Below are 72,089 nucleotides of genomic sequence, written 5' to 3'. Positions count from 1 at the left end.
CTCAACTCAACAGCTTCCGACATTGCCAGTCCTACGGATAACCTATTATTATTATAGACTACTGGACTATATTGTATTATTTTACTGAATTCACGTACCTACAATATTTAAATGGCAATGGAATACTCATCTCTGACAAAACTAAACAAAAAAAGGGAGATACAAATGAAGGACCATTTTGTGTCTATATATACAAAATAAGACAGACATACAGCTACTTTCTCTTAATTCAATGAGAAGGAAAATTTGTACTAATTGTGTTTGGACAGGATATCATCTCTGTATCTTGTACTATGAATAACCACTACTAAAACAACAATATGCAATGTATTAATTGTTGTAACTGTCCTACTAACCTGTTTTGAAACTGTCTCATTGCTATTTGTTACTCAATAAAATTAATATATATATATATATTTTTTTTAAAAAAGCACCTGCAAGCAGGCACAGGGGTTGGGAGTTTGACCCTGGCGCCTGTTGTGCCAGCCCCACCCCCAGGGCATACTGAGACAGCAAATGAGACTGGGCACAGTGGCACATGCCTGGAATCCCAGCTCTTGGGAGGCTCTAGACAAGAGAATCACTATGAGTCCGATCTAGTAGTGAGACCCTGAACACCCTAACCCTTCCCTAAAAATATAAAAAATTAAAAATTAAATCTAAAAAAATAATCAATCACAAACTCCAGAAGCCACCCTATGACTGCCTGGGGCTTTGGGGAAAGAACTTGACACAAACCATTACAGGCAAGAAGAACTCAGAGCAATGCTTGCAGGTGGGAACACAGAAGGCTTAGTGGAAAATGCTCCTAAATTTAGTCACAGGACCCTGAAGAGAAAAAATTGAAATTGAACAGGGTAAGAGATTTGCCTGTGAAGAAGTCTTGACAGAGCCTCAGTGGGGCCCCTCTGACCCACTATGCTAGAGCAGCTTAAAAGATGAGCCTTCATCGGGTACAATCAATTGGAACAGGACCACCAGGAGAATGGAGTGGGACCCTAGGACAGAAGCCATGAAATCAGTTCTCAGGTCTCCTCCCACGGGTCCAGGAACCAGGTCCCATTTAAATGGTTGCTCCTAGTCCATGGCAGAGCCAGTAGATAGTGTCAAGCAGGTGCCTAGAGGGTTGGGGGTGCTGACCCTATAGGTGATTTTATCTGGAGAAAACTTTTACTGGGCCTCACTAGACCTTCCTTAAATAGTGATCTGTGAGTCTTCTTTGAGCCTTATTTCATTTTAAATCAAACTTCACTGGCTTCCTTAAAATTGAGGGGGAAATCATTATGTACTACCCTAGCAGTACAAAAGCTAAAAGTAAGGAAACCAACTAAACCACAAAGCATACTCAGATAATTTAGGAGCCCTTCCAGAAAGGCAAGAAAACAGGGAGGTATTGATCTAAGAAGACTAAGGAAGCATGGCTTCTTAGTCCTTTACCAAGAGAGTAATCTAACAAATAGGGTAAATGTTAGCAACTGTTGATCTAGGTTATGATTTAAATTGTTCTACAGATTTTGAAAGTTTTGAAAAATATAGATTTGGAAAAAGTAAATATTTACTTGTTGCAATGTTGGGCACTTAGATTCTTACTCATCTATGAACATATTAAGACATGAAGACAGCCAACATGGCCAGAAGGGGAGGTAACAAGCCTAACAGTGAATTAGCATCCTAATTTGTTTATTATTATTATTATTATTATTATAGAATAAAAAATACAATAAAAACAATACAGAATTTCAAAACAAGGTGATAGGAAATTAACAATGGCCCTTATATGGTATATTGTCATCTTCAATGTAGTTGCTCAGATTGCAAGTAAAGCAGGAGGCAGTAGAGGGAGATCTCTGGATTTTAATATAAAGCATAGTTTAATTCTCAATGAAATTCTAGATAAAAGCATTAAGTACATAATTTGTGAGCATTAGAAAGGAAAGGAATGATCACTAAGAGACAGCATATGTTCATTAAGAATAGGTCATGTAAAATATGCCTCTTTTTCTCCCGGCGGTAAACATCAAAGACAAAATATAATTTAATTACATGGAACATTTAAAGATGTTGATTATATTGGCTTTGTGACTAAAACGGAGATAGATGGCTGAATTATTAACTGAGCATTTCCCCACCCCTCATTCCTTCTTCAGTCCACTCAGTCAGTGTTAATCCTCCACCCTACACTGTGCTAAAAGAACAGAGCACTCAGTAAAACTAACTAGGATGTTAATGACACCTTGGGTCTGCAGGAAATTCCAAAGATGTTTCTGAAATGTGGCCTAAGATCAAAACCCTCAGAGTCACATATGGCACTTGTTAAAAATGCACATTCCCAGAGTCGTATCCCAGACGGGCTACATCAAAATTTCCGGAAATGTTACTAGGGGACCAGCACACTTCATACGTTTCTGAGGTAGTACTTCGACACACTGAAGTTTGAGAACCACTACTAAAGCTAAATCTCTGCTGGCCTAAAATTATAAGCACTTTAATCATTAAACTGGGTGAATTCCAATATGATCTTGGCCTATCAGATTTACAGAGGACTGGAAGTTGGAAGTAAAGCTAAAAAACCACATTAAAGAATCAAACTTGAATCAAAAGACCTTGGAAAAGGAGAATGATGGAATGAAATTAACAATATACAACTTAATAGGGTTAAGTGTTAAGTTTTGCATCTAGGTTCAAAGAATCAACTACTTAAATACAAGGTAGTGAAGCTGTAGAGTGACAGCAGTTCATTTGAAAAATATTTAAAGTTCAGTAAAAGTCAGAAATGGGTCTTTTCCCTTAAAACAGGAGAAAACTAACACCATTTTTAGGATACATTAACCTGCAGAAAACTAAATTAAGAAAAGGTGGGGCAAGGTTGTTCTCAGCACTTTCTGCTTGGCAAAGAATGCCTATTATTAAACATTTAAATATCTATGTAGTAGTTTGTATGCTCAATATTTCTCAAGACCCATGTGTCCCCCAGGGTGGTCTTACTGGGAGGCTGTGGAATCCGTGGGAGACAAACTTTTGTGGAAGGGCTTGGGTCTTTGAGGGCGTGCCCTCAAGGGGACTGAGGAAATGATCTTCGCTTTGTCCGATACTTCTTGAGACAAAAGGTGAGTTTTACCCCTCCACATGTTCCCGCAACAAGGTGCTGCCCTTACCATAGGCCCAAAGCACTGTAGCCAATCAATCTGGGAATGGAACTTCCAAAATAAACCTTTTATCTTTGTAGAGTAATTGCCTGGAGTATTTTGTCATGGTGACAGAGAGCTGACTGGCTATTTTTTAAAAAAAGACATTGTCACATTAGAATGTGTCTAAGGAAAGGGTGCCAGGTATGAAATGTTTTAAGCACACATCATATGAAGAATTCATGAGGAATAGACTATGTTTCATACAGAAAAGTGAAGACATCGGTGTAATGATCTCTTACTTTATGGTTTGAAAGACTGGTGTTGAGAAAGAAATAGACTTTTTCTATATGGTTCCACAGGAAAAACCTGAGAACACTGGCGCAAAGTTTAAGGAAAGTTAAAGTTATTTTTGGTTTTACATAAGAAATAATTATCTAAGAACTAAAAAATTCTCTGCGTGGAATAGGCTGCTACCCTTCTGAGATAGTGAGTTCTAGCAATAGGTTAAATACTGTTACAGAAATTGTGAAGAGGATTCCACTCAGTCAACAGAGGTGCTATGGTTGGAATGGTTTTGTCCTTTCCAAAATTCATGTTGAAACTTAAACTAGGGCCAGTGAGATAGCTCAGGGATCGTGGTTTGATCCCCAGCACCACAGGCTACATTGGCCTTGCCCCCAAGCATTCTGAGCCAGCCACCAAGTCCGGGTGTGCTGGCACACACGCCTGTAATCCCAGCACTGGGGAAGCTGAAAACAGTAGGATCCCACTGTGAGTCTGAGCTGCATAGTGAAATGCAGTACCTAATACATAAATTAAAAAAAACAAAACAAAACTTAAGCCCTGTACATCCAAAGAAACACTGACTTTTCCGTCTACTTTCACAAGGCAATAAACACAAGTCTTCACTGACTTCAAAAGGTGTAAGAGTTTCTCACCACCAGCCAGTAAGCAATCAGTTCTGTATCAGTGGACACCAGCTGGTCCTCTCTAATCTAGCTGGTCACCCTTAATCCAATTTAACTTTTATTCCATCTACCTGGAAAGGATGTCAGATCCCACAGACTGCGAGCTCTGTTCCCAAGGTTTCTCCCCCACTTTGGATATCAGTCACAAGCCCTAGGTTGCTGACTTGCTGAAAATCAGGGCTCCTATAACCACCTCCTCAGGTTTGATTAATTTGTTCAGTGACTCACAGAACTCAAGGAAGCACTTACCTACTTATCAGGTTTATTTTGAAGTATAGTACAAAGGATGCAGATGAAAAGATGCACAGGTGAGGCGTGGGAAAGAGGCACTGAGGCTGCATGGCCTCCTCCATGCCTGGAGGTGCACCACAGCTAGGAACCTCCTGTGCTCGGGGACCCTCAGACTCTACCTGTTGCTGGTTTTGTGGCTATTTCATTCTACAGATTTTGTTGCTAACAGACTTGCTGATAAAACCTAGCAAACACTGTCTATTCAGATTCTTCTTGGCCTATCTGTGCAGCATTCCTTCCTCCAGGTTATGGGGCCGAAATAGAAAAAATAAGGACAGTCTTGTGACCTACTATCAACTAAATTAGGTCAGAGGATTTCTTTGCAGGCAACTCCAAGTATAGGAAGATGAGAACTTCTATAATCCACCTGGGCAAGGGAATTACAAGTCGGGAAACATGGTTAGAAAACAAACAAACAAAAAAAAGCATAGATCATAAAATCACAATCCCTAGAGCAATGCATTAGGAAACATGTAAAGTAAGGACTGCATCCTCATCAGCAGGATTAGCATCATCCTTGGATGGCTCAAGGGCCCAAACCTGAAGGGATTGCATTCCCTCGTCCATGACCATGACCACGTGGGAGGACAGCATTCCTCCACTGGGGAGGAGGCAGCCCCAAGGCAGCATTTTCAAAACAGAGACTGGTCTCTCAGCAGACACCAAACCACGTGGTTCCTTTATCTTGAACTCCTAGCCTCCAGAACTATGAGAAATGGACGGCTGTTGCTTATAAATCAACTGGCCTCAGATATTTTGCTACAGCAGCACTAATGGAGTGAGGTAGAAGGCTTTGTGGGAATCAATAGTGATACCAGGCTAGGAAATAAACATTTTAACTCAGTTTTCCATTTTAAAAAACAAACTTTTCTAAAGGAAAAGGAAAACATAAGAAAGGATTTCTGTGTTCTATAGGATAGTCTGTCAATTAGAGTGTTTGTTCTTTATGTCTCTCTATAACTTACCCAGAAGTTTGTTTGCAATTCAAAGCTTTCAAATCTCTGACTGGTTGTATCAGTTACTCATCCTCCAGGGAAATCAGCTTCATACCTGGGGCTGGGGTGGGGGCTGTCTTAGAGATGGTGTGAGTCAGAAGTCCCACGGCACTTCTAGTCAGTCCTGTGCGGAAGGACCTGGCTATGGTGAATGCGTAAGCTGATGTGACCTTAGTCCTTAAACCGCATTCGCCCACCTACGCTTTGGCTCCTCATGCCAGAAATAGACAGTGAACTCAAGGGCAGGCAGATGCAAGCTGGCCGGTGCTCGCTGGGGCAGCTTGGCACAAAATCTATATCAGAAGAGGGATAATAGTAATTAACTGAAGTAATCACTTTCCTTCTTTGGGGGAGTTTTATATTTAATACACAAATTGGTATGAGCATTTGTAAGATGGAGCAGACGCAAAAGATATCCAGAAAAAAAGAGTTCACAGTGGAAGTTACATAATGACAGTGTCGCATTAGTAGGTGAAACCTACAAGAAAGCAGAAACCAACAGAAAGAGGCTGGGAAGGCTAGCAGCCTGGTGGGCATAAAAACTGTTGGAGCAGGCATATGGACCCTTCTGGAGCTCTGGGGGCAGTGGAGAAAGACCTCTGCTGCTGAGGGAAAGTAAGGCAGGTGGTGCCTGGAGCGACCTTGGACTTCTGAGCTAACTCTGTTCTTTAAACAGCCTTTCAGTCTTGCATATTACCCCTAGTGTCATTTCTCTGTAGATACTATATAACACCGGTCTGGGTTTTCAATTTAACTGAAGAGACAGAAAGAAAAGGATGTGTATTACTTGCAGTCTGGGACATAGACAGAGAAGCTTACTGTAAGCTCAGCATTTCTTCGCAATCTCACAGTGTTTTGATCTTTAAAATTTCATGACGGATTTCCATTTTCCTGCTTAAAAGAGCTATGTTTGTTTTTCATATAAAAATGACATGAGTCCATTGATTAAAGTAAACAGCTTCAAGACAGAAGCTACACGGTGTGTTGCAGTAGCTTACTTTAATCTTGGCCCACTGCCAAGAAATCTGGTACACCCACTTGAGAAACATGGTCTTAGGATATGCTTGTGCTGTATTACCTGGGTTGGGGTTTCCTCAGGGGCCCAAACCTCTGTTTGGAGTTTTAGAGAAATAGAAATGTGCATGTGTTTGCTTAGTGGAAGTGTGGGTAAGTGAGCCCTGTTTTAATATATCACCTGAATTACAAAACTCAGCAGACAGCATTCTAGATGTTTCTAGTGTGTGTTACTTAAAGTTAAAATTAAATACTTGCTACAAAAAAACAAAAATTAATGTTCAAACCCAACTGCACTTATTTATAGCCATTTTATGTCTTCCAGTATATTATAAGTAACTATTTTCTCACCCTGACAACACACACACACACATACACGCACACACACACACACAGAGAGTTTATTATAAGTCAGAATAAAGTCCAACTTCTTCCACATAGACCTCACTAAAGAGACAATAATAGAGTGACAGTACAGGGTATGGACAATACAAGAAGAATCAAGGGTAAGAACTACGCTAAAACTTGATAAGGTATGGAATAGTCATTTTCATTCTATTTTATTTGAAAATTAATTATGTTAAGAACTAAGTATTGTATATACCAAAATGTCTTTGGTAGTTATTCAATGTTATTATTTATTAAAATTCTAATAGAAATTGGATTTTAAATTAAGTATTGACTCCTTATAAATTAAATTTAAATAATTAAGTATTGTATTAATGGTGAGGGATTTCAGGAAGAGAATCCATTGTGAAGCCCACATTTTGCAAGAAGTTGTGTGTGTGTGTGTGTATAATGTTAAAAGTTTATAATTTTGTAAGCTACTTTTTAGGTCCATTGCTGCATCTGCACTTTAGACACTGGTTTATGCTTCCCAGGTGATATGCCAGCCAGTAGCATTTGCAAAAGACCCCGTAATGACCATGCACACCAATTCAGCTCAACAGACTTTGCTGGACATGCACATGTGCCAGGCCCAGCGATGGAATAAGACTAAGACCTGCTCCTGCTCTTCAGGAGCCTGAGCCCTGGAGAAAGGCAGGATTCATAAGCATACATCATCCTGCAGCCCAATGCACATGAGAGCGGAAATATGTGTAGGACGTCCTCCAGATGCTTTCTAATTCTCTGACGCTCAGATGATTCTAATGCTAATGCACTTTCTGTAATAAAATAAATACACAACTAATGTCTTGATCTTCTCACCCTGATCCCTAGGTGAACAACTGCGTCCTTGGGATTGCACATGGTCCTCCTTTCTCTGGGAAATCCACAGGAGCTTGACAAATGGACATACATGTATCAGTGATTTTATTTAATTAATTTATTTATTTATTTTTGCAACAGTGAAACACACTCAATAAAAATCTTCATGTTGGTCCGAACAAATGTCTTTTTTGTTTTTATATAACAGGCCCCATGAATGTCTATGTCAGATAGTTTTGATGGCGTCTTTCTATACCCAGACCACCAGGCAGGAGCTCATAAGCCAACCTTGATCCCATTCACCAACACCCCACACTCAGGCATCATGTCTTAGGAAATCTAACTTTAATAAGTAAGCTCTTCCTCTTCCTTCCATTTGACTATGGCTTTTACTCAGCTCAGATGTTCATAAATTCCTTTTCTACATACATTTTAAAAATATATTTAGTACAGGGTCTACAGGGCCTCACTGCACAGATTGGACTCATAGTGATCCTCCTGTTTTCAGTCTCCCAAGGGCTGGGATTACAGGCACATGCTACCACGCCCAGTCTCATTCACTGACTCAGCACACCCTGGGGGCAGGGCCTATATACTTTTTTTTTTTTTTTTGGCCTATATACATTTTTAAAAAGAAACCTCCCTTTTACTATTTTGAAATAAATGATATGATTAACATATATTACTTACACTTTTGGTTTTAAAAATCCTAGCAAATCCTACTATATAAAGGATATGCATTTGTGTTTGTAAATGCTTTGTGTACAACTATACACAAAGACAGAGCAAAGTAATGATATATTTGCCCATCTTCACTTTGCAGGGATAGGTGCAGATGAAGACCAGTTCCAGCGTATTATTTTGGTGGCACAAATGCCAGAAGCAAAGAGACAGTCAGTGACATAACTTTTCAAGATGGTGAATGGCTCCTGGTAAAATTCCAAAAGAGAGCCAGGCAAAGTATTTTTTTGCTTCATAAGGGAGTCATATTCCTAGAAAATGCAGTTTTTATTAAGACTATGTAAGCATGCCTCACATTCTTATGTGACATGAATTTAGGTATTACCCTCAGATCACGATAACCAGATTTTTACTTACAAGAATATCTGGTGGGACACCCAAATATCATACCACTTGTAATACTGTTGGTTTTTAAAAATAGAATGAAACCAAGCATAGCAGGACACATAGTACCTCTGGCCTTCATCCATCACAGGTCCGAGCTGTCCTCCTGCCTGTGAACACCAATAATGACAACTGTGCCCCAAGTATTCCATATCCCCTGGAGGGAGCTGGTGGTCTGGCTGGGAGCTAGCAGCAATGTTGGGCTTCATTTCCAGTCGCCTTCCCATACCCGGGGTTTCCCTGGCTCTTTCCCTCCATAATACTCTCTCAGTGCCCCTGAGATCATAAAGATTGAAGATACAGTCATCCATTAAAATGTGATCTTTTCCAATATATCTACTTTATCCTGAAGATAATATGATAAAACAGGCATTTTATAATTTTCCCCTCTTTATAACTTCATCTATTTCTGCATAGTCTTTAGTCTTTTGTTCAGCGTATTCAGTACCAATTGTGTGCGAGGCACTAAGCCATACTTTCTTTTGACATATTCACAATGTATCACGAGAAACAGCGAAGTACAGAACTTGGGATATTTAAATGTGACATTATGCCTCCCTGGTCGTACCAAGGGAAGGAGTGATTAATGCTGACTAGGACATTTGGGGAAAATTTTTCAGAGTATAGGATCCATACCTTCCATATATAATGATGCAAATCTTCCTATTTTAAGTCTTTCATAAAAGGGAAATATGAAGAAATATAAAATTTATTCACTGCACTTATCAATGTCTCGCAAAAAAAAAAAAAAAGGTAAGCATTCCATAAAGGTATACTGTTACAGATAAGACCAGCAAGCCTTTGCTGAGGGACTCTGGGCCCTTCTGCAGACCTGAGATCAACTGTTAAATTGACCTTACCTAATGAGATAGTGTCATCTTAGGTTGCTTGTCAAATGGCCAATTTGAAATTATATCACTGGGGCTTTTTTTTTTTTTTCCAACTTAGTGCATTGAGCTTGATACTTGTATACCCAAGAAATTTACCATTAGAATATATGTTTCTCAACTCAAATAGTAAAATAAGTTTGGATACATTTATTATAGTTTGAGGATGCTTTGTGGGGATGGTGGTAAAAAAAATCAAAACTGAACTACTTTTTCTATTCTAATATTTAAGAATGATAACACAGGGGCTGGCGAGATGGCTCAGTGGTCTAAAGCACCTACATGGAACAAGCTTGGCAAAGCACAGGAACCATGGTTCGATCCCCCAGCACCACATGCCAGCCCGCCCCGTCCCCTGGAGGGCTGAGCTGGCCACACACACACACACACACACACACACACACACACACACACACAATAAATAAATAAATGTTTTTTTTAAAAAAAAAAAAAAGAATGATAACACAGGTGCCTGCTTATTCTCTTCTTTCCAAGTCCTGTGGCCCCTGGCAGGTCTGAAGCGTGTAACAGATACTTGTAGAATAAATTGATGCATCCATAAAGGAAATGATTTACATTTCCATTTGTTTGGAGCACCAGAATTTTTATTAAAACTACTGGGCTCTAAAGAAGTAAAAAATATTGAGAAAAATACAAAAGGTTTGTTCTTCCCATCCTCAAGTAAATGCTGTCTTTCAGGCCCTGAAGATGCAAGGTCAGGGAACACTGTGACCCCAGAACCTACACAAAGGTGGCCTGTTTGCTTCCTCTTCTTCTTTTCCTTCTTTCTCTTCACTGATTTTATGAGCTGGTGCCAGCCGAGTCTAGATGGCGTGCGCTTCACACTTGAGCGGAGCCTTCCCTGCCCTCGGTTCTGGGAGCTCCACTCTGCTGCCTCCATCTGCTGCTTCTGATAAATGCTCATATTTTAAATACATTACAATCAGCACATTCCCAAAGTGGTTTGCTGGCCCTACCCAGTAAACAGCCTCCCTGGCACAGAGCCACTTCTTGAGGGAAGAGCCTTTGGGTGGAGAGAAGACTTCGTTTCCAGTGAAGAAAGATAAAAGAGGAGGGAGAGAGCCGGGAATAGCTCCTATCAAAGACCATAGCTGTATCCTGCCGATAGAGGCCACTGGGATCCTCACATGGCTTGAGAAAGGTGAGAATGTCTGAAGTGTGTCAGTGCCGAGCATAGAGCGGGAGTGAAGCTTAAGTTGCTCTGCCTTTCTCTGAAACTGAATTGAAATTTCTCAGCCTGGTTGGCTAATGCCACTTCATTATGAAGAACCTGCGGGAAACTAAGATACACAGGAGTTGGCCTCCAGTTCTCAAGCCTCCTGCAGCACATGCACTGCCACTCTTCCAAGTGCTCCTGCTAATTCCAGCTGGAAGTCACCTCCCTTTCTGTGTCTCTTCCTTCCAACAACTGACCTCTAGCCAACCTATTCACCGACTGCATCTAGGGAAAATGGAGAAATGCAGCATGTAAGGTCTCCCTGAAGCACACGATCAGAATAGAAGCTGCTGGGGTAGTTACTCTCTCACAGTTTGGATTCACAGAATACTAGAGCTGGGAGGAAAGCTATGGAGCATCTAATCCAATTCCTTTATCCTAAAATAATCTTAAATTCTCATGGCCCAAACTGATTCCTGATGCTCCTCATCTTACCTGTCCACTTCTTGTTGTCTTCCTTATTAGTGATGACTTCATTCCTCTAGTCACTCAGGGTCAAAAATTGTGATATTATCCTTGACTTCTTGGTTTCTTTCATGCTCCACATCTGCTCAGACAGCAAATCCTACCAGCTCTGCCTTTTGAGTACAGTCTGGACCTAATCCTTCTCCCACCTCCTCTGCTACAACTCTGTCCAAGACACCACTGTGGCTCCTCTGAATTGCTACAATGTCCCAAGGAGCAGAACGGGCCAAAGCAGACGAGCCACCTCACTGGACAACTGCTGTTTCACTGGGACACAGCCACACTCAGTAGGTGACCTGGTCTATGGCTGTTTTCATGCTATGACACAAGAGTCAGCTTACTGTAAAGGAATGCTCCATAGCCTGAAAAAGTATTTAGTATCTTTAACTATTTACACAAAAAGGTTGTCAGTCTGTGCACTCACCCATTAAATTATAGATTGAATAACATCATTGTCTCAAAACCCTCTCACTTGGGGTAAAAGTTAAACTCAATCACGAGCTGGATCCACATGGCCTCTCTGACCTCACCACCTAATATTCTTCTTCCTGTATGCTGTTATGTGACCATGTTGAGTATTTCCTGTCCCTGCTGCTCCTCAGATAATCCAGGCCTGCTGTTGATGTAATACCTTGCATTCTTCTGTCCCTTCTACCTGAAAGGACTTCTGAAGTGACAACAGCCTAGGTTGCTAACTCCATAGTTTATTCAAATGTCACCTTTTAAAGACACTGTTCTGAAGACTGTCTCTAGAATGGCAGCCTCTGTTGCTTAATTTTATCCATATCTACCATCATTTATTGTAGCTTGCTCCTTTATTTGTGTCTGTGGCCTCTCTTCATCTCCCCACTGAAATGCAAACTCCAGGAGGGCAGGAGTTTTGCCTGCTTTGTTTTCTTGATTCATCCAAAACACTTGGCTTAGTCAGCTTTCCATGTCTGTGACAAACTACCTGAGAAATCCTTTTATTTTTTTTACTATGATTTTTTCATATTTTTTAGTTTTTTGTATTTTTTTAGGGAAGGGTCTACAGAGTGTTCAGGGTCTCATTACTAGATTGGACTTGTAGTGATTCTCCTGTTTATGGCCTCCCAAGAGCTGGGATTACAGGTGTGCACCACCATGCCCAGTCTCAATTGTTGTCTCAGTGTGACCTGGGGGCGGGGCCAGCACGGCAGGCCAGGGGATCAGAACCTCTTGCAGGTGCTTTAATCTGCTGAGTTATTTGGCCAGCCTGAGAAATTCTTTTAAAGGAGGAAAAATTTAATTCGTTTCATGGCTTCAAAGGTTTTATTGCATAGTCACTTAGAGCCCATGGGGGCAGGGCTATGGTAGGAAAACGCTGCTGACTTTATGGTGGCCAAGAAATGGAGAGAAGGAGAAGGAGAGAGGGATGGCTGGGAGGGGAGACCTTTTAGGGGCATTCTCCTAGCAATGACCTCCTTAGACGAGGCCCCACTTCCTGAACCTTATGCCACCCCCCAAGGCTCTACATCGGAACACTGATACATTGGTAACTACAGATGAGCTTTGGGGGAAACATTTCAAGTTTGAGTCATAACACTGGACATGCCCTAGGTGTTTTGTAAATGAAATGGCTTTGGGAAGCAGTGTTGCAACAGCACAGGGGTTAAATGTGATCTAGCTGGACCTTTTATGACTAGTCCTGCCCTGAGAGTCACTAGGAATTCCAGGCAGAAGTAGCGTTGTGAAAGCATTTCATGGTCCCCCTTTCCTGCTTCCTTTTGTTCTTGTTACTTCTTGTTTTTTAAAGTGTCTTGTGCCAACCCCCGAGTCTGTGGCATTAGTGTGCAGAGTATTTCAGAACTTACTCTTTGCTTTCCACCTGTCATTATTAAAACATATCTGCTTGGCTTCTATTACTGAAAGATTCTGGCATATTCTCTTCTAAGCCGATAAACTCATTAAAACCCAGATATTAATGAATAATAATGTCTCTACCTCCTGGAAAATAATTTGCATTTAAACAACTTTTAGTGTCTGAATGCAAAGAGGTAAGAGATGTGGGAATCCTCACTGAGCATTAGGTCTGAGCCAGCTTGGGTCCACAGAAAGGCCTGGAAGGAAAATCACATCACAGTCAATGGGCACCTGTCCACTCAGCCTCTGCAGGGTGAATGTAGCCATACCCCTCAGAGCGCACAGCTCCACAGGGCACCAAGTAGAGGCCTGAGAGCATCTTAGCTTGCACAGAAATAAGCCTGTCACCTGTGATATGTGTACACACTTACGTATGTTACCGTCGATGCCTTCTCCTAGTGCTTCGGTAACTTTCTGTCCGACACAAACACTGCACAGAAAAGAGAAAGCTGGAAAGGCATGAAGCTCAGCCCTCAAAAGGACAGACTCTGTGTACTGGGGCTTGGATTATTGGGACACAAATCTCAAGCGTATTCTTCACTGGGGCTGTACTGAACCTCAGAATATGATGAGGGTTTTGCAGATGGAGAGGAGGAAATGGCTGAGAAGTGAAACTTTTTCACTCAAAATGGACAAAAACATAATTCCTGTTAAACAGACTTTGTACCATGCCATGTCTCTTGTTAGAGACAAGACTAACACAACCATTTGCAAGACTAACATGGAGGAACTGCTCTGTTAGTACACCTGTTGGATCTGTCCAGGGCAAACCTGTTCTGTCCCCAGAAGGCAAGGCACTGACATGGGCCCTGTGCAGAATGCTGCTGGCCTTTCCAGTATGGAGTGGTCAGGCTGAGCCCTTGGTCTCCTCTATCAGAACCAACTCCAGGGGTCCAAGCCCTTGTGCTGTCGAAAGTCAATGAATTTTCTTCTGAACTGTGACTGAGTCTGACTTCGTTCTCCACCACTCTACACACCTCCATGTAGGCTCCTCAGCATTTGCTACCAAGTGGAAAGGGTATTGCTCTGCAGCTCCTCCAGGGTATGCCTGCTTTTGTTTACTCCATTCTCTGGACACAAAGACATTATAGTGTAACTGTGTAGAGGCTTTCCACGTTTTATCAAAATGACATCTTCTACAGAGAAATGCAAAGCAATTGGCACATATTTCAGATGCTCAGTAACTCCCTACCCTGTGAAAGACTGAATACTGAGCTATGTTGTCAACCTTTCATTAAATTTATTTTGAAACAAGGTCTTATTAAGCACTAAGTAGTCCAGGCTAGACTTCAACTTGTGATCCTTCCACATCAGCGTGCTAGGATCACAGATATGTTGATGGACATACCAAAAGGCATTTTCGTCAAGTGCAGTGAATTTAGTTTCTCAAGCTGTTTCTAACTCGCTAAATATAGAGCTAGAGTCCTCAAGCTACTTGGAAGCCCGCGTTCATTTCTGCCAGAACAGCGGTGGGATGTGTGTCCTTTATCTTGAGGTGCTGGAGACCTTGCTGTCCACCGGACAGGCTTCTGTCTCCTGTGTGCTGCTGCCACCTGACTGGCACTTGTGCTCTGCAGCTGACAGCAAACGCCAACAGGACAGCGGCATCTGGGGACCTGCAGATGGTGCACTGAACCACAGGGGATTCTCACTCACTGAGATAAAGGAGACAGGGGAGCAGACAACATTACCAGGACAGACCCTCTTGGAGGCAGGCCACCTGCCTTCTGAGCTCAGGCCCCAAGCCATGGGCTCTCAAAGATCAACTTGCTCCAAGAAGCCTCCCTGACACAGAGGCCAGGGGGCCCCCCCTGAGGGTCAGGTTCCAGGTGGGTGAGGGCAGGACCCAAGAACATCTCTAGTAGGTGCTTAGGCCCTGCGGCTGCTGTGGATCCAAGGGCCACTCTTCAGCAGCCACCGCTCTGGGGTCAGGTTCTGCCTAACTTGTTCCTTGGCTCCTACTGCTGAGCTTCACACACCTAAGCCTGGGGAAGAGAGGGTGGAAGTCACACACTCTACAGCAGGATGTAGGGGCCAAATCCAGGCTGCTACCGAGGACAGACAAGTCAGCTTAAAGGGATGTGGGCCCAGGCAACCTTTCTCACCAATCCCAATGTGCAGCCTTTCTCATCAGGTGCTGCAGTGCTCCTTCATCCCCTTGGGTCATAAAGCCCACCTGGAGAGAGATGGAGTACAGCTACCCAGCCCATAGCCACCTGACCAGAGGTAGAGAAAGGTGATTGCCAGAGGCACTTGGCATCCTGGAGCATCAATAAACAGTGTTCACAAGGCACAGTTTCTCCAGAGCTTTTGCGTAAGTGACCACCGCAGGACAGGGCAGGGCACACCTAAAGAGCCATCGTGTGGACAGACAACAAAGCTTTCTCAGCAGACATTTCTGACTATCGCTAGTAGGGAACTCGCTTGAAACTGCAGAAGAGTCTCAGTCCAAAAATGCTGACAGCTACTCTGCAGCTAATTTCAAAGAGCACTGTGCATTTTTCCCCCTAGAAAACATGCCCCTCTAAAGCTAGAAAAGGCAGTCTTTAAAGATGTGAGTCTCTCTATACCTCCCCCCAAAGAGGAACTCCAGTGCAGTGAAATGGTGCCAGTAGAAAGAGAGGAGGAGGAGAAGCAGCGAGCCTGCAGAGGGCTTTGGGCCCATTGGAGGGTTGTTTGTAAGTCTGAGGGAGGAAGCAGGGAGGGGCCGTGGCTGCCGGGTGTGTCTCTGCAAGCCCCAGGCTGTGGTTAAACAATGTGGGTAGCATCTGTCAGGATCCTAACACCTTTCCTTCTACTCTTGCTGTCTTTCCTTTGCAGGTCAGCTGGAGCTCTCTTCTGCTTCACCCTCATGCTAAGACCCAGGGAGAAAACTGCCCTTGTCTGAGCTTTGCTGACTGTCAAGGCAAAGGGAAAAATAAAGAGGCAAATATCATGCTGGGTTTGAAAGCTTTTGCCCAGAAGTAACACATGTCACTGACCACTGTGATTTACAGAGGGGTTCCTCCAAAATTCATATCTACCCAGAGCCTCAGTGTGTTATTTGGAAGTAGTGTCTTTGCAAGTATATTTAGTTCAAGATCTGAGAATGGTATCATTCCAGATTTAGGGTAGCCCTCAAATTGAACGCTTAGTATCTGTATATGGGGGGGGGGGCAGTGTCCCATGACAGAGAAGACCATGTGCAGACAGAGGCAGAGACGGGCATGATGAGCTCTCATTGAAGAGCACCAAGGTTGCCAGGATTCAGAGAAGCCAGGAAGAAGCAAGGATGCCTCTCCAGCTGTCAGAGGGAGCAAGATCCTGTTGACACCTTGATTTCCGACTTGCAGACTCCAGATCGGTGCCAGAATAAGCTTCTCTTGTAGTTTGAGCCTCACATTTATGATGATTTATTTCCACAGCACTTAGAAGCTAACACCCTGACCAAACCAGGCTAAGTTCCTATGGGGTGGTAGGTGGTCCCAGGGGGTTGGGTGGTCTCACTAAGGCTCATGCTCCAGCTGTCCATCCTCTGCTGTGGGCCTGTAAAGGTAAACTTCAAGAATGGCATGAAGAGAAACTCCTTTTCCCTCTTGATTTTGCCTGAGATTTGCCAGCAAAGGCAGTTGGGGGAAGGAATAGGGGATAGGTCAGAATCCTGCCTTTGCCACCTTCTCCCCATGCCTACGGCAGCGGCTCTGAAGGCCCTGGCTCCTGCCAGGCAGCTCCTCTTGCAATATCTCATTTTCCCAGGGATTCTGGTGACTCTCTCCTCCCCATGCCCCACACCCTCATGCCCCACACCCTCATGCCCCACGCCCTGCACCCTCACACCCCACACCCCTCCTGTGGTGTAAAGCTGTTATCAGGTAAGATATTTCACCATTCCTTGCTGGCTTCCCCTGCCCCTGCCTTCAGCCTTGCAGTAACCATTGTACTAATCTCCCTGCTGTAACTTCACTGGAGCATGCTGTGTGATTTCTGCTGAGACTCAGAGGACACACATGTCATGTACCTAGGGGGACAGCTGGTGATGTTTGGTGGACAGTGACAACCTTGCTAAATTGAGAAGCAGCAGCAGTGAGATGCAGCGAGAACAACAGATCACAGGGTGGCTCGCCTTCCACTCTGCCCTCTGCAGCAGAGGAAGGAGTGTGGGCTGTGACGAAAGCCCCAAACTCCAGCCCCACCGCTGATTAGCTGTGATTCAGATTGCAGTTTCTCTTCAGTTGGATGGTTGTAACAGTGCTTTTCTGATTGGGCTACTATACGGATTAAGAGGGATAAATATAAACATCACCTAACTGTGGTGGGCAAATAATGGCACCCAAGAAATCTAAGCCCGAATTCCCAGGTACATGTGAATGTTACTTTTCATGGCAAAAGAGACAGTGGGATTGTAATTATGATTATAGACTTTAGGATAGGAAGATTATTCTGGATTACCTAGTGGACCCCATCCAATAACTTGAGTGCTGAGAAAGAAAAGAGGAAGATTCAACTGTTGGCCCTAGAGATTAGAGACATGGTAGAAAAGGAAAGACTGAGAAGATAAACCATTCAAAGAGTTTAATATGCTATCACAACTTCTGAGATGTTCAGAAACTATACAAAATGATGCAAAAAAAAAAAAAATCCGTCTGGACACTGAGATGCCCCAATTGCAGCCGGAGAGGGAACAGAGACCCCAGCTCTATATACACTGAGCTCTGCCAACCATTGGATGAAGCTGGAAATGGATTCTCTCCTTGAGCCTTTAGGAGAGAGACAGCCCAGCCAATGCGTTGATTCCAGGGTTATGAGACTCAAGCAGGGCTGGGCCTACTGGGTTTCTGACCCACGGAACTGAGATAATAAATGTATGTTATTTAAAGGCACTAAATTTAGGGTAATTTCTTACAGAAGCTGTGGAAAATAACTATACTTGCACTGTGAGTCTTGGTGCATAGCATGCACCCATCACATGCATGTTACCTGCTCTTGAACTACACAGTTAGGCAAGACACCAGGGGCCTTCCTGAAACCCTAAATGCCAACCACTCTCAACAAAATGCACCTGCTATAAATTTATACCTCCTCTGTATAGCTTTTCTTAGTGCTTTCAAGCTGCCATGGATATGGGTTCCACATGAGTAGCCCCAGCAGCAACAGCAAGGGAGGAGCAGGGAGCATTGTATATTTCCCTGGCTGAGGTAAAAGCTTACTTATTGGATATACAGAGGAAGAGTCACAAGAAATCAGATTTCCACCTCTGTAACAGAATATCCCTTGCCTAAAAATCTTAGTCCTACCACCCTCCTGCCTTAAATATAGTATTTACCCCTAAGTGAAGTCCAGGCAGAGATGAAGATCATCACTTACAATTAGAAACCTCATTTGTGTGACCCGAGGCCAAGTCCATCTCTGCTTGACCACCCTTGTCTGTACAACACAGGCATTTGTAACTCTACTGCTTTGTTTAAGGATTGATACTTTTACACATCTAGTGGAGGTTAAAACTCCACCTCAGGACCCTGGGCTCTGCCCCAAGCACCATGGACAGGGGCAGTCCCTTGGTGTCTTCATCAATAAGCACGCAGATGGATAAGCATTAATAAGTATTCCCAGGGCACAGACACATACAGCTAGCTGGAGTCAAAACTGGTTGCACTTCCTCAATTTAGGGTGTCCCTTCCAGCACTTGCCTAGCAACTGGTGATTCTTTTGATAACCATTTTTATTGTCCTTCTAGGAAATTCATAGTGCCCTATAAGATGTTAGGGCTAGTATGTATTGTATGTTCTGTATGTGATGTTTGACTTGATTGGCTTGAAAGACATTAGGAGCTTAGGAAAACACACTTCTGGGTGTCTCTTGGTGGATCTTGGGGCCTACCTTTAGGGGCTGTATCTGGCTCCTTCCCCTCTGGCTGTTCCCATTCTCTACTTCCTGGTGTCCATGAGTGGAGCAGCTTTCATCCGCCAAGTCCTTCTACTATGATGTTTCTGCCTTGGACTCAGCTAACCACGAAATGAAATCCTTGAAACTGTGAGCTAAAATAAACCTCTCCTTTAAGATACAGGTAGCAGATATTCTATCCCAAAAATGGAAAGCTGACCAGTGCACTGTACACCAGGCACTCCTGTAGGTAACTGCGAAAGTGTAAACTTTTTAAATTTTTAGGGAAATGTGAAGAGTTCATTTCTATTACTTTAGTTATTGTTTCTTTACAAGAGATAAGATGAAGACTCAGAAAGTTAAGTAACTTATCAGAGGTGAACAGAGTAAATGGCTTGATCAGTAACTCAACCTGGCTGAAATGACTCTCCATACCATATTCCACTGTGATTTCTTATGATTGATACCAAAAAACTGTCTTCACCAGGCCCTGTGTTAGGAATTGATGAATATTAGTTGCTGATGGCCCTGGATTAAAGGATATCTAAAAAACAGGTAAAGCATTCTTTCTAAGTGTGCCTAGGATGCTGTTTCCAGAGGAGACTGGTATGTGAGTCTCTGGATTGAATGGGCATCACACTACTAGCTGAAGACCCAGCTAGAACAAAAAGGTAGAAGAAAGGTGAAGTTACCCCCCTTCTTTGCTGGCACTGGAAACCCTTCTCCTATACCTGGCTATCAGCACTGCAATCTCCAGGCCTTTACACACTGGAACTGGCACCAGGCTTCCCCTGTGTTCTCAGGTCTTTACCCTTTATACTAAGAGTTACAGCACTGGCTTCCCTGGTTCTGAGACTTGGACAGCTATACTCCCAGTTTTTCTGGGTATCTATGAAGTAGAGGGTCTCTCTTGGGACTTAGCCTCTGTAACTACATGGGCGAATTCCCCTAATAAATTCCTCTCACGTATCTATCTGTATGTTTGTATCCATCTACCTATTTACAGATGATTCTACAAGCCCTTTGGCTCCCACATTCATAGATTCAATGAACTGCATGATGAAGTTATTTTTTTTAGAAAAAAAATTGCCAGTACTGAACAGGTAGTTTTTTCTGCCTTTATTTTCTAAACACTACATCTTTATATTATTAATTATATTAGGTATTATAATCTAGCAATGAATTGACGTACACAATAGGATTTATTGACTAGCCACAAGTTTTGGTATTCATGAGAGTCCTGGAACCAATCTTTCACAAATTGAGGGATGAGTTCTATGTCTCCAGAGATCTCTAATACAGAGATTAATATTCAGGACAAAATACATTTTATGAGTTAATTTGACATCTGAAAGTGGAATATTCCAGATGTGGAGTAATTCATATTGCTGTGTAAAGTGCCTGGCCATGGACCAGAAGTTAGCATAGATCACAATGGCCACAGTGTTAAAAATATACTCGTCATCAGGGGGAAGAAAAAAAAATCAAACACTAAGAAAACTAAGAAGAAAGAAAATACAAACTGTAACCAGCTGCTGTCTGATAAGTCAAATATAGGAATGCAATGATGCTAAGGAACTCTTATCATGTGAGATAAGGTCAAGATGTAGTTCAGTCACCCCTATGAGGTAGAAAATAGACTTAAGTTTTGCAGGGAAGATGAAATAGACACTGCTGGGTCAGAAAGTGGGGAAGGAGAATGGGTCTTGAGTTCAGAAAGCAGATTGTGGGCATTTCACTGGCTTTGGAGTCAGGTCAATTTAAGAAATAGAGTTACAAAGGCAAGGGAGAGGGACAGAAAAAAAGAGAGAAAACAGGGGTGGGGAGAGAACACAGTATCAACATCTAACCATGGGAAAAAGGTTCATGTCACCTCTTTCCCTTTGTTGCCTCAGCTCTAAAACGGAGATCATGACACTTGCCCTTCCCAGGGGCTCTTAGGAAGGTTCATTTAGGTGGTACATTGTTTACTACCTATGTTCAACACATTCTAATATTCAATATCCTTTCACATTCTACCCAAGAAATGCACACAAAGATGAATTCAAGGTTCAAATAAAACTGCTTGAAAAAATATTATAAGGACAACTTGTAAGGAGAAAGGAACTTCTTATAGTTTCAAACTACACAGCTTGGCATGGACTGCTGCTCCTGGGATAGGCCACCTCTTTGCTTCTTATCACCCCTTCACTCCACCAACATGTCCCAACTAGAGTCCCAGGAGAAGAGTGCTCACCCAGGTGGTCCCTTATTGGCCTGACTTGAGCCTATTCCATTTTCTGCACAAAGGGACATGAAGCAGAGGGTCTCTGTAGTTCAGTGTAAAACTCAGTGAACTACAGAGCATCCCTGGATCCCTACCTCTGAAGGCTGGGGAGAGTCCTTTCCAGTCACTCTTCAGCGTTAGGGGGTTGGTCAGTTCCAGGGACAGCTGACAGCCTTATTTAGCCAACCAGCTGCTCTGAGATACACAGTGTCCCCAATGCTCAGAGTCTGGTGGATGATTCTTTTGTATCCGTGTAAGCAGCAGTTGGAGAATTGATCAGCTCCTTTGATGGCCTCAGGGTGTCAAGGCTGCCTTTCAAATGCTGACCACCAGTTATGAACCATTGTTTTACAGAGATGTGTGCTAGGCTTTTTTTCTTTTCAGTCATTTAGAACACGAACTTCACTTAAGTCACATCAGCATATTTATTAACTCCTGTCTGCTCAGTTTAAGGGTCTTGGAAGAAGGGATATTTAAACGGCCCTCTGATTTTAAGGAAGTGTTAAGACTGGGCAGAAAACGGCTCACACAAAAAGAAAGTTGTAACACCTTGCTTTACTGTCATAGAGAAGGGCGATTTTACTTCCTGAATTTTATTCCTGTGGTAACGAACGCTTGGAAGAAGATGCTCAGGGTAGCGGACATGGAGAAGGTATATCGCGCTGGGAAACTGCTGTCTGCTCCAACAGAACAACAACAAAAACAAAGCAAAACAAACCCCAAGGGATCGGACAGTACCCTTGATCCAAAGTGTCACTCTGACAAGAGTGCATCACCCGGATGAATGCCAACGGTAGCTTTAAAAGAGGTTTTGCTTTGGGATGAATGAAGCAGCCTGTGCGATTCAGCAACATATTTAGAGGCCTTGTCCATATGTAGCGTGGGGTCACATCCGGAGCCCATAAACCCAAACAGCGCTGAGAGGTCCACACGATAGTCACAAACCAGGCTCCGACGGCCGGGCCCGGTCTCCTGTGTGGCCCGCGAAGCCCTCGGTCCCCGCGCCTCCACACTCGCCCTTAGAGACGCTTCCCACCGGCCTGGGACTCGCCCGGCGAATGCACCCAGGCGCGGAGGAGGAGGAAAAGGAAGAGGAGCCCCCGGAAGCAGCGGGAGCTCCGGGCGCCAGCGAGCGGCAGTGGCCAGGGCTCTGCGCTGTCCCCGGGCTCGGGGCGGAGCGCGGGGACCCCCCTCGGGGTGCGCGCTGGGCACGGTGGCGGGTGTGGGGTAGGGGAGCGGGGGATGGCCGGGAGGCTTCGGGCCCGGAGGAGGGTGGCAGGCGGAGGCCTGGGCTCCGAGGCCGGCTGGACGCTGAGCGCGAGAGCGGGGCTGCAGTGCCGGGCGCTGCAGGAGGCGGGGAGGCGCCGCGGAGGGCGGGCGCCCGGGGCAGAGAGCTGCAGACAATAGGGGACGCGGGGCGCGGGGCGCGCTGCAGCGAAGCAAAGCAGGAAGCCCGCGGGGCGGGCGGGGCCGGGGCGGGCCCTGGGCGGGGCGCGCGGAGCTCCGGGTCCCGCGTCACCGGCGAGGCGGAGGGTGGGGCGAGGGCGCGCGCAGCGCGGGCTGGCGGGCGGGGGTCGGCGGGGCCGCGCGCGCGCGTGCCCGGTGTTGCCTGTGACTGTGCGGCTGGTCCTGCCTGTGCAGGCGGCGGAGGCGGCCGTTTCTCCAGACACCCGGTCTGCCGGCGCGGAGATGTGGCCCCTGGTGGCGACGCTGCTGCTGGGCTCCTGGTGCTTTGGTGAGTGGCTCGGGGCCCGGGCTGCGTACCTCGCCGCGGCCGCCCCCGCAGGCTGAGGGCTGCGCCCCAGCCCGGACGGCGGCGCCCGGAGAGGGTGGCCGGCGCGGGATGCGGGAGCCCCGTGCGCCCGGGGCGCGGACGCGGGAGGCCCTGCGTGTCGCCGAGCGCCCCCTTCCTTCGTCCGCTACCCTCTCTCGGCTCTCCCCCGGGTGACGGCGGGCTCCCCGCCTTCGCCGCGTCCACCCTCCACTTGCAGCCCGGAGGAAGACTGGAGAGCGCGCGAGTGGTGCGGACGGGAACCGTAGAGGAAGGGGGCGAGGGCGGCCGCTGCCTCGGATCCCGAATTTCTCACCTCTCCTGGCAGTGCGGCCACGCATGTGGGGTTGGAGGGGAGAGTGGGAGGCCCGGGCGCCTGGCGATGCGAGTGCGCATTCGGAGGAAGTGGCCAGAAGGGGTTCTGCCCTGCGACAGGAGCCCGGAGCGGGGGCCCAGAAGGACCCTGTTAAGTTTCCTTTTCGACCCAGCGTTAGCTGAGGAATCCTCTACTGGTGCGTTCTACTGCTGCTGTTGTTGTTTTTAAGGCTAAAAATAAGCTTCCTGAAAACTCTTTCTCCTGACCACCCGCACTCCATCAGGCACTTACATACATTCCAATTTGTAGGTTGAAGTTTCCTACTTTATTTAGGGAAACCGCTTTAAGAGTTACCTACATTTCGCCCGAAATATGAAGACAGTACAACCAGTCAAAACATACAGACAGTAGAGTGGGATTTCCAGTAGTGTCTTTTGACACCAACACGCCCGCCCCCCATCCCTTCAGAATCCATTTCTCTTTTTAAAAATATGTGTTCCGTAAAAGCCGGAAAAAAACAGCAATTTTTGTGCCTGTAACACTTCATATCTGGAGAGCTTTTTGTGAACTTTGTGCAATTTTTAAAATATGAGGACTAACAGCAGTTGTTAAATGTATCCAGAATGCGAAATTAATTCCATTTTAAACCGATTGCTAACTATACCTGGGTGGTGTGCCACATTCGAAAGGCTTATGTGCTGGAGCTGTGTCAGTGATAGCAAGTCCCTGCTCACCACTTTCCCCTCCCTAAACCTCCTGGCTGCTAGGAGCTGTTAATAGTCAGGATTTCTACAATTTAAGTAGTTGCTATTAGGTGTTTCCTGCCCCAACCCCAACCTTTGGTAAGCTTTGGGCTGTTGATATCACTAGATATAAAAATGTTTCTGCTCTCAAATACCTGTTGTATAATCAGCCTTCATGTTGAACCATATATAGATTTGCAATAAAATGTTATTAGTTCTGGCCCTTGATGTCAAAGCTTGTTTGAAGAATACGAAAGTGCAAGCCATTCATTGTCTTAAAAACGGGGGTCCTATTTTCAAGTCAGTTAGAAACAACTATTGGAATCAAACTGGGAGGTAGAAATTCTGTTAGGCCTTCTTATAGTTAAGATCATGTTTAATTAACACTCATTTTCATACAATATTAATGTATTCAAATCCCTATAGTCGTAAAATTCAAAATTTGTAATGTTTTATTGTACTTATTAATGTTAACCTAAAAAAATACTGGCAGCATGCATTTGAGTTAAGATGTTGAATATAAACAGGAACTGATAGTGTTTGTCTTAAGCTAAAATGAATCTTTGTGTGTATATGTGTTCAAAGGAATATAATACTACAAATCATGTTCACAAGTAGTTGTAATCCAAAAGGTTTGGAAGACTGTAACTAGAATCTAGAGTAAGAAAAATCCTGGATTTGTATGCTCATTTGTACTGCAGTTTGATTTTTCTTTCAGTAATGAAACAAGTAACAGACAATTTCTCAGTAATCTATAGTTTTGATCTTCGAGGTAAAAGAAGTTAACTGAAATACCCCTTTTGGCCAGTTAAAGGCAGACTGCAGCCCCCTGTAACGGTTATAAGATACAGGGTGAATTACTCTACACCTCCAATGTGTCTAGACATCAACTGTTTCAGGAGTGTGCACAAACGAGTAAATACGATCTTAAATAAATAATGTCCATAATATACATGAAGTGTCTTCTTAATTATTGCATGGCTTTTTCTTTGCTCAAATTGATTTTAAAACCAGGAATACTCATAACCAAAAATTTTAAAATTTTTTATTGTTTTAAGTCTCATAGTACTGCAATTTGTATCGCTTAAATGAACATGTTTTCTTTCTCCTTGGGTATATTATTTTTAAACATATATTGTCATTTTAAGGAAGTAAATGTCTACTGGAAAGCCCTTATTTGTTGCCTGTACCCCAGCAAGTCCAGAAGCAATATGTCAAAGCAAGCATTTCATTATAACCCACCATGAGGACTCTTGCTCTTGCTCTTCTCTGTTTTGGCAGCTGTCTTACCTTTGCCACTGAGTTAATGGAGAGTTGGAAAGTTAGGTTCTACAGACAGAAGATAGGTACCTCCTAAATCTACAACTATCACTTATTTTATGAAAACTAAGTTTGCATGCCTTCTTATGAATTCAGCTGTAGACAGTAAAACAGTTTTTAACACAGTAATGCTCTTCTAAGACATAATTTTCAGAGAACCATCTTACTTATCTTTGTTTTTTAGGTATTTGCTGTCCTAGCTTTTTATACAAGAGAAAAATGTCTGTATTTTTATGTCTTATGTTTTCAGCTTAGTATAGAGCTCCCTTGGGTTATCATAAGTTACTTACACTTTGTATACTAGTGCAAAGTCTGTGATAAAAGAATAGTAGTGTTGTGTCAGTTATACCAAACTCACTGCAGCACTAAAGTAAAACTTAAAACAAAGCACCTAAGAAACTAGATTCTGATACTGTATACCTTAGACTAAGGCCACAGAAACTGGGGTTTCCTCCTTTGTGGTTAAGTGGAGTTGAAACAGGACTTAGAATCTCTGCTGTCCTCTGACTGTTTCATTCCAGATCCATGGAACAGTTGTACAAGACTCAGAATGTAGTCAATTCAAAGATTTGAGACTTAGCAGAGGAGAATTAGTGTCACTGGTAGGGTAAAAAAGCAAAAGGTTTGGCAAGTACAAGGTCTGTCATATGGTTTTATTTTTCATGTTCAGCAATTATGAAGCCATGTTACACTCTAAGGCTTTGCAGAGTCTCTTGGGCTTATAGACAAATTTCAGACTATACACGTCTTAATAATTTACGATGCACTTCATAGAAAGTGAGGATTTTTTGTTTGTTTTTATCCCTCAGTGGTATTTAATATACTTGAAGTTCTTGATAAGGCCATAATACTGGTTGGTATTGCATTTAATTTGCCCTGTCACACTTCCAGGTAACTATTTCCATTCTTATAAAATCACTTTTCACTCAGGCACTATTCTGAGTGAGAACCAAGTCACCTGTGGACACAGCACTCTACCCTATACCTTTATTTTATTTTTTTATTCAGTTTTATTTTGAAGAGTAAAAACAGCAAAAACAAGTAGAAAAAAAGAAACAGGATAACATACAACAATACATATGTTACAGATTTTCAAAACAGGAATAGCTAATTAACAATGGTGGTTACATTATCTTTATCATCAAATCTGGTCAGATTAACTGATACAGTAATGCAAGATTGCACAAATAATTGAACATTAATGTTTACTTTCAAGAAATCTTAATTTTTTTGTCTTTTTAGAAAAAAATTTTTGTAAAGAAAGTGTAATGATTGACAAGACAGTAGAAATGGTACATGTTTAGAAGACCAAGATGAGAGGGAGTCAACCATGGGTTTTGTCTTACATGTTGCTGTCCTCCATGTAGATGCAAGGTGAAAATTCTAAACATTAACTGCTATTTTCAAGAAACTAATGGAAATTATTAGTGCAATCATCTCAGCCTATACCTTTATTTTAGTCTTCACTGAGAAGAGGTGTGACCAGCTCCTTCTTCCTGTCCCTTGCCTAATTCAGTCTGAGCTTCCAGTTCTTCACGCCAGCAGCTAGGTCTGAGGGCAGAGGAGTAGGATTCACTTGGGGCAGGAATTTTTACTCATGAGCTCTGCTTCATTTACCTTATCAACTTCTGGGGATTCTCAGCCATTCCTGACTCCTCCTTCTGAGCAGAAAAGGAACTTCCTACCCACTGCAGACAACAATGCGTGTGTTGGTCCCTCAGCTGCCTTCCCACCATTACTGAGTAACCTCTAATAGCTTATGCGACCTTCTTTCCATTCTCTGCCCACCTAGTGTCCGAAGCACCCTGAGTCCCCTTCTCAGTGCACAGGGGAAAGGCAACCTGCGCACTGTTCTCTGACTTCCAGCATCTTGGAGACCTGCTCAGTCAGCCTGATCCTTCAGTCTTGCACCCTAGATCTTGCCCTGTCTTTGGACTCTGTCTCCTTAGCTTGCACCTATGATCAAGTATTACCCCCTGGGAGAGAAGAACACCAATCCAAGAAGAATTAAAATATCCTTGACCTTATTTATCTCTGTCTCCATGCTTTGAGTTGTTTGCCTTTATGTTGTATTACTATGGAAGATTTATTGAAAGAGAATCACTATTATTTTTCCCCCTCTCATTCACTTCCCCAATGAATCTGTGTCTGATTCTCCTAGTCCAATGACATGGCTGTCCATGAAGAAGCTAATGATTTAGTATTTTCAGTCCAGAGACCACTTTTTATTTTTCCCACTTAATATTAAGACTCTTCATTCCTGCCGTGCTGACCCCACCCCCGGGTCAGGCTGAGACTGGGTATGGTGACGTACAGCTGTAATCCCAGCTCTTGGGAGGCTGAACACAGGCGGATCACTATGGGTCCGATCTACATAGTGAGACCTTGTGGATCTTGTAGATCCTTACTAAAATACACACACACACACACGCGCACACGCACACACACACACACGCACACATTCGACTTCCTTGGTATCAATATGGAATTCTTTTTTGCCTCTTTTATTTCTATTGTTTCTTCTCACCCCTTGCCTGTTACCATTTAGCATTGTATTACCATTTGCTATGTTGCTGTTCCCCAAGATTTTATTCTTTGCTACCTTCTCTGTTTGCTTCACAGGGACTGTCTGGTCAGTGTTCTTTTTTTCATGATTTCAACTACCAAGTACATTTTTTGGGATTCCCAAGTCTTTGTAACTCTGACCTTGCTTCTTAAGTCCAAAATCATTTATTTAAAGATCTACTAGACAGTTCCTCTTCATTGTACAGTAGGTACTTTAATGCACAGACTATTGAATATTAAATAGGTATTCCTCCAAATCTCCATGCTTCTGTTCTCTATAATTAATCCACAGCCTGACTAGTTTCCCATACTATTTTGGTTAACATTTTTAATTTTTTCTTTTTGGTCTGCTTCACCGCTTACGTTTGAATTTTTGTGGATTTTACTTCTTTGATTTTTATTGTCTCCCCTAGTTCACCTGGCCCATTGCAGTAGGCTCTCTCAGTAGGCCTTTCTTCTCTCCATTCCTGCCCTTGGCTGACTTTTCCCACTGCTCTGAATGGGGTTTTTTAATGAATAATTCTAAGTGCTTGGTTGTTGTTTATGTTGCCAAGTCCAAACATCATATAACATTCAGGAAAACATTCATATATTTTAAAATTCTCTTTACAACTTCATTTTCTAGATCTCAGCTACAGCTTTCAGTTTCACTTTCTTCATTCCTTTTAATCATCTTACTTATTCTACCTAGAAAGCAAGATCTTTCCCAGAACAGTCTTCTAATCTTTTAAGACCCAGTTTTAATATTACCCTCTAAGAACATCCTTTTAGATATGCTCATCTTATTTTTTTACGGAACCTTTCCATCTAAGCATGTAACTGACAGGAGATTTTCCATTAAATATGTAGAATTAAGAAGTGAAATACCAAAAGAGTGAATCTTTTCCCATATGACTTTTTATTTATTTATTTATTTATTTGTGGAACTGGGGGTTGAACTCAGGCCCTTGCACTTGCCAAGGAATCACTTATTCCACTGAGCCATCTTCCCAGCCCCCCATATGACTTTTATTTATTTATTTATTTAAATTTATTTTATTTTGTGTGTGTGTGTGTGTGTGTGTGTGTGTGTGTGTCCAGCTCAGCCCACCAGGGGGCGTGGCTGGCTGGCATGTGGTGCTGGGGGATTGAACCGTGGTCCCTGTGCTTTGCTAAGCTTGTTCTAAGTAGGTGCTTTAGACCACTGAGCCATCTCGCCAGCCCCCCATATGACTTTTAAATTTTACTTTTTTGAAATTTACACTTTATATTCTTTGTTTGCATAAAGTTTTATATCCTAGCCTCTGGACCCTTGGAATGATCCTTCTGCTACCAAATAAAGACATTGTCCTACCTTTGAGATTAATGAAGAGATTAGGTAAAACAGTAATGATAATTTTGTAATAGGAGCAGTGACAGCTCTTGAACAGGGGCAGTGAGAACAGTAAAAATGGGACAGAGACATTTGGGTGGTGGAAGGGAACCCGGGACAGGCATGAGCATCTCAATGGGGCTTTGGCAGGAAGAGTAAAAATTAACAGATTGCAGCTACTGGTTTGTTGAGCAGTACTATGTATGTGAAATCTTAACAAAATCTCAGAGATAGATGCCATCGCTGTTCTCATTTTGTAGGTGAGAATACTGAGATACAGAGGTGAAATAACTAGCATAAAGTTCAGTAACTATGAAGCACTTGAATTGAATCTTGAACCAGGATCCTTCTCCAGAGTATACTCCTAAATACCACACATCCTGTACCCCCAGGGAAGGCTGAAGACCTGTGTAGGCTGAAGAACAGCTTGTGCTAAGGCTGGGAGATGAGATTGATTTGAATATTCATTGTGCTGAAAGGTTATTATGGTTGGGCTGGCTTAGCTGGGAAATGAAGAAGTACAGGAGTTGAGGCTGGAAAGGATTTGAAGGACCTTGTTTGTCTTCCATGCTAATGCACTTAGAATTGAGCCTGAGAGGCGGGGAGGGTGCTGTTAAAATATATTAGTCAAAGGAGTGTGCATTTGCATTGAGAACAGTTATTTTGGGAACTGTGGAAAAAAGATACTGGAGCTAGGATGGAGAAATATTGAAGATGGAAGTAGGAAGCCAGTTACCAGAAGGAGGAGGCCTAGCTGTAGCTCAAGGGTGAAAGGATGTGTGTCTCATTCACTCATTGAGCATGTACTGGATATAGGAACTATTCCAGAGGTTGAGCCTACCAAGAATTCTCCATGACTAAGAGGAAGGAAGAATCCAGCATGATCCCTAGGCCCAAGTCTGGTGACTGATAGGTAATACAAAACACTGGGGAGGTAAGGATTTGGAAGTGTAACCAGCTGTAGTTTTCAATGTAGGTGAACTTGAAAGAGCGCAGGAATGCTCCTGTATGCTGGTAGGTCTTGGAAGGTGAGAAAGTAGGTTGCTTCCTTTGCGTTTCATTTCCTGTAGGGCTTCTCTCATTTGTTTAGGGACCCAGATCTTTGACCCTTGCATTCCTTTAGGCCTTAAAAGTCAGTTTACTTAAGTTAATTATTTGGGCCCTTTGTCATCTCACTTAAGCCCTGACTTTCAGTGTACTTAAGGTGTGCACTCTCTGCTTAACTTCTGTCTCTGGGCCTCTGAGAGGGGTTGAGTAGGTTTTGGACATGTTGCCTAGTGAAGTTGCCTTAGTGTTATGCAACAGATCGTTGCCCAAGATCTACACATTAGGAAAAAGTAGGGGGCCTAGTTCAGTAAAAGAAAACGTACACAGGTAGTCAAAACCCTGGGAAAGCTGGATGTGATGGGTATGCCCATAATCCCAGCACTCAGGAGGCTGAGGTAGGATTGCCACAAGTTCAAGGCCAGTGTCAGCCATAGTGAGTTCAAACCAGGGAAAGAAGACTACTTGGTCAGAGGGTGTGACTGGGCAGCCCTTAGGAACACACATTACATACGAGCTAAGGAACAGATTTCAGGAAAGCAAGCTGGTGGGAGGTAGGGGTGGAAAGAAGGAGGAAATTCCTCACCAAGAGCAACCAGCCATGGAGGCAAAGGAACAAGAGCAAGCAAGACAGGAAGAGGAGCTGCCTGCTGCTTCTGGAACTGGGGAGATGTCCGGCCAGAGCAGGAGCCACGCACATTGGTTCAGGCAACAGCTGGAGTGGTGAAGTAATGGGGAAGGGGTGAAGGCCGGGTGCAAAAATTTAAGGACTGGGGTGAGTTGCTGGCAAAGAAATGCATATAGCTCTTACCTTAGCATGCGAGGAAGGAGGAGAGGCTAATGGGATTTTTTAAAGCTGATCAATACTCAAGAATTTCTAAGACATTTTAGAAATGCCTCTCAAATGGAATAAGGCGATGTGGAGAGTGATCATCAGCTTTCGAAAGTGCTTGAGATGGGTAGGTGGGTGGCAGCGGAAGAGGAAGCCAGCTTTCAGGTGAAAGGACCCATTTCTGAGTAGGAAGTGGGAGGAAAGCGGTGTGGACAGTCAGCCTCAGGGAAGCTTGTAGGTGGAAGTGTGGAAACGTGTGCTTCTCTAAGGACTCAATTTAAATTAAGTTGGGAGAGGACTTTTTGGAGCATGTAGAGTAAGTGGTGTAGGGAGAGAGGTTTAAGAGTTGTTAAAAAGGAGAGAAAATTTAAACAGAACTCGTGAAAAGATAAAGAAAAAATCAAGTCTGGGTAGGAACTATGACAGTCTTCTGTAGTTCGATAGCAGCTACATGAATTTTATTAGGAATCTGTAAGAGTGATTACTCTTCCGCCCATGCATTTGTTGGTACACTTCCACCCTTGTCCTCTGTGAACTACTTGTCATTCACCATAAGGAAATTATAGGCTCCTCCTAAAGGTAATGCTGACATTTTTGACATCACTAGTGTTTTCTATCAAGTAATTCCTAACATGTGTTAGTTGCATGTGTAAAATTTCTGAGCTGGCCTTGCATGAGCTAATGGCAAATTGGGTCAGGCCTCCTTTGCAATGACATGGCCATTGTCAGGACTTTGATAGGACGTGGTTTCTTTGGTGGTCTATTTTCATTGAAGTCATAAGATCCAGTAAAATTGTTGGCATATGATATAATTTTTCCTGTTTTATTGGCTAATTTATCTGTAACTCTGGCATTACTCTTGATTAAATTTTCAACTGTCTGATTTAGATTGCCGTACTCAGGAGTTTGTTATTCATGTTATCTATGTTCTCTTACTGGCTTCGTATATTTTCCATCTTTTCTTCACTTTGGTGTTTCCTGGAAGGCAACAGACAAAAGAGGAAAACCCCAGATTAGATAATTTTAACCTTTACTAGTTTTTTATTCACTTTTGCAGAGGATGGAGTTACAGTTAGCATCTTGAATGTTACTTTGGGGCTACCTTTATTTATTAATTATCATATTCTAATCATAGATCATCCAGGTCAGTTTTTACTTCAAATTTTACTGCCAGCATTTATTCTACTTAAATTGCTTACACTAGGAAATGTTTTTATTAAAAGAAATAATGCAATGAAATTAGTACTTTTCTGTGTTCTTCAGAAAATCTACTTTCTGGATGTAAGTTATAAAATTATGAAGTTTTTGCTAATCACTTAAATTACTTATCCAGAACTTTCTCAGAAATTTTATACAATACCCTAATTTCTCACTTGCATCTTTTAACTAAAGAAAAATTATTAAAATGTTCTTATAATTTTTAAATGACTCATACAAATATCAAACGGACACATGTCAAAATTTCTCTTTCACTCATTAATTAAGAGCAAACCAGCATGAAGGCAAAACCCAATTAAAGGAAAATTGGAAGAGCAGACACATTTATAAGCAAGCAAGAATGTCGAAATGAATTTGCTAGTAAGATGCAAAATTGGTCAATGTGCTCAAGACAGTAAAATCTATGAATTTTTAAATTCTATCTTCCTCTAGATGGAAGGAGCATAAACAAAACTTACTTGCATTTCTTTGGACATGTCATGTACCTTGTCATCAGTTGCCCACAGTTTATAAAGTTGTGAAATAACCCAGTCAGTGGTAGGTATAGATGATCCAAAGGATATGTTAGTGCTTAGCGCTCTGCCAAAGGATAACAGAATCCATAAGAATCATGCTGTTTTCTGACATTTGCCTTTCTTTGTGTCTGTCAGCACCGCTTTGTTCTCGCCTTGTTCGCTATAGTTTCTTCCCCTTAGTGCTTCTTTCTCAGGGGAAATAATTCACAACTCGAAGGTTTTGAAGAATGCAATCAGAAGTCCAGGTTTTGCCTGGGGCTTCCTAATATTTGGGTAGAAATGTTGAGAGCTGGAAAGAGGTGAGCTGTGGATGCCCACAAGCTTGATTCAAGTAGCAGATTCCCTGAAGTATAACCATTGGAAGCAGGGAGCAGAGGCCCAGGTTTTTACGTTAAAATGGTACATTATCTAGTTTTTATGATGGCCCTATGTTTTAGTGATCCGTCGTTGTTTGGCAAGTGCTTGCCTATGTGTTTTCTCCTTTTGATGCTCACCACAGTAGCCAGTGGTCATTTTTGATCCTCTTAGAGAGAAAACCAAAGTGAATCAAAGTGAGTTCTTAAGGTTGCGTACCAAAACGTACTCAGATTTTTGAACACCATCCAGGTTGTAGTCCACTATGTGTTCTTGTATTCAATTTAATAGGTCTTTATTGACTAATTAGAATAGTACCATTTCACGTACTTGATTTTTTTTAAATTCCATCTAATACAGATGGAAGAAACCTTGAGGATGAACTGTTAACAAGCTTGATATTTTATTTATGTTTGTTAGTGCTCTTATTTTTGAGGAAAAAGTCAACTACTCTCTACTTAGGTAAAAATTGATAAATGGGTGAAAATTATGGATGCTACCTTCCATAACCTTATACATTTTAGTTGAATGAAGCATGGTTGCATTCACCTAATTAACGCTTTTGTGCATTGTGGCTATTAGTGCTTTCTACCATCGAGAAGAGTTGAGAGAATGTGCCCTATTTCTGAGCTGTATCTGTTCTTGCTTTCAGCTTGTTTCTTAGCTTTTTGAGTGGTTTGTGGTTTCATAGAAGAATTACCTGTAATGTATATTTGGAAATTGTTATTCATAGATTGAAAGAAATGTGGGGGTTAGAAAATGCCATTCAGTTGTATATAATACCTGATAAGAGTTACATGCAAAATATCTATTGCTGTCTATATTTTACAATGGAAAAGTTGCCACAGAATGTTTTTCTTATTGATATCCTGCAACTTTCCATCCTAGTGAAAAGATAGGATTTGAGTCATCCGATTTACTTTGTATATTAAAGGGCAGTAGAGCCAGCCACATTTTTGGAAATGCTGCACAAGGGCAGAGATAAAATTTGTATCAGTCTAGCACATTCTATTTGGAAGTATATAGAAGTTGAGACTGACTGTAATATTTGATTTGATTTTCTGTTCAAAAGTTTGCCATGATAAGGACAGTATTTTTCTATATACACTACTAAGCTGAAAAGATTTCTTCAGAACTTTACATATGTGCATACTATACCCACATGTTCCAACACAATTGCTAAATTTATTCCCAAGTTGTATGGTAATGATGGTAATGTATATTCTGTGTTATCCTAAATGAGTAAAACAAAGTTATACTGTTGTCTACCAGCTGTGCAAGTTGATAGTAATTTTTTTTTTCTGTTTTTCATTTATCTGGTCTTCCCATTGCTTGTGGATTATAAATGAATACTTTAAGCATTGTTCTGCATCTTAAGAATTTATAACATACCTAATATGTGTGGCATACAATTTTATAACTAAATAAATGTTTTTCTTTTCCAGGTTCAGCTCAACTCCTGTTAAATAAGACCAAATTTGTAGAATACACCATTTGTAATACAACTGTTGTCATCCCGTGCTTTGTTATTAATGTTGGGGCACAAAGCACAAAAGAAATGTATGTAAAGTGGAAGTTTAATGGAACATATATTTTTAACTATGATGGAAATCAAAATAATTCTACTGCAAACCAGAACTTTTCGAGCGCAAAAATTGCAGTCTCTAAATTACTAAAAGGTGACGCCTCTTTGAAGATGAGTAAGGATGACGTTAAAGTAGGAAACTACACGTGCGAGGTGACAGAACTGAGCAGAGAAGGAGAGACGGTTGTGGAAGTGAAGTACCGTGTGGGTAAGTCTGCAGTGTGAATATAGTCTGCCTCTTTTGAAACTCACGTTGGAACTTGATTGCCATGAGGAGAATGTTGGGCAGTGGAGCCTTCACTGTGTGACTAGGTCACTAAGAGGGCTGTGGCCTTCCCTGAGGGAGTGGGTCATGTGGTGAGTAGGGTGTTATAAAGCCAGTCTGCTCCTCATGCTTTTGGTGTCTCACTCATGTTCATTTTCCATTCCATCCTTTCACCGTGTTACGACACAATTCCAGAATCTTTTGGCTCACCAGAAGCGGAGCAAATGCTGGCACTATGCTCTTAAGCAGACCAGTTTTAGAAGCATAAAACAAAATAAAGCTCTTTTCTTCATAAACACACCCAGCCTTGGGTATCCTGTTATAGCTGCAGAAAAGAGTAAGGGAGTAAAACTTCTATAAAAGATTCCTCTTTATTTTTCTTGCTCTGCCTGACCATGTTACATAGTGGGCAAAATAGGACTAAAAATGCTTTTGAGCCTCCAAAACAGGCTATAACAATAAATGTTGATATAATGTTTAATAGCTTTAAGATCATGACCTGTATCTTACGTACTCTTCTAATTGCTGTACAACTCATTTAAGGCTTGTTCATTTAAATATTGTGTGGTTCTCAAACTCTTGGTCTGAGGACTGCAGTGTGCTAATTGAGTGATTAATGCCGGGGTCGGTTATTCTGCGTTTCTGCCTGTTGTCAGCAGAAGTACTTTCTTTAGTGTGATTAATTTCTGAGCTTCTTTCTAATCACTTAACCTATTTTAGTTTGTTTAGTTTTGGTTTGTAATGTACTTTGGCCAGCACTTGGCAAAAATCATCCGTGTCTCCTCTACAAAGGAAAATAAAAAAGAATCAGGAGAATAAAGATCAGGTTATCATGGATGATTCCTGGAGGTTGTCTGTGCTCTATTTTTGCTTTGATGTTCTTTCTCTTGGCCAGAATATGGGGGAACTTGAGATCCAGCTGAGCTGAACTGAGTTCAGGCTTGTTTATAGCATTGTGTGTCTTATTGTTGTTGTTGACTTGGGGTAGCGAGCTGTTCTGTTGTAAACAGACTCCTTTTCTGTTTGTTGCTGTACTGCAGGATTTCATTAACCACACTGAAGGTCATTTGAACTTTCTGTTTTTAATCACCAGGTGTGTTATTGATCTTGGCATTGGCTATACTTTGAGAACCTCTGTTCTAGGTGACATGAAAGTTCAGTTGAATCCAGTAGCTTCCTTCTGTTCTAGCTTTTACAGTTTAAAAATGTATGTTACCAAATTGGGAATGAGTGTTCAGTTTGATGAACTATTTTGACATTGCCTAGGATTTGGCATCAGGAGACCTAAGTTACATAGCAACTTACTATTCATTTATTTGATTTTGAGACGTTACTTCACTGGCTCCAAGTTGCCTTATCCCTGAAGTGGGGATGAAATACATACCCGTTGTCAGGCATTCTATAGAACCTAGTGAACATCAAATGGGAGTCCATATATACGTCTCTGAAAACTGATGCCTGTTACAAATGTTACTTATTTTACCCAGATGTTTATTTTCTGAGGTAACCAGTTGCTAAAATCTGCCAGGATTGTCATGAGTGAGATTTGGGTGCATAGAGGAATGAATGGGTGGATGGCCAGAAATCTCACTTGTTCCATCATTTTACACTGCTATTAACTGGGCTAAGAGCTTTCATTTTAAGCGCACACACTTCTAAGAGGGTTCTACTTAGTCATATGCACTGTGAGTGCCTGGAGGCATCTCATGTAAAGCCCAGTTAGATTTTTCCAAGAGAATATATAGTTTGTGGGACAGAGAAAACCAATCATGAGGAACCGTCATTTTGGATGTAATGTAGGTCAATGAGAAGAAAACTGATAAATGTAAAAGGACGGAAGGTGGGATAAAGATGAAAGTAGCACCAGTTTCTCAGGTGATGGCTATTTATAATTTGTGTGTGATTGCATCATATTCCTTTGTTTTCAAAATACTCTACAGAACTATAAGGTAGTCTTACTGTGGGGCCCTTTAAAGTAGGAAAACATTACTATATTATAGTGAATGTAGAGGATTGCACCAGGGGCTTGATACATTTGGGTTTGCATCCAGATTTTTTTTTTTTTTTTTAATAATTATTGCTTCCCTGGAAGATTCACAAGTAGATTTATATACCCTTCATCCACTGCCCCCCCCCCCCAGTGTTACCATGTCAGATGACTATCACAGAGTTTCAAGATGAAGGTGTCCACAATGATCCAGTGTGTTAGACTAATTCTCTATTTCTCCGTGTGTGTACTTGTGTAGCTACCACTGCACTAGGATACAGACCTATTCCGAGAGTATGAACATCTCTCTTACCCTAACTCTTCATAGTCACCAAACCCTCCTCCAGCTGTTCCTCACCCGGCGAGCACTGATTTGACCTCCTTATCCAAACTTTTGCCATTTCAATAAAATCATATGTACTAAATCATACAATAGGTGACTTTTTTTTTTTTTATTTTAGGGAAGGATCTACAGGTCTCACTACTAGGTCAGACTCATAGTGATCTGCCTGTTTACAGCCTCCCAAGAGCTAGGATTACAGGTGTGCGCTACCATGCCCAGTCTTAGTAGGTGACTTTTTGAGGTGGACTTTTTCATTCAATGCCCGAGTTGTTGAATGTATCAATAGTTAGGTATTTGTTTTTATTCTTTTATTTTTTTAAACTAAGTAATAGTCCATGTCAAGTTTATTACAACCTCTGAAATCATTTATGTGTTGAAAGAGATTGTGGTCATTTCTAGTTTTATACTGTTTACAAATGAAGCTGCTATGAATAGTTGTGTTATTTAGCTATACTTGCCATTTCTCTGGGACCCTTTGATTGGGTTATACCATAAGTGTATGCTTAGTTTTTAAAGAAATTGCAGTGTTTTCCAGAGTGGCTCTTCCATTTTACATTTTGATCGGTAATGTAAAGAGTAATCTCATCTCTATATCCTGCAGTGATCTGGGTGCTACTACCTTGCAACCATCGGGCTGGGGGAACATAGCAGTAAAATATTCCTGTGAATGAAGAGATTAAAGGGGACAGGATTGTTATTGTGGAATTCGTATTTATTGCAATAATGACTTTTGCCCATCATAGTCTTTGGGGATTTAGTCAATAGACACTATGCATGTATTGGTGTTTTTTTTTTTTTTTTTTTTTTTGCATATTTAGGATAAATGACATAGAAAATGCCCAGTAGAAAATTGAATTCCACTTAACAGAATGTAAGTCCTGGTAGCCATTTGTTGTACCCTTCTTTGGAGCACCAGGACTGAATACATGGTAGCATTCCAGGGATTGAACTCAGGCCCTTGGGCTTGCCAGGGAAGCGCTTATTCCACTGAGCCATCTCCCCAGCCCCCAAAAGTTGCATCAGTCTGGCACTATGGTGCACTCCTTTTTTTTTTTTTTTGCGGAACCGGGGATTGAACTCAGATCCTTGCGTTTGCCAGTCAAGCACTTATTCTACTGAGCCATTTCCCCGGCCCATGGTAGTATTCTAACACATGGTTTAATACACCCGTTGTGCACGTTTGTATGACAGCACTATGGAGAAAGTACAGGACTTGAACTTAGAAGAGTGTTTTTCTATACATCATTCTCTAGCTTATGAAAACATAGGTAAGAAAATCTAGCTGGTCCTTAGCATGTTTGTCAGTAAAATGAGGGTACCATCCCTATGACAGGAATGTTGGAGTCATGGGTAAGGTAGCATTTCTCTTAACAAAGATTTACTGAGAAGCTCCTGTGTGTCAAGCACTGTGCTAGGCACTAGATTCACCAGGAAATAAGATATTACCCAAGTCTAAGGAAATGATTGCATTATCAGTAAGAAGATAAAAGTGACCTTGGGTTTATGCCAGATGCTTAATGTCGATCATGTCCTGTGTTCTAGGAGCTCTAGGACACAGGTACAGCTCTTATGATTTAATGCATGGGGAAGCAACAGGAATTGAAGATGATAGTTCAAGGTCAGAGTCCCAGTGGGGGTTTTAACTTAGAACTAAGTTAAAACTATGATAGTGTATAGTCCCTGTTGCATCTTGTAAATGATCGAATACTGACTGTACATAATATTGGTAAAATCAGTTATTATTTCTATACTTAGAGGATTAAAGTTTATACTAAGAGTGTAAGTTGTTAGGATTTTATTTAAAAATAGTTCAAGGGCTGAGAGTGTAGCTCTCTGGAGGAGTATGATGGAGAGGTGTCAGACATGCTTCAGGGGAATGAACGTTAATACCCTCGGATTACCTTTCTTAATCCTGAGGTGAAAAGATGTCTGATGCTCTCTCTTTAGTCCAGTTTGTGGTTATTTTATTTTCATAGCACCACAGGTATTCAGAGCTCAAAGGGATCTTAGAGAAGTATCCTGTGTTGTGCCGTGCTTTAGGAAAGAGTTAACCTTACCTGACAGTACTAACCATAACAAGTCAGCGGTCGCAGAACGGTTTTATCTAAAACATTGTGTTGTGTTTTCCTCCCATATTTCAGTTGATTCTCAAATGTCCACTTAAGTGAGTCTGAGGTATTCCCACCATAGTAAATTAGAAAGATAAGACACTAGTGTCAGTATAAGAGCTCACCCTCAGCAAAGATCTGCAGCAGTGATTTTTAAAACAGAGAGAATTATGGGTATGCTGCCTATTCCCCATATACTTAGCAAAGGGAACATGGGAAACTCTTGCTGTGATAATGAGAAGGGAGACACTGTGAAGCTTGAGTAAATCCCAGGTGATTGTTAAGCTCCACTTGAGTCACTGAGACAGTTATATTTTTTCTGTATAACCTGAGTCTCTTTCATTGAGATGTTCTCTTTTATTTCTCATTCTTTCTCCATAGAATCTTGTAGTCATTGAGTTCTTGCCTAGTCTGTCTTGCTATCTGAAATTAAGTTACTTCTTGATTTGGCCCCGCTTGCTTGGCCATTCTGACATTTAACCTAAAGGATGGCAAGGGAAGACCCTCTTACCTCCCAAAGGTCTGCTGTCAGCTGGCTCCAGTTCTTCTTTCTCTTGAGCCAGGACTTGCTATCCTATAATTTTTCTGTCTCACAGAGTACTGAGTATCTTTTTGCACGTCTGTTCTCTAGTGTAAAGATCGCTGATTTTTTAAACCATTGCAGATGTCGGGTTCCCTGTGTGATCATCTTCCTTTGGAGCACTTCCTGGTGACATCATAAATATGATGAGTAAAACTGAACTCAACACATTATTTGTTGGTCGCCTGCTGCTCCTAAGGATGATTGCTGCCATGCTTTTCTTTTCTAATACAGTTCACATTTGGGAGAGAGGGTTGTTTTGTTAAGACGGGGTCCAGGCTGGCCTCGAACTCATGATGGCTCTGCCTCTCGTGTGCTGTTATTATTGGCTTGCACCCCCACACCCAGCTTGCCATAGCTTTCTGACAGGGCCTACTTCCTTGTGATCCATTGTTCACGTGACTGAAAGATTTTAAATGGGTCAGGACATTTTCCTTCTCCTATTTGAGCCTTCCATTTACTTGTAATTGCTCTTAAAATAGAATCCAGACTCTGCTAACAACCAGCTAAGACCCAACATGATCTTATCTCCAAAAAACCCTTTGGATCTGATTTTCTGTCACTGAATTCTAGCTACAGTGAGCATCATTTAGCTCCTTGAACTTGTTCCTTTGGCATTCTCCTTCCCTGGTTTTATGTGACCATCTAAGTGTCAGTCCCAGGGCTTCTCCCTGGAAGCCTTTGCTTATTGTGCCCAAGGGTCCGCTGTTCCACTCCTCAAGCTGTGGGCCCTTGAATTGTTTCCTGCTGGACCTTCAGCTGCCCCAGGAAGGAATCCCAAGCTAGGGTGAGCTTTTAGTGAATCCGACAAGACTTGACTATACCTCTTTTTCTGTTTGTTTTGTTTAATGTATTTAGTACAGGGTCTCACTATGCAGCTTGGACTCTTAGTGATCCTCCTGATCTCAGCATCCCCAGCTCTGGGATCACAGGTGTGCTCCACCATGTCTCATCTTGGTGGCTGGCTCAGTGCGCCCAGGGGTGGGGCCAGCGCAGCATGTGGTGCTGGGGACTGAGCCCCAGCCTTTGTGCTTGCCTAAGCAGGTGCTTAGTTCTCTGAGCTATCTTACTAGCCCTTGTACCTCTTATTTTTATTAATACATTTCATGTTATTATAGCACAGGCTTGTTTTACAGTGTAACGACAGAAGTCAACAAAAGAATATTTCTTGGTCAGCCCTTTTTTGAATTTAAGATCAGATTTTGGCTATATTTGAAGGTACGTGCAAGTGCAGGGTGCTGAGTTTAATCCCTGGTACCTCAAAAAAAAAACCCAAAAAACAAAACAGAAGGTACCGCTGGCAGGATTTCTCACCTATCCAGATGTAGAATGGAAAAACCAGGAAGTCAACTAGAGCTTTAAGGTTTTTATGTTTTAGAGTCACCAAAAAATGAAATTGCCACTACTGCTGAGTAAAAACTTGCGACGTGAGGTGTGAATATAGTTGAATGAGTTTGGGACAAGAAAATGTAGGATGGTTATAATCTTTAATTCCCTATGCCTGCTTCCTCAGCTATAAGAAGTTAATAATTGAGCAGTAGGAACATAAAGCAAACTAATAGACAGATAGGTAAGGAAAAATAAACTGAGCGAACCTATTAGGTTGTAGAGCTTTACCAAGTCCTTGTGGCAGAGGTGTGGAAACTTAGGCGCAGCACAAACTGTTTTATGGTAGGATTTTTTGCAAAATTGAAGCATATTTTCTTTGGTATGACATTCCGTTTTCCAGTTGGAAATTAAGGTATTTATTCAAAGTACCTAAAAACATCTGTCTTAGAAGAAATCTGTAACCAAGGAGTATCAAGAATTATGTTCCTAGGGCCAGCCAGATAGCTCAGCAGACTAAAGCGCCTGCTTACGCAGACACAGGGACCAGGGTTCAATCTCCTGTATGCTGTGCCAGCCCCACCCCCCGGGACACACTGAGACAGTGATTGAGACTGGGCGATTGAGACTGGGCGTGGTGGCGCAGACCTATAATCCCAGAGCTTGGGAGGCTGAAAACAGGAGGATCTATGAGTCCGATCTAGTGAAACCCAGTAGACCCTGTACTAAATACATTAAAAACAACAACAACAAAAACCAAGAATTATGTTCCAGGCCAGCAAGATAGCTCGCAGGGACCAGGGTTTGATCCCAGAACCATGTGTGGTGCTGACCCTACGCCTGGGCATGCTGAGCTGGCCACCGAGTCCAGGAGTGGGTGCACGCCTGTAATCCCAGCACTGGGGAGGCAGAAAACATGAGGATCACCATGCATCCAAGTTGTCTAGTGAGACCCTGTACCAAATACATTAAAAAAAAAAAAAAAAGAATTATGTGTTCCATGTATTCAATAAACTGTTTTATGACTGTTGTAACCTTCACCTGTGAAAGTGTTAAGCCTCTACTATGGCTAGGGTAATGAGATAGATTCTGCAAAACTAATATCACTAAGATAGAATTTATAATGTTGTTATATTCTGGGGATTACTGTAAGCATTTCATCAGGGTTTAGCATGATAAGCTAATACAAGCAGTGCATGGCTGTCATTAAGGAGTGACCCTGTGAAGTTCCTCACACACTGATTCTGAGGAGCAGAGCAGGAGGGGATTGGAATCCACAGTGCTAATTTCAGAGGAATGCAGTGCTTGTTGAGACAGTACTCAAAAGGGCTCTTCAGACAGCACATCCCCCCTGAAGAGGCAAACTTTGAAATGCTTTCAGTGCATGTACGTGGCTTTGTTAGAGAAGAAAGATCATAGCTAAAATTACAGTTTTAAGGGTTTATGAGATGCAATTGAAATTAATTTTTAAAAAGTTCTCAACAAATCTTATTTGAAGTCTTAATATCTCAATTACTTTTACAGAAGAGGTATAGTTGTATTTCTACCTTATAAGTAACATGTGACCCACTTAATAACAGCTTTCTTAATCACCTAAAGCACTTCATGTTTACATGCAAATGGTTCCTTTTGAAGTCTTAACTATTTAAGAATAAGTCCTATATTCCAGTGTCAGTGTGAGAAGGGTCAGGTCTCCTATATTCTGGTCTCAGTTATAGTTGGTGTCGGGGAGGGGCAGTGGTGCACAGAGCTCTGGGTCAGTCCTTAGAGGAGTACTTAATGGGTAGATGAAGGTAAATTCTAAGATTCTAGACAATTCATAAATATGGGCATCACACACACACACAAACACACACACACACACACATTACAATTAACATCTCCAGAGTGCTTGTTAAGTTGCCAACCTTTGCTCTAAGCCCTTTGCATATATTAGCTTTGCTAACAATCACAACAGTCCTTCACGGGGTAGGTTCTACAGTATACCCATGAAAGGTAGAGGACACTGAAGAACAGAGGTGTTTCTTTTAAAGAGAATTTTAAAAAACGATACAAAATTTGAAAACAAGATGATAGGAAATTAACAAGAGTTGTTACATTGTGTATTGTAATCTGCAAAGTAGCTGCTCATGTTACCAGGTACAGGCATGCAAAATTGATCAACAATGTAACCAGTAACTCTTCCTTTCAATAAACTAATAGAAATTAGTAGTACAATTATCTTAGCTCTCTGATACATTTTTTTTTTCCTTCCTTCTTTTTTCCTAGTGTAAGAAACTGAAAGAATAACTAAGGGCCGGCCAAATAGCTCAGTGGATTAAAATGCCTGGCAGGTGCAGGGGCCAGGGATTCAATCCTGCGCCTGCCATGCTGGCTCCGCCCCTGGGGCGTGCTGAGATGGCAATTGAGACTGGGCGTGGAGGTGCACGCCTGTCATCCCAGCTCTTCGGAGGCTGTAAACAGAATCACGAGTCTGATCTAGTAGTGAGACCCTGAACACCCTTTGGACCCTTCCCTAAAATACATCCAAAAAAAAAAAAAAAAAAAGAGTAACTAAGATCCAAAAGGCACAGTAGATACTGTGCAATGGGAAGAGCAGAGGTGTTTGGGCACTGTCCAGAGCTGCACAGGTCATGAGGTAGATTCTGGGCTTCAAACCCAAGCAATGTGGCCAAGCACTCTGCTTGGAGTCTGTGTGCACTGGCTGCTTCTGGGAAACAGAGCAGAAATGTGGTAAAAGACACTTAAGCACTGTAGTTTTTGTTTCCTCAACAAAATGTATTGTAGAAGATGATTTTATATGTATTATTTGGATTATATATGTGTATATAAATGAAGGCCACTGCTTTAATTTTTTCCTTCAGTCTACATAATAAAAACATAAATTAATGCCATTAACAGGATTTTAAGTGATTATTATAAATACTAATCATGTTTTTTTGTTTTCTTTCTCCTCAGTTTCATGGTTTTCTCCAAATGAAAATATTCTCATTGTTATTTTCCCAATTTTGGCTATACTTCTGTTCTGGGGACAATTTGGTATTTTAAGTAAGTATTTCTCTATTTTATGTATGTTTTAGGAATTAATTGATGCTTCTAGGAGGAGATCATGCTGAAATATTTTGTTTTAAGCTGTGTTGGGAAGTATTGTTGTGATTAATAAAATATAGTTAATAGTCTCCTTAAAATGTAGACTGTCTTCCATAGTTTTCTACATTTACTTTAATGTCTGTGAAGATCCTTTTTTGATTCTCATTGGCTTTTAATCTCTTAAGAATGAGTAGCAGGACCGCTTCTCATAGCAGCTTCAGCTCATGGAGCATTGTCATGGTCAGCATTTACACACGGACCATTTCATTTGGTAAGCAGATGGTCGCAGGCGGCATCATGTGAAGGCAGAACACTGTGTTCTGGCGCATTAGGGTGTTGCCGTCTTCCTTCTCCCAGTGTGGACCCTGTAGACAGGTGTTCACCCTTGGAGAAGCCCCATTTGCACTGTATTTTGTCATCCTCAGTTCTGTATCCCCTAAGGAAGCAGCCACGGGAGAGCTGCTTCTCTGATCTTGTTTTACTGTGATAGGCATGTAACCAGACCTGGGGGGCAAGTCTTGATCACATCAGGCATGCCATCAGTTGTTCAGAATTGTCACTACAAGGTGAATAGGTTGAGTGTGTTGTGGTTAATGTTTATATTCAAACACATTTTCATACCCCGTTAGTGAAGGAGATTTGCTAAAGTAGTGAAGTTCAGTTGTTTCAGTCTATACTTTCAATATGCTAAGATGTATTCCCACTCTTCCTATAGCACCCTGACATAGTTATTGAAAACTAGCAGGTATCTGGTCAAGAAATATATAATGCTGATTTAATTTAGTCTGCAAAAGCAACAGAAAAGCAAAAACTAGTGAAATATTGTAGTAGATCACCTCAGTTTTTCTTTCCTCAGAGTTTAAGCTGTTTGTAGCCTCAGTGATGCATAAAAATGGAAGAGATTATGAAGTATATATTTTAGGAGCTTTTCCCTAATGTATAGTGCTCTGGAAATGCCTAGTGATCTTGTGTCTGAGAGGAAGATAGGGGAACAAAGGGCTGGCTGGCAGTGGCAATTGTCAAGACGTTTTAGAGCTCTTACCTTCAAGACAGTGTCTAGACTTCTTTTGGAAATTACCTTAGAATTTCAGTAAGCCTTTTATTTCAAGAGAAAGAATGTTACAGCATTAAAAACCCACTCTGTCATCACTGTGATGTTAGGGAAAGCTTCAGGTAGTTGGCAGACCCAAGCTTTTAAGAGTTAAGTCACGTGATTTGGCCAGGGAATGGTCTTTTTTTTTAAGATCATAAAATTATTTTGCATTCATGTGATTTGTTAAATGTTGATTAATAAAAGTTTGCTGATTGTGACATTATCATTAGTAAAATTATTTTTAGAGGAACAAAAGAATCTGTTCTCTGTCAGCCTTATTTTTACAAAAAGTTTTACTATTTATTTATAAATTAAAAGGGAGTACATTTGTCTGTATATCCTTGGAGAATTGGGTTTGAGACCTCCACAGAGAGCAAAGGAGTCCATGTTGCTGAATTCCTTCATATCAAATGCACAGTATTTACACAAAACCTATGTTTATCTTCTTGTATACTTTAAGTCAGTTCTAGATTATTTATAGTAACTCATGTGATGCAAACAGCATATAGTTATTGTATTCTATTGTTTCTGGAATAAGAAGAAAAAAGTCTGTAAATATTCAGTTCATGATTTTTAATTTTGACATTTTCAATTCACAGTGGGTTGAATCCGTTATGGAACTCATACATACAGAAGGCTGGCTGTACATAACAATTTTGTGTACTAGGTAGTGAACAGTTTCATTATTTTAGATTTTGAGACAGGGTCTCACTAAATATAAAGCCCAGGATAGGCTCCAACTTGTGGTTTTTCTGCCTCAGCCTCCTAGAGTACTGAGATTTCAAGCATACAGCACCACGCCTAGCTCAAGGTTCGATCCCCGATACCTCATCCCGAGCATGCTGGCCCCCAGACTGGGCATTGTGGTACATGCCTGTAATCGCAGTACTGGGGAGGCAGAGACAGGAGGATCACTATGAGTCTGAGCTGCATAGCGAGCCCCTGTACCAAGTAAATAAATAAATCATTTTTTAAAAAATGAAGTTGTAGGTATTCACATCCAGGTTGTATATTAGTACATCTTCATTTTCCCTGTATCTTCAAAAATCTTGTTATGGCTACCTGTGTTCTGCTTTCATAGATGTATACTACAATTTACTTAACTTTCGTCTTGCTTGATATTAAGGATGTTTCAAATGTTTTGATAATATGAAAGTAACTCTATTGAAGGTGTTTGATCCTACAGATGCAGAGTTAAGGCCCTAGATACCCTTCTTTTTTTTTTTTTTTTTTTTTTTTTCCAGGGATTGAACTCAGGCCCTTGCACTTGCCAGGGAAGTGCTATTCTACTGACCCATCTCCCTGGCCCCCTAGATACCCATTTTTAAAAAGTGTCCCAGAACCTTTCTGTTTGGTACTGCTACTGCAGAAAAGAATGTTTACCTTCCGCCTCACATTTCTGTCATTCTTATTATTCTGAAATCCCTAGTTATATGGGTGAAGACATGTGTTTTAATTTTCATTTCTGTGTTATAGAGGGTAGTCCTTTTTAAAGGCATGGCTCTGTGAACCTAAAGAATTATTGTGGTATTAATTTTTTTTTTATTGTGGTTCATCTTAAGGAAGTGTGTGTGTGTGTGTGTGTGTAAGAGGAACCTCTGTTCATGATTCACCCATATGCTTGCCCCACATTTAAAGGTGTTGCTAACCATAGCTACGTATTTGTGAAGCCCTTCTTCTGTAGGACAGGCACTTTGTAAAATAGTCTGTACCCCAAGTCACATTGGTGTCTTTCAGGAATTCTAGGTGCAGGCAGTGTTGGTTTTCTATTTCATAAATAAGAAACTTAGCCAGGGTGAGCATGGTGACCAGCTATTTTCTGACAATAGGATATGGACGATTATGTTTATCACTACACTGTCCTGCTCCCATCTTGAATTTATTTAAAGAATTTTCTTTCCATGAAAGATGAATCTGTATGTAGTTTAATACCCTGAGTAGATGTAGCTGTTAGTTCCAAAGCAGAGCGTTTGCCAATTTGTTGATTCCTTCTGCCAGTGCCCATTGACAGTCAGGTGCCTGCTGACTGCAGGGCATGGGGCTGAATGCTTGAGATGGGGAAGTGGGCACCTGCGTCTTGCCTCTGGCTTTGGAGCGCCCACCTGCCAGAGCCTTGAGGTGCTGCCTGTGTCTGCCTCCTGTTCCTGATGAGTCTAACTTTTCCTTTGGTGCCTTTGTAGGAGGCTCCCAGCTGTGATGCAAGCCTCCTCCTTTCTCTCCCTTCTGCGTGGCTAGGTTCACCCTCACCTGTTCCTCGGGCTGCATCCCGAGCAGCTCCAGCATGGCCGGCTCAGGTGCCCGCAGCCAGCTGCTGCTTCCACCTCTCCTCGATGGCCTCTTCACGCTTCACTTCTGCTGTGTTCTTGCCTTTCACACCTCTGCTCTCCCATCTTCCTTGCCCGATTTCCTCTTTTGATAATCCATTGTAATATGACGTATGGTTTTGTCACCCAGAGCTGAGGAGTACTGCGACTGCATGCGTACATGTGATGCTGATTGAATAACAGACACAGTGACCAATCACCAGTGGTCTTCAAAAGAAGAGACATGACTGGTCACTAATCATGATACGTACCTGCTGTTTGTGTGAAGAGATAGCAGTGAAGTTTGTACTTTGTGTACTCAGTTCATCTATTGGGTAGCTAAAATTTAAACCATATTTTGGCATTCTTATGTAACTTAACTAAACCATACTCATTGATAGCAGAACCATACAAAGTAAGGACTGCTATAATTTATTTCCAATTATGTATTCTGAGCATCTTTCATTTCCTTTTCTTGTCTCAAGATTATTTCAGAAGGATTTAGGTCACTGCTCATAGGTGTTTGGGTAGGTGTTCCTATGGAAATCATTGGCAAATTTGAGGGAAAAATTGTGCCGCACCGCTTTCTGTTTCAACTTAGTCCTCAAGTGTAGCTTAGTAATGAAAGTAATTAAGCCATGAAAACACATTTAAAAGAAGAAATGGAGCAGAGAATTTCTTCATTGATTAACAAAAATCTTTCCAAAGAAGTGAGGATGTATACAAAATCGCACTAGAAATTTTTATCCTAGGAGGTCAAAGTATCTTTTCCAATAAATGTTACAGTCATTTTGTGACTTGGCTGATAGGCGTTAATAATAGGACTTTGTTACCAAGTTTAATATGAATTCTATTTCATCATCTCGAATTTCCAGTGCTTCCCTTTGGTCCTATCCAATAACGATCACATTCTATTATTAAATCATGTGGTATTTTATTGTAGGAAGAATTGATCAAAAATGCAGCACAGCATCTCAGTCTTGTGTGGAAATACAGTTGCTGCTCCTTTGGCCCTTTCCAAATCAAGATATCCCAACTTCCTGTATGTGCTCTGGCACTGTCACGCCTCTCATGAAAACAGTTATTTAGAACCAGGCAATGGAAATTAGCACATTGGACATCTTTTTTATTTATATTCAAGATACTTGGCCACACGAAGTGTGAACACTTCTGTTTCTAGGCCCTATAAACAGAGTGTGATATTTAGCTCATAATAATTTTGGTATCATTTTGTCAGAGTAAGTTCAGTAGCACATGGAGTTTTACAAATCCTTTGTGTCTTATTCCTAATGTGTTACGCACTTCCTCTCACTGGTAAGCGTCTGTCACAGATCACTTGGCCAGGGACTGTACATGCTATGTGTTTGAGCAAGTGTTGAAGTTTGAATTTTGTTAGGCAGACTGTGTGTGAGCCTAGATGGTTGTACAGAAGCCAATCATGAAAATGTAGCATAATGTATTTTATGTTACCTCTACATAGATGTGATATTTGACTAGATCTCATCAGCCACAACATACAGTCTATCATCTTATATGTGTTCTGTGTCAGTCACAAAGAGAACAGAGTCCTGTCTATAGTTTAGTGCTTCCTTTCTTTGGGTGGCCTAAAGGGGCATATCCTTGTTTCCTTCATGTAGATTTGAAAGAAGTTTTTAGACTAACAGGGAACTGCATCTTTTATTTAACCGGGAGAGATCTGGAACTGGGAGAGATCTGGAAATCCCACCTCCCTTCAGAAGGATTTTTTTTTGCTCCGAATGACCTCAGGGCAGTTTTGGCCTGCTTGAGTCGTGGGGATCAAACCACAGCAACCTGAGCCTGACTGCCTTCTTGAAGCAGCCACTTAAAGGACTGAGCTAAGGGGCAGACCCCCTCCCCCCACCTCCCTTCAGAACCCTGACCCTAACACACCAACTCGTCCACTTACACGTAAAGGTCTTGAGACAGGCCTTCTGTTTGCCTTTTTGTACCTTGTTAGCACTTAGTGGTTGCCACGTGGGTTCATAGTGGGTAATCTTTATTGAATAAAGCAATCTACTGGTCTCTTAATTTAGACCAAAGGGTCTAATACATTGTAGATGCCCAGTAAATATTTATAACAACAAAGAAATGAACTAACCTAACATGTTTTTTTCTGAGATGTAGCTTACTAAATTTATTTCATATTCTCTGATATTATATTGAAATTGGATAGCATGTATGTATTCTGAAATAAAAGAAGCAGTATTTTAGAATTCTTAATTTGTTGATTAAAAATGTTATATTACCTCTCCTGATGTTTGGTCCATCTGTCTGTCTGTCTGTCTTTCTTTTTTTTTTTTCCTTTTTTTTGTGGAACTGGGGATTGAACTCAGGCCCATGTGCTTGCCAGGCAAGTGTTTATTCTGCTGAACTATTTCCCCAGCCCCCCCTTTTATGTTTGGTATTCTTGATTAGATTCCAAGGTTATTAAGTTTTTTGTGATAAATATAAATACTACTATTTCTCATGTATTTCATTTTATATACTGGTTACTACTATAGTTTTGGCTAAGAGAAATCTTCAAGAGTATGCAGATTTTTAAGAATTACATAAACATCTTGCTTGTCAGCCAGAAAAATCATACTAGGAAGTTCAATAAGAGTACATTGTTAAGCATACCTTAAGTTATTACTCGGATTTGTTTTCTTTGTCACATGTAATGATTTGCTAAATAAGGATAAACCCACTTAAAACACAGGAAACAAAAATCGGTAATAAAAGGCCCTTGAGATTACTAGATTCCTTTGCACTGCATGTAGCTGAGCAAATTGACAGCTGGAACTGGGGAGAAGACACCGGCCCCACGCTTGCCGTGGGACCTGCTACATGGTGGCCACTATGAGCACAGAAGATGAGCCTTGATGAAGGCTGTGTGAAGAAAGCATGGGGGCCATGCTTTCATGCCTATCAGTACTTAAGCAGACTGCACAATGTATTTGTTAGAAAATGCTCCTTCATGTAAGGAAAAGTTCAGGGCGGCCTTGAGAACAAATAGAACCAGAGCTCCTTGCAATATACATCACATTTACTCTCAACTGTCGAATTACACACTGCCACAGTGGGATTTTATTCTTGTTGTTGTTGTTGCTTTTTTTCCTGTGCCTAAGGAATTTGAATTTATGAGATTCTAACTCTTACTATTAAGAATGACCTAAGTCTTTTTGCACGAAAGTAGACTATGTACAAAATCCTTAGTGCCTGGTCTTATCATCTCTTTTCCATGTCAAATTAGATCGGCAAGAGTCTCCTAGGAATGTTGAGTTGGTGAAACGGTTTACTTAAAACTGCTTTATTTGCTCTGCTTTAAAGCTCTATTTAGTACACAGTGTATAGCACTTGGGGTTAAAAAGACGTTAAGTCCATTTCTGCATCTATTCCTGTTATGACCTATGCACTGAATTTCATTCTAGGTGTGATTTGAGCCTAGAAAATAGTGGAACTGCAAAAATTCTGTGCCTCATAAGATAGGGATATGAGTGAGAAGTAGTCATGCAGGTTCCAGGGCTGGATTCAGGTAACAGATCAAGTGAAACTTCATGGCAGTGCTTTCTACTACTGTGGATTTCTCTTCTCTGGTCCATGGGGATTTCTGCTACTCAACTTCACACATAATTGTTGCTTAGGCTTCTGTCTTCCCCTACAGTGATAAGAGTTGAGGTTATTCCTCCAGCATAGATAGATAGAGATTAAAAAAATCTTCAAGTGCCAGCAGTATACCTTTAGTTTTTGTGATCATTTGAGTCATTGATGACTTGTTGTCTTTATTATGTTTATATTAGTTCATCATTGTACTGAAGGAAAATTAAATGGAAACCATAATACTTAAAATATTTTCCCCTTCACTGTGACTACCCAGTGATTACTTACCTAGAGACTCCACATCTGGATGCGGCACAGCAGAATTGCAATCACTCATGCTCTTTACCCCTGCTACCCACTCAGATTTTAGGTTACCTTTAATAATCTGGTGAAACATGAATGAAAAAAAGGTCAGTAGGTTGTAAAGCAAAAATATTAGGCCTATTCCTGGGAGTAGTCTTTCAGTGAGGGCAGTGGGTATTTGACAATAAATTTAACATCAGATATAATAACAAGTTCGATGAATCCTTTTGAGTCTTTGCAGGTTATGCCTATTAAAGTATTTTACTTGAAAATTGTAAACATTTTTCTCCATAAGGATTTCACAGGAGTGTAATTTGCTCAATATTTTTTCTTTTTCAAAACAAAATATCCAGATTTCCAGATGTTTAATCTTACGTGAGGTGGAACTTAGTTCTCTTTTTCTTTCAATATTGGTCATAAACCAGTTATTTTCCATCAGCATTAATGTGCATTAGTGTTATATTGTCTGAGGTGATTTTGCTGATCTGGGGACATGGGTAGTCTCTAAAGATACATAGAGTGACATAACTCTGGGCCATGACTGGCATCTCATAATGCAGAATCTGGGGATTCTGCTTAATATTCCTTAATGCACAGAGCTGCCCACACAAAACCTTACCTTGCCTAACAGGTTCACAATGCTTCATCTGAGAGAGCTAGATGTATGTACTGATATCTTCACACGTGAAAGCACATGGGGGACAAAGTGTCTCCTGCATATTCAGCATCCACATTTCTACTGATGGAAGCCTATTTATCCATTGGCTTACGGGAAACATGTGAAGTGACTGGTAATGTGAAGTTGTTTCTCAGACGTTACTCAGAGCTGTGAGCTTGGAGTTTGTTTCATGTAATTCTATGTTTTTTTTTTTAAAGCACTTAAATATAAATCCAATTGTACAAGTATGAAAATCATTCTTCTACTTATTGCTGGACTGCTGCTCACTATAATTGTCATCGTTGGAGCCATTCTTTTCATTCCAGGTAAGATATACAAGCGCTATGGGAAATGCCGCGTTGGCATAAAGAGGATGTTCCGTGTTGAGGGAGGCATGGTAGTGGTTTCCTAGGTAGGTCTGTTTAGCAGATTATGGCAGAGTAGTTTCGTAGAACAGAATTCTCCTCCTGCTCTGGGGGCCCTAAGTCTGAAATCAGGGTATCAACAGATCCACATTGCCTCTCAAGGCCCTAGGGGAGAATCCATTCCTTTTTCTTCTGGCCTCTAGTATTTGCCAGCTCGCTCCCCTTGCCATTCCTTAGCTTGTGCCAACATTGCTCCACTCTGCCCCTGTGGCCATACTGCCACTTCCTGACCTCGTGTCTTCTCGTTGGTGTCTCCCTGACTCTTGCACAAGAGCACTTGCCATTGGAATGAGGGCTCACCCATGTGATCTGGGATAAACTCCTCCCAGGCTTTTAATGTAACTCTTTTGCAATGCAAGGCAGTATTTATAAGTTCTAGGGAACGGGGGTTGGAAATAGCATTAGGACCACCATTAGGCCACTGCGGTAGCAGACTTCATCAGCTGTGATGTGGAACCAGCACTTACTTCTGGGGAATGGCCGTGGAGGTGGAAAGTAAGGAACATATGGAGAAGAGATGCAGAGGCGGGTTGGGGCTCACAGAATAGTGGACTGTGGGGCACCAGTGTGGTTTCTGTGGGAGAGTGCTCTGTAGTTGTGATGTCGAGGATATTTGTGTCTTCAGCTGGGAGGTGCATGGGGGAGAGCAGTGCCGAAGACCACACTGGGTTGGGCTTTGGGCCACTGAATAGAGTACGCAAGGGGAATCTTGGTAAATGATGACTGCAGAGTTTCTCAGCTGGGATTCTGTGAGGCTGTTAAGGAGAAGGCCATGCCAGCATACTGTTAAGATTTGTGTGCTTCATTTGGTCTTCATGCATTAATTTTGGGGAAACATTTTTAAACCATTCACAGTTCATGAATGGTGATGAGATTCAAATAAATATTTAACTTCAAAAATAGGAAGTGCATCGGAAAATATTTAAAATATTTTTATTTATTTACAGGAGAATATTCCATAAAGAATTCTTTTGGACTTGGTTTCATTGTAATTTCTACAGGAATATTAATATTACTTCAGTACAATGTCTTTATGACAGGTGGGTATTCAGCATAATTTTGGTAACCTCTTTCATTAAAAGACAGCACTTTGGATAAAAACACTTATGTTTTTTAATAACTGAATAAAAGTTGGTTTATTAAAAGATTTTCCATTATATTCTTAGTAGCATACAGAACATTTTAAGGTTACCTTAAATCTTTGGGATAGTTATGTGAAAATTGATTTTTATTTTTATTGTTTATTTTTAATTTGTTATGTATTGGTACAGTCTCACAAAGCAGCTCAGATTCATAGTGATTCTCCTGTTTCCACCTCCCCAGTGCTGGGATTACAGGTGTGTGTCACCACGCCCAGTCTCAGTGGCCAGCTCAGCACACCCAGAGGACTGAACCCCAGTCCCTGCGCATTTCTAAGCAGGCACTTAATTCGCTGAGCTATCTTGCCCGCCCTTGAAAATCGATTTTAATATTTGATAAGAAAATATATTTATCACAAACAGTGAAACAATTATTTTAGTCATTGACAGATCTCGACACTGTGGTTTTAAGGTAACACGTCTAGTCTAACTGATCAGTATCATTTTCCCTACATTGTAACAGCAAATCCCTAACATATATTTGTTGTTGTTACCTAAGAGTCATAGTTGACTCTAGGTCTTAGATGCTCTCTGGCTTGCTGTACTTTGGAAAGTTATTAATTCATTATAAAGTCGTAGAAACTCCAGATGCACAACGTAGTGGTCATGGTGTTCGTAGTCTCATATGCCCTACAGCTCTCTCCCCTGGAGCAGTTTGGTGTGCATGTGGAGAACCTGCCAGCAATAGCCATTCGGACTGTAGAGCACACAAGTCTGGTCAAAGCAGCACTGCTGTGAGGTCTGGGTAAAGACTACTATTCCTGTTTAAATTACTGATAATAAAAGGCTGCTGAGTCTGAGTCTGGAGCTGACGGGTGTGTAGAGGATAGAGATGATGGGAGAAGCATCTACTGTATCATCTGAGCAGGAGCCACAGGCTCAGTCTTTGGCCTAAGGACCTCTTGACTGTGCCGAGTCCAGCCATAGTCACCAGTCCTCTCAACACACTTCTGTTTTGCCCTTCTTCCTCTCAGCTTTCGGGATGACCTCATTCACGATTGCCATACTGATCACGCAGGTGCTGGGCTATGTCCTCGCCGTGGTTGGACTTTGTCTCTGTGTCACAGGTAGAAATCACATCCTCTCTGCTCTGTTTGAGTTTCTCTAAGGAAGAGCTCTTCTTTTTCGTCTTTGTTGTTTTTTTTTAAAATAGCCCTTTTAAGGTTGCAGTTTTAGGTCACAGCAATATCGAGTGGGGAGTATGGAGAATTTCCATGTGTGCTCACCCGCTTCACATACCCTGCACTGCCCCAGGGTCCCTCTGCATCCCATCCGGGCTGCACGTTTGTCACAGTCACGAGCCAGCCTTGCTGCATCACTAAATGACTCAAGACCCATCGCTTCCATTCTGCCCAGTCTTGGTGTTGTGCACTGGGTGGCGATGACAGATGTGCAGCAGTGTGCATCCCCCACTGTGGTGTTGCACAGAACACTGGCACTGCCTGAAAGGCCTCTGTGCATCCCTTCCTCCCACTAACCCCCTGGCAGCATGATTTTTTCACTAGCTCCAGTTTTGTACTTTGCAGGCTGTGTTAGAGTCAAAATCTCTCAGTATATAATCTTTTCCATGTGGGCTTCTTTTACTTAGAGTTATGCATCTAAGTTTCCTTCAGTCTTTTCAAAGCTTGACATTTTATTACTGTTTCAGTGCTGAGTAGCACCCTGTTGTGTAGATATACCGTAGCTCGTGTGTACATTCACCTATTGAGGGACAGTATGGTGGCTTTCTGTCTTTTGTGATTATGAATAAAGTGGCTTCTAACATCCTTGTGACTCCTGTTTTTGCACAGACATAAATTTTCAACTCCATGTGGATAAGTACCAAGGAGTGCTGTTTCTGAGTTGTATGTTAAGGCATGCTTAGTTTTGTAATAAACTGCCAAACTCACTGGTTCTATTGCTAAATTACAACCAGTGAAGGAAAGTTCCTGTTTCTCTACATACTTGCCATCATTTGGTATTATGAGCTTATTTTATTTTAGTTCTCATTTTTCTCGCAATGAGAATAGTATTTTCCACATTGCTACAAGAATGTTGGTTATATATATATAGTATATGGACTATTTAGACAGCCAAACTATTGTGCCTGTGGTTTTGGAAGAACTTTAAAATAACCGGGCACCAGTATGTTGGAGCCTTAGAATTTATACACTTTTTAAAAAAATTTTATTTGGTTGTTGCAGGGTCTCACTACATGGCTCAGACTTGTGGTGATCCTCTTGCTTTCAGCCTTCCAGCACTAGGATTACAGGTGTGCGCCACTACACCTGGGCTCTGGCCAGCTTAGCCCCAGGGCAGGGCTGGCACAGCATGTGGTGCCGGGGCTCGAACCACGGTCCCTGAGTTTGCTTAAGCTTGCCTAAGCAGGTGCTTTAGTCTGCTGAGCTATCTCACCAGCCCTATGCACTTTTTCATTAGTTTTAATACAATAAAGATTGTGTAATGAAAAAGATGGACTTTTTTCTTATAGTAATTTATATTTTGTTGACAGAGATAATAGTAAGATAATTTTTGTTATCCATACATACATAATTTTTGTTTTTTGATTTTTGTATGTGTGTGTTTTAGGGAAGGGTCTACAGGGTGTTCAGGGTCTCATTACTAGATCAGACTTGTAGTGATCTGCCTCTTTATAGCCTGCCAAGAGCTGGGATTACAGGAGCATGCCAGTCTTGCTTATTGATTGTTAAAACAAGAATTACTCTCCTTAAAGCTTTATTAGTTACTGTCAATTCCTTTTGAAATTTTAGTCATTGTATAGGGATTTCTAATACCAGATTTCATTTGTTTTTACAGCATGCGTACCAGGGCATGGTCCTCTTCTGATTTCAGGTTTGGGTATCATAGCTCTAGCAGAATTACTTGGACTAGTTTATATGAAATTTGTGGGTAAGTCAATCTTATTTTTGTAAGCCTATGCCAGGAATTTTAGATGTAAACAGAAAATGTTTTTAATCCAAAGAAATGTACTGATAACTGCCAAAGTGAGAAAAATACAATTGGAATGAGGACAATTACTGTTTCCCACCTGCTTCCCCATGGCTGCTGATGGACAGTCATGTGTGTGCCACCAGTGGTTCACAGCTGCCCACAAAGAGATACAGGAGCTGTGGTCCTCTCGTGAAGGTGTTATATAGGGTTTCAATATATACGAGGTATAAGAATTATTGAAAAGATTGGATTATAAATTACTTTAAATGAAAGTGACTTTTTAATGTAGACTTTTTATATTGAGTAAAGGGAAAGATTTTTTTTTTTTTTTTTGGTGGAACCAGGGATTGAACTCACGCCCTTGCGCTTGCCAGGGAAGCGCTTATTCCATTGAGCCATCTCCCCGGCCCATAGAAAAGATGTTTTAAAGGATCCATTTGAATTGATAGAGATTCTTAATGGTTCTGTTATTTCTGTAATAAGACTCTTTGGTGTAGACCTATTTGCCACTTGAAGTCTTCTTGTATGCATGGATAGTCCAGAGAAAAGGGAAATCGACGATCCAACTCTGCACCTTGTGCTGACTTAAAGAGCTGTGTGGCTTCCAGCGCACAACTTGAGCACGTTTGTTTGTAGATTTAGGGTTTGACTACTTTTAAAATCATTTCTTAGTAAGTATGGAATTAGCTTTTTTGTTTTAACCTTGTTATTTATATTGCCAGTTTTCAAATAGCAAATTCTGCATAAATCTTTGTTTTAACTATATAGAGAGGAAAAGATGCTTTTACTAGTTCCCAAAACTAGTGTGTTGCCTTACTCATGCTATAGATATGCCCTACAGTCTGATTTATAGTGGTTGCCCCATGATAAAGAAAAACTCTTCACTACCTAACAAAATAAGTTATAAATTCATGGAAAAAAAAAAAAATCAGGGCTTCACTTTAGTTTGGGTGGACTTTATGTTTCTAAAAATTAATTCAAAACTTGAATGGTTATAGTCAAATTTACTATATGCCTTGTGTATTAATTTAAAGAAATTTTACTTTTATTTCTGAACTTCAGCTCATGGTGACAGAGCTTGATTCTATTATATTTTCTCCATTCTGCTTTAACTAGTGCTTCTTAGATATAAAATTGAAATAGCCAAAATGTGCCTATCTTTAGCTTATGTATATAAGCTACCTTAGTTGTTTCTCAATGAAATTTCCTACTTTATTCCACATAAGTCCAGGAAACACCATTGAGATATCTTAAGCAGCCTGGCATCCGTGTAGTAGCTGGAGGGAGCGCCCTCAGTGTTCATAGTCTTATATTTGTTAGTCCCACTTTCCAGTCACCAGGGGTTTGGCTCTTAAAGATGACACTGCTGAGTCTGCTGTCCTGCATGTGAGCCTAAGAGCAGGGTGTGAGCTGCACGGTCATGTAACACTGGTGAAGTGACGCTAGCTGTCTGCGGTAGTGAGCGCTGCAGTTTTACTTCTGGCTACCTGGATTGTCTCCCTTTCCTTGTCGTGCCTCCCCTTGCGTTCCACATCTGATAGAGAATGGTGCTCACAGTACAGCTGCCCCAGGCCAGCGACGCTGTCTGCAGTGGGAGGAGGCCCTGCCTAGGCGCCCCCGCACGCACTGCCTTTCCCCAGAGAGGCCTGTGAAGCCACACAGATGCAGAGGTTAAAATTACGGGGAAGGGGAAATCCCTGCAAGTTCCTCACATTTTTAAAATCATATTTTGATGTATAAATATGCTGTAGTTAAGAATTTGATTCAATTTGATTAACATTTTGAAAATATCCTAAATTAACTTTTCAAATCAACTTGTCCAATGCCAGAGTGCAGAAAGATACCTTCGGTCAGTTGAAAGGCAAGAAGAGAAAAGGTACAGGAAAGTTGCTCTTTAGATAATGTGGTAGACTAGGAAAATTCATGTGATTTGCTCTTATGCTCTGACTTTGTAAATCTGAATATGTGTAACATTAAGGTTGCAAATTTGAGCACTTTTAGCAGGAAGTAAAAGTTGTGTTCAAAAATAATTTTTCTAATTGCAAGTATAGTGTTTTAGAAATTAATATATTGATTTAAATGCAATAAAATCCTCAAATAGTTTTTTAAAAAACCCAAACTGTCTTCAAGCATGAATTAATGTCTCTATAAGAATTCTAACTTTTGCATCCTTATTATTTCTAAGTTTAAATTTGTAGCCTTAATTGTTAAGAGTGAGATTTTGACTTTCTTTTGTAATTGTATTGGATTTAAGTATTTTAAAAGTGCATTTTAATTTTTTAAAAGTAAGACAGGAGCTGGAAAAATAACATTGCAAACAGGATATAAAGGATAGATACAGATGGGGAAGAGAGAGTTAATTGTCAGTTCTAAATTCTGATAAACACATGAATGAGCTCAAAAATATAACTTAATGTACTATCTCTGCTCCTTCATAGTACCAATCAAAATTTTAGATAGCTATTTGATTCTTTTTTCTTTTACAGTGTTTTATCTATAGGACACTTTTCTTGAAGTCAGTTGTATATACATGTAACACTCTCAGTGGTCCAAATGAAATTCTGTTATTCTGCCTTTTTAATCTGGAAGACTGTTAAATGGGTTGTACTCCAACCACTTATTCCTTTGAAAAGAAGTTGCCTTTATATTTGGATATAAAGAACAAACCACTCTCCCAAGTACCTCCCTAGCGGAGATTGCCAGGTCACCAGAGCAGCTACTAACTGGGTCACACAAAGGGCAGTAGGTAGCTTAGCAATTGGAAGGCTCCCCACATTGTCTAGGGAACGAGTCATCACTCTGTACCAACAGGTAGTTGTTGCCTTTCTGTCATACACCCTCAGCTGAGTTCTCTGCTTTTGATTCTGTACCTGTTAGCCAGCTTTCTCAAGCTTTCTGTGCCCTATTTTTTTGTCCTGTTCATGTCTGTCTTCTCATAGCCTTTCTTGCCTATGACGCTAAGCTTTGAGCTGCTTCTTGCTGTTCCTGTTTCACCTTCCCTTCCCATCACCCGCTTTCTAGGCTTTATATTTCTCTTCTTGCAATTCCAGTGGAGTAAGAAACTTACCTGGCCAGTCCATAGCCATTTTCCTGTTTTTATGAACCCAACTGGCCTAGCCCATAGATGGGCTGAGCTTCGGTCAGAGTCTACCCTGCTTCCTTCCTATCAGCCCTAGAAGCTTAATGGCCTGGGGCGGAATGAGTGGTGATGAGAAAATAGCAGGGACCCGGAAAGCAGCCCTGTGCTGGTCTCAGTCTGCTAATAAGCTGATCCAGTACTGTCACCCAGGCCAGGTTACAGTGGAATCCTAGAAATCTTACCATATGTTCTTTTGCTATTACTGAGTTCAACTTGCATGACTTATAAATGATTCTGTTTTGCTTCCATCTCTTGTTTAGCTGTATTATTTTTTCTCCTTTCGCTATTTTTATGTTTGTATTTTTTTAGTTTTTTTTTTTTTTTTTTTTTATGAGAAGTTAGGATTCCTTGAACCAAGAGAAGCAGATGGGATGGAGTAGGAAATTGTATATAGGAAAAGAATATTAGAATAATACAGTGGGATAACGTTCTTACTGAGTGACTCAAAAAATGTTGCTGTGTTTTCATGTCTGTAGGACTCGGATTATGTGTTAAGGACTAACTCTAGCTGCTTGGGGGCCTCCTCCCTTGGTTTTTATAGGAATGTTGTCTCTTCCTCATATTGTTCATATTTCTTCATTAACCTAGTCAGAAACAGTGTAAAGAAAAACTCAGAAAACTAAGGAGGTAATAATACATAGAAGAGGGCTTGGTTGGCTGGAACTGGCTGCCTAGAATACCTTTCTAAAACCAGAGGACTCTGGTGTTTTGTTTCGTTTATTATTTAGAGCTTTAAAAACTGGAAAGATGGGGTGAAGGCTGGGCTACAAGAAACAAGAGCAGGGAGTTAAGGAGAGTGAAGGAGATGGGAGGTTAAGTGTTGTCACATTTGTCTGCATCCTGGCTGGTAGGATGGGAAGAGATGGAGCGGGTGATAGGTGGTAGCATTTTCCTGAGTGGCTGGTTGGGAGGAGAGATGGCCTGCACAAAAGGGAGAATGTGTATTTATTTTCAGATATGGGTTGGTTGCTCACCTATTTTTCTTCCATAAATGCATATAATCAAGAATGTTCTGTGTTTTTTAAATAGCCTAGCAAGATTGGAACTCCTTCATTGGAGTTTCTAGCACTGTTTTCATTTTAGCCCTGAACATTTAATGGTAAAATTAATTGTTTTGTGGCCTTGATTTATTTCATTTATTAAATTTATATTTTTATTTTATCAGCTTCCAATCAGCGGACTATACAACCTCCTAGGGTAAGTTAAATTTTATTAAATAAATTTGGAATGATCAGTTGATGGATTAGAATGATAATTAGAATATTGAACTATTCTGCTTAATGTTTGGTTTCATGCAAATTAAATAATATTGAAGTCATTTCATGACCTTTGGATGAATGGGTCCAATTCTATTTTCAAATTTAGGTTTGATCATATGAGTTTCAATGGGATGGAATAACTGGTCCCTTAAGGTTACACTGACTTCTTAGACCTATTGTACAAGTGGAAAACTTATGAGTGGGGATGGTAGTTACTAGCTCTTCCTTCAAAAGAAAGCTGATTTCAGTATACTGCCTCCTCTCTTGGACGCATTCTTGTGAATATACTGAATGGCAATTTCAGACTTAAAATGAGCAAGATAGATTTATAGTAAGTTGACTTTCTTAAAATTAGAGCCTACAAAATAATTATAAATATTGCTGGGAAAATATCTTTTCTGAGTTATTATTCACCCCTGCCCTATTTTATAAATTTTTTTCTCTCTGGAAACTGTACTGTAGGTCTTCTGTACTTTAGAAACCTTACAAACTCTGTGAAAAATTACCAAGAAAGGAGCAAACTTTGAAGGGAATAAACAAGGAAAAAATATCTGTAGACTCATATATATATACTCATCATAGCAATGGGCTCAAGAGCTCTTTTGTGGAAATCAGATCTGGGGAGGACTATATTATACTCAGCTTCCCATGAAAGACGGATGATAGATCTGTCTGGAATCCCCAAGAGAGTGTCCTGTCTGTGGCAGAAAGGGCACCTAAGTCTGAGGGCAATTTGGGGCTCAGTATGTTGGTGTCACCCTAGCCATTTATTTTGAAAAGATTGATGCCATAGCTACATTGGTTACAGTTGGTCAGCACTTTCCAAAGTACCTCTTAGAGATAACCCAACCATTGGACCTTAACATCCTAGCAGTTTTCTTCCCTGGTGCTGAATTCAAGTGGTATCTCTTGAAAGTAATTTTGTTTCACTCCCTTGTCTTGTTAACTGTATTGTTTATTCTAACTATATTGTTTACTCTGTTGCTCTTTGCATGTTTTCTTTTAATAGTTTTGTAGGAAGTTAGATTTCCTGAATTGAGTAAAGTGGGTGGGCTTGGAAATTCTGCATAGAAAAAAGTTATTAAGAGAATGATGTTATTAAACTATTAACTATGCTTGGTAAGCTTTGCTTTAGCATTTGTTGCTTTGTTTTGTTTTTAGTCTGCTGGATTCACTGCTTACCTACTTTAGATATTAGAATAAGTTTTACTATAAAAGACATGAAATAAGTTATATTTTATGTAAATATATTTTAAATATTTTCCAGAAAGCTGTAGAGGAACCCCTTAATGGTATGTGTGTTCTTCTTGACCCTTTACCAGATCACAGTTTGAATGGGCCTCAGGGAAGTTCGATTATCTATCCACATCTTGGGGAAAATCTAGTAGTGGGTTTCTTTTTCCTCTTGCCTTCATTTTTAATTTTTTTTAATTCATCAAGAAGTAGGAATTTTCTTAATATCTTATATTTGGGGCAATGTAGTATCTTGTATCCCTGATTAGTTATGCTCCCCAGCCAACTGGTGCTGGCCAGGGGGAGCATAGCACCCGACTAGAGAGGACTCTTGGTTACTGCCATTTGATTTGCAAATCTCAGGAAGACAGCGGCTGTCAGTTGGAGTGAGACCAAGCTGTTTCACTTCCTTTCTCTATAAGTCTCGCTCTATATTCCCAGCTGAATCGCTTTCCTCTGTGGATGCTAACGAAGGGTGCGAGCCAGAGATGCTTTTGCAATAAAATGATAGCCTTAAATGGCTGTGTATTTGTAGAGCAGTCTGCATGATTTTGCTACATATTTGTTTCTTTTTTAATTATTTCTGGTTGTGAAACCTTACTAACTACTTCCTTGGCTTGTTACTAATCCTTAGCATTTAAAGAATCAAAAGGAATGATGAATGAGGGTAAGTATGAGATACACCTATAATTGTAGCTTAGTTGAAATGCAGGCATGGAAAAGAAAGCCAAAAACTTCTTGAAAGCTTGACCTTTTTAAAAAAGAACCCTGTCAAATGATAAAGGTTTATATCTTTATATACACAAATTTAGTCTACTTTGCTAAAAACTCTAAAACTGTACCTATAGAAGTTGTAGCACTTTCTGTAAAACATTTCTCGGGTTAGGCACCTGTTGCCAGGAACATGAAGCGCTTTCCGTGAGGCCCGCTAGCCATCGGGCACCATGCTTTGCCATTTGACAGTTTCTTTTGCTCGTGTTGATGATTTTGTTGCCTTTTACTCAAGGGGGTTTAGTATCTCTGCTTTGCTTAGTAAGGACTTGGTTCTAACCTCAGGAAAGGGATAGAGAGAGATGTTTCATCATGCTAGCTTTCGCCTCTTTTTTTCCATTTCTGGCCTAATAATAATTGTGTATCTTAGGGACTTGGGAGATGGCTCAGTGGAGGAATAAGCTCTTCCCCGGCAAGCGCAAGGGTCTGAGTTCAATCCCTGGTTCTGGAAAAAAAAAAAAAAAAAAAAAAAAATGTATATCTTGAAAGCATATATTTGTTACTTCTCAAATGTCTGCAGTATTGACTCCTATTTCATTTTTTACTTTATCCTACTATGGTATTTCTTTAGTTCCATTGGCATTTAATGGCTATTTTTTTAAAAAAACATTGATTCTTATTTGCAGTGCTCATGTAACTATATATTCAAGTTTTATCACAAAGCAAGATAACCAAATCCTTCCTGGCGTGGACTTGGCATGTGTGCGTGATGCAGCTTAATTCTTTCTGCATCCCTTCTCCCTCCTCCTCTCTACCATCCATCTCTCCATCCCCCTGCCATTTGAGAAAGATCTAAATTTCTTCATCCCTTTATTATTTGAATCATCCCTTGCTGATGTAAGTAGTTTGCTTTTTAATTAACCGTTTTAAAGTCTGTGACTTACCTGCTCACTTCTGTGATACAGTGTAGTGTTTAACACAGGAGTCTTTGTTCTCCTGAGTACAATTAATTTTTGCATAAGGTTAAAAATGTTCTGATCATATGTGAACCAAATTTGAAAGAATGTTTAGCTTGAGTTCACCAAAGAGCAATAGAATGATTCCACTTTTTCAGATTTGTGTCCCAGTCTTTAAACACACATTTTGTTATACAAAGCCCTGCCTCTTTAAAACAAAAATGGCATCTGGAATCATGGCACGTAGTGGTTTAGCCATGTTCAGATTGCCTTGACCTGTTTTCACTTTCTTTGTTTCTTCATTCTTCTACTTGGCTGTCATTTTTCTATGGTTGAATGTGGAAACTAAACTTTTCTCTATTGTCAGCAAGCCAGTATGTAAGACTCTTGAGTGTTTCTTCCTTTGTTAATTTCCCTGAAGATGTGATTTTTTTCCGAACCACTGTAGCAAATGTTGTAAAGCAGCTTTTACCTTGAAATTTTGTTCATGACACATGGAGTCTGTGATGACTTGAAAATCCTCTTATTTGTTCTAGTACTTAGTGATCAGAGTTTATTTTTTAAATGTCTGTCTGATGGGCTCTTAGCTGACACTTGCCTAATGCTTCTAATGTACCTGCCTTATTAATGGATGAGGTACGGGTACATGCCCCAGGCATTTCCTCTGTGACCTACATGTACCCCTCATGGGTGATTCCATTTCAGCAAATTGTATAGATCTAAGTGAATGATAGAATATTTCCTATGGTGAATATGTTTTGCTTTGAAAAATCACTGTCACATGGCTTTTCTGCAGCTTACCCAATGAAAGATCAGCATACTATTGATGTTTAGTTGCCTGGCTTTTGTCTCTAACCTTTGCCAATCGATAGGTAGATAGATAGTTTTAGATACTAGATGGCTAAAATAATTTCAGATTTTTCTAAGTACTTCTTAATGTAAAGAAAGTAGGCATGAATAGTGACAACAATATCCATTGTTTATTTTTTCAGAATAATTGAAGCAAAATGATGAACTCTGATTTGGAGAGTCATAAGACGTGAAGGAATACACTTGTGTTTAAGCACCATGGCCTTTGATGAATCACTGGTGGGAAGAAGAAGAAAAAAAGTAACTGGTTTTCATCTGTGGGAGAGAAGTCATTGACCCATAAATGATTATTCCAGTTTTTATTCAAAGCAGCTGTAATTTAGTTAATAAAAGCAGTATGACCTGTGTTGTATGCCCAATTGAGATAGTTTTCTGTTGTTATTTTTATTCAATTAGGGACAACAGTAGGGGGGCAACTTCCAAGAATGATACCTTTCAGATCCTAGGACCTCATAACTCTAGGTTTATATGGGATCTGAGTGAGAATTCCCTAGCACTAACCTGGTGACTACTCAGAGATACCTGTGAAAAACAGTGGCTTCCATCAAGCATTAGTAAACTCATGTTCTAGCAGCTCTAGCAGTCACACTGTTGGCTGAGTAATGTGTCTGCTACTTGTGGATCAGTGGGATGGGAATCTGAGTAGACAGGAATCCAGTTGGGAACACCTTGTGTGTCACTGTGTGTGCTGCGATAGTGATGGAGATAGCGGTCTTCATTCTTGGTTGTTGCCATCCGCACATCCCCCTTCAGCATACAGTGTGAGAGATCTTTCCCAGATTTGAGGTACTTTTATGAATGGATGTGTTTTTCTTTTGTTCTCGCTACCCTTTGTACCTCGTCTTGTCCCCATGTTAATGTGCTTCTGCTGTACAAGATGTAGTACCTTTTGTCCTCTTTGAACATGGTCCAATGACATGGTAGATCGTTGCAGAAAGGAGCCAGATTTATTCTCAGAGCACTGTGTTCACACCTTTCAGCAAAAAATAGCTATGGTTATAACATATGTGTTCCCTTCCTCTGGTTTGAAGGCAAAAATCTACAGTGTTTCTTCACTTCTTTTCTGATTGGAGGCATGAAAAAGCAAGACTGAAATCGGAACTCTGAGTCTCCTGCATGGCAACATAATGTGTGTCTCCATCAGGCCCCGAGGCCAGCCCTCCTGCGAGGGAGCACTTTTACTCCTGTTGTGTCTCTGTTGCATGATGAACAGTCATCACCTTCCTCCTGTAGTCCTGCCTCCTCTTCCTCTGCCCTAAGATTGAAAAGTAAAACACTGCCACATTTCCTACCCCTCCGCCCCATTCCCTTAGAAGAAAACTAACATTCTGACAGTTGTGACCGCCTGGAGTACTTTTAGATTAATAGCACTCGTTTTTTTTTACCTCGTTTGTGGGTGTGTGTTTGTATGTGCACACATATAAGGTAGGCACACGCCTCTTCTGTAAGGATGAAAGTGTGGTACCTACAGGAGAGCAAATGCTTAACTTCGTACTTTTAGTAAAAACATTTAAGAAAACAAAGGTCTTTATTGGGTGGAATTATATTTGATGCAAATATTTGATCACTTAAAACTTTAAAAACATCTAGGTAATTTGCAAAGCTTTTTGACTGCTCACCAGTACCCTTTAAAATACTAGTAATCATTCCTGTTTGTGTAATAAGACATTCCTATTTGTAGTGGCATTACTAATAGTTGTTTCTTAGTCCACTAAATGTTTCCATGTGCCTCTTTTATGAGAACTTTATTGTAATATTTCATGTTGGGACCAAGTGGTTTGCCCATGGTATAACTACATGTATGACCTGCTAAGGCCGCTCAGAAACTGAACACACTATCAAAACAGATCTTCTGGGAGAAAAATATGCATATGTGTTTTTTCTCTTTTTCAGTTGTATAACTGTCCAAAATACTAGCATATGGAGAGAGAGCTGTATTCCTTTATACAAATCTGATGGCTCCTGCTGCTCTTTTTTCTTCTGAAAATATTTACACTTTGCTAATATTGTTTGTTACTTTACAAATCAGTTTTGGTGAAAGAAGGGGACAAAGCAGATGGACTTGAAAATGATCCAAATTTCTATTCTCTATTAAGGTATGAAAATCTTTATAGTCCAATTTTTTATGAACTAAAATTTTACCTTTTAACATGCTGTTAGTGCTCTCTTATTTGGGGTATAACCCCTGGGGTGACCATCTGTTGTTTTTCTCTTTAATGCTGCCTGCCTTTTAAGGCCTTCACTGCCCTACTTGGTGCCACCAGAGGCAGCAAGGGACATGGCAAAGGAATCAGCTCTCTTCCTCCTCATCGTCAGCTTTTCGGGATAGGGGACCGCAGAGTCTTCCACCCTGGGCATCACTGAGCCAGTCCATTCTCCTTCACTCAGGCTCCACATTGTTCCAAGTTTCTGCCACATCAAATGAAACTGCTAGCAGTGTTTTGAGCATTGTGTCTCTTTTGCTCTATGATACACGCTTTTTATTCTACCCCCAATTTTGACATCATCTCTATTGAATTGCATTTATTGTATGTTGTCGGAGTGACACCATTCCCTATTTTCTGCACCAGTCTTTTTGGAGCTTTTGGCCAAATTACTTCTTTTTCTCCTTCACTATTCCTGCTCTAGCCCTTTGTCCACCTCAGGATGTCCTTTGCAGTCTGTCCCCGTCCGTCTCGCAGCCTCTTTCGTCTCTTCCGTCCCTTCTCTGGCGTTGATGTACCGCTGCATAACCCTATCCGGGTTTTGTATGGTTCTCACTTGATTTAAAGTTGCCTCCCTAGCAGGATCCCCTCTTTTTTCCTTTCTGTCTTCCTGCAGTATTTCACATACATCAGATCCTCAGTACACAAGTTTGATGATTGAGATCTGCCTGTATTTATATTTCTATTTTTAATAGGGTGAGCTGAAGAGTTTTCTTTTTTGACAAATTTCTCACGCTCTGAAAACCATAAATGTAATGATTTTCCACCTGGAAATTCCATGTCCATACTGTTATGTTCCTGAGAGTGTCAGAATTTAAATAATGGGGCTAGGATGCTGTAATCAGTGTAGTAAGTGACCAAGCAAATTATGATTTGAGTTCATAAAGCTCAAAAGTGATAAGTTTACTCCTCCATCTTATTAATAAAAAGTTTAAAATGTATATCATTTCTAGATTTTTCCTGCAGTGGGTATTTAGAAGTGGGATTTATAGTGTATGTTTGGAAATATATAACCCTCTACTTACCTGTTGTTGGAAACTGGAGAAATGATTGTCTGACAACACTTCATTGTATTTTATCTGATGAGGATTTATTTAGAAATAGTTTATATGGGTATACACATTCAAAATCACTAACTGCCACTGGGGATTTAAGTCATTTTCAGTAGCTAATAGGGATAATCCAAGTTAATTTTGAAGAGATGAGCAGTGACCAGGAAGTTTTCTTGCTTTCAACTTGATAGCTTTCAATGATAGCTTGTCATTGTGGTAATTGAATGCTAACTTTTTCCCTAAGTTGGTTTGCGGCGGGGAAGAAAAGGAAAGCATTTGCGATGAGCTTCTCTGTAAGACAGCCTCGGTACGATCTTTAAGTGTTGTAAGCATGATTGGTAAAAAAAGAAAAATTTTTGTTTTTATTAAAAAGAGCATTCATTACAACAAAGCCACTGTTAAGAGTGAGATCCCATGTCAGAAATACCCATTAACCACTCCCCATAAGGACTCCAGTGTTGCTGTGTGCAGGGGGCTCTCACGGGGGCTCTTCTGCATAGCACTTAAAGGTGTACTATTTGTCAGTAGCCATTTTTTTTGCAGTGCTTTAAAGACCAAAGTTGTTTTTCAGCTGTGTTACCGTTAAAGGGTTTTTTTTTTTATATGTATTAAATCAATTTATCACTGTTTGAAGCTTTGAATATCTGCAATCTTTGCGAAGGTACTTTTTTTATTTAAAAAACATAACTTTGTAAATACTACCCTGTAATATTATATATACTTAATAAAACATTTTAAGCTATTTTGTCAGGCTATTCTGTTGCTGCAACAGCAGACCACAAGCACATTTCCAAGACATTTAATTTATTAATATATTTTCAGGTTTATTAATGTAGTTTATGTAACAGTTATGACAAAATATTAGGTATAAATTCTTTTTAAAAACATAATTTATACATATTTAACCAGAGTAAAGTTTTAATTAGAAGTTTTAAACAAGTCTAGTGTGTTTCATAATCATCCGTTAATTAAATTTTCCCGTGGTGTTGTGAAGACGTCACATGAGAAAGCCTTGCCAGTCATGGCCCTGTCAGGGCTGGCCGGCCCCTCGCTGCCCTCAGCTGTGGTCCTAGGTTGTAGAGTAAGGGAAGCCTCTGCCAAGACCACAGCATGTGCTGCTGTATTTTCTTTGGGCATCAGAAAGGACTGTTTCAACTGCAAGTGAAGGAAAAGCCAAATCCAAGAACAGCTGGGGTCTGTGACAGTGCCACCTGAAAGTTAAGATCCTCAGAGGCACAAGTGCATTCTTCACACCAGATCGTAAAGACCCAGTGTCTTGCCAGGCCAGTATTGAGCTTTTCTCCCCTCTGTGTGGCATTCCTCCTGAGTTCTGAGCCCAGCATGACGTCCAGCGGCTGAGGCACTTTAAGACCCACTGCCTGGGCTTCCGAAGTGTGGAGAGGACAAAAGAGAATGATCGTCTTTTTCAGTCCTGGCCACTGCAGCTTCCACCTCGGGCATCTCCGTGGCTCACATGCTGTTCTAAGACAGGGAGGCCCAGCGTCTCTACTTCCGATTGAGCTAGAGCCCCGCCCATTCCCAGCCTGGACGGCGGTTATAGGCTGTGTCTGCAGCACATGAGCTGGGCTGCAGGTGGAAAGAGGAAGGCAGGACTCCTAGAGCCAAAACTGGGGCTAGGTAGTGGGAGATAAAATGTCATTACATGCTGGACACAGGATTTCTTGCCAGAGCTGCATCCCTTCTGGTCTGAACTCTGTGGTTCTGTACTACATGTGTGATTGTAGACCATTTGAATGGAAAATAATATTTGGCAGCAAAGTACCATCTAATTTCCTTACCTCATAGGCAATTTAACTTTTATGCATTTAGGAGGACTTCTTTGCTCTCAGCAGGAATAACTAATGGAGTTCAGAAAGCATTTAATGGCTGCCTCCTGTTCCAAGAGCTGCCTTCTGCTGCACGGAGCTTTCTCACTGTGATTAGAACTCCCACGGAGGAGTAGGCTTCCAAATACAACTGGATTTCACTTTTGTGTGGCACCTGACCTCAAAGGTTTGACAACTTCAGGAGCAGTGGATTACGGTAACATCATCTGGGTAGGACAGGATTTCAACACTAGGTCAGAGGTTGCAGTGTTTGGTTGTGGCAAAATACACATACCCAACCTTTAATTTTTGTAAGCTTTGTGTCGAAGTACCCACCCACTAACGGTGAGAGAACTGAAGCACTTAACCCTAACTTATGTAACCCTGAGTTACATAACCACATAGCATGCTCAGAACTCTACCTAGCAGTTAGGTACTTACTTGGCTGGAAGGTGGCAACTTTTCCATTCTGATAGTAGCCAAGTGGGGAAGACAAGATAGATGGTTTTTTTTTTTTTTTCACAGTTGGATGATGAATCCTCTCCAATTCAGAAGATAAAGTGCTTTGTAAGTCACAAAACCAATCCTGTGTGAGTCTCGGTGACACATTGCATGCAGATTTACAGGCTTGCAGTACAGTTACCATTGCCCGTAATGGACGAGCATTGCAACGGCTATCAGTGCTAGCCTTTCTGGAGCCTTTATTTAAAATAATTTATTTGTTCTTAGAGATCTCCAAACAAACGAACTGTTGTTTTGCTTCTAAATGTTTATTTCAGTTGCCCAAGAAATTTCTTTCACATAAAGTGACAACCTCTAAGAAGTTAGACTTTATAATCAAACTTGAAAAGTCTAAGTGCTGTGTGACATGCATAAATGTTTCTTGGAGCTCTTTTTTTTTTTTTTTTTCTTTTCTTTTTTAGTAAGAATATTGTTTGGGTAATGCTGTAACCAAGCTGCACTAAGTGAAGTGAATTCCTGTCTGTACCATCATCCTGCATGTAACAGGTTTTGTGGGGACATAGAACTATCATACTAGGAAAACTGGAACATACTAAAACCTTTGTTTTCCCCACGTTTGTAACCTCCTTCCTCCCTAGCAGGGATAGCCAGCCCCCACTGCCACCCCCAGGCGTGACGTTTCTCACTCTCTGGAGTTTCCACCCCCAGCTCAAGCAGATTTTTTTTTTTTTAGAATGTGATGTTCATAAGACCCACTCATATTTGGTTACCTGAAGAAACCTTTTCTTACTGCAGTATTACCACATGTTCCCTCTCACAGTTGGGTTGGTTAAATATATTAGATGTGTCCATGTGTTGCTCTTGGATTCAGTAGAGCCTGTGTCTCCTCACATCTTCAGCTACACGTCTGGCTGGCTATCAGTTGAAATTGTTCTAATCACAGTTATTGCTAAATGAAACAGAAAAGGTTATATTAGGTCCTGTGCAGGAATGTGTTGGAAAGCACTGACAAATCCATTCTCATTTCTTTTCCAAAATTGTATCAGAAAATTATTTATACTTTAAACCCATCGATAGTGGAACATTGATTAATTGCCTACAAGAATTGTACCTGCATTTATGATAGCATTTTTCTCTTTTGTACTTAGGACAGGGTGTTCAGGGTCTCACTGCATAGATCAGACTTGCAATGATCCACCTATTTACAGCCTCCCAAAAGCTGGGATTACAGGTGCATGCCACCACACCCGGTTTCAGTGTGCCCCAGGGATCAAACTCCCAACAGCC

General features: G+C 41.0%; 1 protein-coding gene across 3 annotated transcripts; it reads left to right on the top strand.

Annotated features, from left to right (window-relative positions):
* The first annotated feature begins 22,883 nt into the window (after positions 1 to 22,883).
* Cd47 (CD47 molecule) lies at positions 22,884 to 65,604 on the top strand. Of its 3 annotated transcripts, XM_023704096.1 has the most exons (11): positions 22,884 to 23,060; positions 34,800 to 35,147; positions 44,507 to 44,596; positions 52,814 to 52,921; positions 53,968 to 54,060; positions 55,134 to 55,226; positions 56,956 to 57,048; positions 61,395 to 61,426; positions 62,756 to 62,780; positions 63,356 to 63,388; positions 65,381 to 65,604. In XM_023704096.1, the coding sequence occupies exons 1-11, from the start codon at positions 23,015 to 23,017 to the stop codon at positions 65,383 to 65,385; spliced, it is 966 nt and encodes a 321-aa protein (XP_023559864.1). In that variant the 5' UTR covers positions 22,884 to 23,014; the 3' UTR covers positions 65,386 to 65,604. The 3 variants fall into 3 exon arrangements, with proteins under 3 accessions (XP_023559864.1, XP_023559865.1, XP_023559866.1); XM_023704097.1 differs by lacking the exon at positions 63,356 to 63,388; XM_023704098.1 differs by lacking the exons at positions 62,756 to 62,780; positions 63,356 to 63,388.
* The last annotated feature ends 6,485 nt before the right edge of the window (positions 65,605 to 72,089 follow it).

Source organism: Octodon degus, unplaced genomic scaffold (genome assembly GCF_000260255.1).
Source record: "Octodon degus isolate 3935 unplaced genomic scaffold, OctDeg1.0 scaffold00187, whole genome shotgun sequence".
NCBI classification, from domain to species: domain Eukaryota; kingdom Metazoa; phylum Chordata; class Mammalia; order Rodentia; family Octodontidae; genus Octodon; species Octodon degus.
Note: the sequence above shows the minus strand (reverse complement) of the source record. Positions and strands in the feature narration are given on the sequence as shown.

Coding starts and splice junctions, on each gene's coding strand:
- Cd47 (XM_023704096.1), top strand. CDS start 23,015: ATGTGGCCCCTGGTGGCGACGCTGCTGCTGGGCTCCTGGTGCTTTG. Junction 35,148..44,506: donor GGAAGTGAAGTACCGTGTGG/GTAAGTCTGCAG, acceptor CTTTCTCCTCAG/TTTCATGGTTTTCTCCAAAT. Junction 55,227..56,955: donor ACTTTGTCTCTGTGTCACAG/GTAGAAATCACA, acceptor TTGTTTTTACAG/CATGCGTACCAGGGCATGGT.